General features: G+C 34.6%; 6 protein-coding genes and 1 long non-coding RNA gene across 8 annotated transcripts; 4 read left to right on the forward strand and 3 right to left on the reverse strand.

Moving 5' to 3' along the window:
* The first annotated feature begins 17274 nt into the window (after nt 1-17274).
* Nucleotides 17275-17954, forward strand: LOC142620423 (uncharacterized). The gene is made up of 2 exons (XM_075793791.1): nt 17275-17548; nt 17701-17954. The coding sequence occupies exons 1-2, from the start codon at nt 17275-17277 to the stop codon at nt 17952-17954; spliced, it is 528 nt and encodes a 175-aa protein (XP_075649906.1).
* Nucleotides 17955-30504: 12550 nt separating this feature from the next.
* Nucleotides 30505-33485, forward strand: LOC142618807 (expansin-B18-like). The gene is made up of 4 exons (XM_075791836.1): nt 30505-30824; nt 30904-31016; nt 31987-32180; nt 32911-33485. The coding sequence occupies exons 1-4, from the start codon at nt 30653-30655 to the stop codon at nt 33245-33247; spliced, it is 816 nt and encodes a 271-aa protein (XP_075647951.1). The 5' UTR covers nt 30505-30652; the 3' UTR covers nt 33248-33485.
* A 1940-nt stretch (nt 33486-35425) lies between these two features.
* Nucleotides 35426-36807, reverse strand: LOC142618374 (uncharacterized). The gene is made up of 3 exons (XR_012841275.1): nt 36346-36807; nt 36142-36183; nt 35426-35598 (listed from the first exon to the last, which is right to left on the reverse strand). It is a non-coding gene; the product is annotated as an uncharacterized LOC142618374 (long non-coding RNA).
* Nucleotides 36808-38582: 1775 nt separating this feature from the next.
* Nucleotides 38583-40022, reverse strand: LOC142620425 (uncharacterized). The gene has a single exon (XM_075793792.1). The coding sequence runs from the start codon at nt 40020-40022 to the stop codon at nt 38583-38585; it is 1440 nt and encodes a 479-aa protein (XP_075649907.1).
* Nucleotides 40023-46735: 6713 nt separating this feature from the next.
* On the forward strand, nt 46736-49434 carry LOC142618395 (psbP domain-containing protein 4, chloroplastic). 2 transcript variants are annotated; one of them, XM_075791317.1, is made up of 5 exons: nt 46736-47239; nt 48018-48121; nt 48527-48638; nt 48909-49136; nt 49211-49434. In XM_075791317.1, exons 1-5 carry the CDS (start codon nt 46918-46920, stop codon nt 49273-49275), a joined length of 831 nt encoding a protein of 276 aa, XP_075647432.1. In that variant the 5' UTR covers nt 46736-46917; the 3' UTR covers nt 49276-49434. The 2 variants fall into 2 exon arrangements, with proteins under 2 accessions (XP_075647432.1, XP_075647433.1); XM_075791318.1 differs by having other exon boundaries at nt 46782-47239; nt 48909-49123.
* Nucleotides 49435-49731: 297 nt separating this feature from the next.
* Nucleotides 49732-51701, reverse strand: LOC142618394 (pentatricopeptide repeat-containing protein At3g21470). The gene has a single exon (XM_075791316.1). It carries the CDS (start codon nt 51563-51565, stop codon nt 49856-49858), a length of 1710 nt encoding a protein of 569 aa, XP_075647431.1. The 5' UTR covers nt 51566-51701; the 3' UTR covers nt 49732-49855.
* A 1893-nt stretch (nt 51702-53594) lies between these two features.
* On the forward strand, nt 53595-56181 carry LOC142621166 (pentatricopeptide repeat-containing protein At3g29230-like). The gene has a single exon (XM_075794483.1). It carries the CDS (start codon nt 53595-53597, stop codon nt 55410-55412), a length of 1818 nt encoding a protein of 605 aa, XP_075650598.1. The 3' UTR covers nt 55413-56181.
* The last annotated feature ends 15908 nt before the right edge of the window (nt 56182-72089 follow it).

A 72089-nucleotide genomic window follows, 5' to 3' on the forward strand; every position in this document is an offset into this window, starting at 1 on the left:
AGGAGAGATTGCCTACATACCTCTTGGTGAGAGGATCAGGTCCAAACGTGGTTTATGCATGCAACTTTAATATTTTTTTTTTATTGGAAAAAAAATGAGTACAAGACATGCTTACCAATGGTCACGACAAAATGAGGATTTTGGTCGTGCTTTCCAAAGAACCAACGACCTTGAATTTTGGACATGCTTCCCAGAGGTCCGATGGATTTGAAGTTTGGATGTGCTTCCTAGAGGTCCGTTAAAATTGAATTTTGGACATGCTTCCCAGAAGTCCATTGATTTGAAGTTTGGACGTGCTTCCTAGAGGTCCCAAAGATTTGAATTTGGACGTGCTTCCCTTAAGTCCTTTGAATTTGAATTTTGGACGTGCTTCCCAGTGGTCCAAGGATTTGAATCTTGGACATGCTTACCAGAGGTCCATTGAAATTGAATTTTAGACGTGCTTCCCAGAGGTCCGATGGATTTGAAGTTTGGACGTGCTTCCCAGAGGTCCGTTGAAATTGCATTTTGGACGTGCTTCCCAGAGGTCCCTTGAATTTGAATTTTGGACATGCTTCCCAGAGGTCCGATGGATTGCAGTTTTGGACGTGCTTCCTAGAGGTCCAAGGATTTGGATTTTGGATGTGCTTCCCAGAGGTCTGATGGATTTGAAGTTTGAACGTGCTTCCCAGAGGTCCAAGGATTTCTTGTAGGGTGTTATTCATGCCAATGTGTATGGGTCTTGTACCTTAGTTCATGCAAAATAAATATTTCCAGTTAATAACAAAGTTATTCATTGAAAAGAATTTGGCATACCTGACCAATGCCCCTAGTTTGGGACATATTCCATGCCTTGATGAATGCTGAGTATGGATAGTTGACTTGATGTTGCACCACTGGAGAATATGGAAGAGGATCATAACCTTCTGTTCTTGGTTCCTGAAGAAGAATTTAACGAAGATTTTTCTTGGGACTTTTGAATTTTTTTTTTTTGAAAGATTTGTAAATCTTGAATTTTTTTTTTTTTTTTGAAAGAATTGAAAATCTTGATTGATGATTTTTTTTTAAAGCAACCTAAGAAGCATGAACCCAATGCCCCCCTAGTCCCAAGGCTTTTTGAATTTTTTTTTCTTTTTTCTTTTTTCTTTTTTTGTGAAAGCAACCTAGGAACCACGAGCCCTTAGTTCCAAGGCTTTTTAAAAATTCTCTTATCTTTTTTTTTTTTCTCGAGAACAACCTAGGAACCACGAGCCCCTAGTCCCAAGGCTTTTTGAAAATTCTCTCTTCTTCTTTTTTTTTTTTTTTTCTTTGGAAAGATTTGGAAAGAATTGAATTTTTTTTTTTTGAAATATGAAGATTTGTTCATTATCAAAAAGTGAAGAAGATGAAGATGAAGATGAAGATTCATTAATGATGTTTTCTTTTGTTGAAAAACCTATCCTTTGAATGAGAATAATTTTGGCGAGAAGTTGATGTGGATTGCTGGATAAGTCCTTGCTTAATTCCTGCAAAAAGACAATTTCAATTAGCAATGAAGTTATTCATTGAAATGAATTGAAAGTACTTAGCTAAAGCCCCTAGTTTGGGGCATATTCCATGCTTGGATGGAAGCTAAGTTAATTTGATGTTGAGACCATTGGGGCATGAAAGAAGATCATGGTCCACCATCCTTGGTTCTTGTAAAATGGCATGCTTTCTCTAGCTTGTTAGAACCCAATTATAATGAAAACATATTTGGCCAATGCTCTTAGTGTGGACATGCTTGAAAAAAATTGGGTTGATCCCTCAAATGAAAACATACTTTAATGCAAGAAGGACATATCTGCACACAATATGAATAGGTTAATGCCCCAAGTTTAAGCATGCTTGATGCAAAACAAATGAGCTTAGCCTAACATGCACCCAAGCAATTTCGTTACATCGTTTTGACTTTAAGCCCCAAAGTTGTATGGGTGATTGTGACCGAGCCTTTAAAAGACTGCCTACGTATCTTTCTCATAGAGGATCAAGTCAAGACGTAGTTCAAAAGAACTGGATTTTGGAAAAGAATGATTTAAAAAAATTATAAAAAAAAAATTTCTCTTCTTTTTTCTTTTTCTTTTTTTTTTTATTTTGAAAAAAACAAATTTTCATTTTTTTTTTTTTTGAACAAGATGTGATCGTCTGAACAATCATTTTTGAAAATCATAGTGTTTAAGAATCAAACAAATCTCTATGATTAGGAAGGATCAAGACCATTAAAGTCATGTAATCAAATTTGCTTCTTTCTTTTGAACATTGTCAGATTAAGTCTCCAAAGGCAATCAAGAAATGAAATGTGATCATATTTAGGAATCACATTGTTGGGTGTGAACAAGGAGAGTGCTCCAAGTTTGAAAATTCTTTTGAGTCATTTTGAGAATTAAAAAATTTGAAATTTTTTCGCCTCAAACAGATCATCCAATAGGGTTTCACAATTTTAAGCATTTTTCCTTTTTAATCCAAGAGAAAATAATATTAGAGTTTAAGATGTGCCTATAACTAGCAAGACTTCAAGGAGGTCTTACTCATGGGATGTAATATAGGCCAGGTTTGGGTTATGAGATGAAAAATATAAAAGGCACAAAATTCCCTATACTTGTATCAACATTTGTTTTTAAGCTCATTCCTTTTGAATCAAAACTCTAGGCTTTCATCTTGTAAAATTATTTTCTTTTTAGATTACATCTCAAGTTTTCAATTTGATATGATTTAACCCTTTTTTTTCTTCTTTTCTTTGGCCTTAACTTTTGCCTAGGCTGCCCTTTTGGGTTTTCAGCCTAACAGCCTTTCTTTTCTTTTCTTTCCTTTTTTTTTTTTTTTGGTCTTTCATCTCTTGATTGAATGAACTTCCTAGATGATCTTTTTCCTTCCTTGTTTTTCTTAGCTTAAGTCATTTTGATGCACTCTCTAGACTTCTTTCTTACCTCGATGCGCTTGCACATCTCTATGCTTGATGAGTCTTTTCCTTTTTTGATGAACTCTTTTTTAGATGAATCTTGTATTCCTCTTGGAATGATGAATTTTAGGCTCTTTAAACTTGATGCACATTTTTTTTTTTCTCACATTGATGGAATTTCATTTCTCTTTCCTTGATTGAGTGAAACCTCATTTTTCTTTGATATTCTCTTATCTTTAGCTTAAGGAATTCTCTACTTTTCTCTCATGTCTTCTAGGAGAGCTTTATGAATTATCTTCAAAACTACAAGGTTGAGTCCTCCTTAACATGATATTTAAGTATGCATAACTTGATTTTTCCCACCCTAAGTTTAGATTTTAGTGGGTTCATGCAAAAAAGGCTAAATGTTTGAAGGCTAGGTAATAGGAAATAATTTGGTTTAACCAAAGATGTCTCCTATCCCTTGTAATGCTGGCTTGTAGGCACAGTGACTCAAGCTCTGTTATTAAATTCATCTTAAAAGAAAAAGTATGAATGCTCTAATGTTGTGAAACTAAAGACTTTTGAAAATTGGATTGAATGCATGGATTCTTTTTTATTGCCTTTTAAGACCATTTTTTCTTATGTTCTAAGTCAAGTAGCAATAGTCTTTACATGGACCAAATGAAATTAATCATTCCTTGGTACAAGTTGATTGCTAAAGCCTTTAAACATCAAGATTTAGAAAAAGTTTGTCCAAGGGATTCTCATGTACCATTTTGAAAATGAGATTTTTTTTTTTTTTTAATCTTGAAATCCTTGAAATAAAAGAAAAAAAAAAAAAAAAAAAGGCCTTTTTGAAAATGTCACTAGGAAGTTCAATGCCCCTAGTCCAAACACTTTTTCATTTGAATTTTTTCTTATTTTTTGGAAAGACTTGGGAATCTTGATTTTATTTTTTTGGAATTTTTTAAAAATATATATGTGAACAAAGTACATCAAATGCTACATGAATTTTTAGAATTCAAAGAAATATAGAAACATGAAATAAACAAACAAACTTTAAGCTTAACCATGATATTGCAAACCATATGTGGAGTGAGGCAAAGTTGGGCCGCTTGCTTCTTCTTGGTTCATTGAGGATGTTTAAGACTTGGTGGGCTTGAATATTGATTATGATCTTTTGGTATTTGCTTGAAATGGCTTGACCTTACACTTGGAAGGCATGCATCTTATAAGCTTTTGGCCTTTGATGTTGATCATGCGTATACACCTTTGATGGGCTCAAATGTTAGGCCTCGACTCATACAAGAAATAAATTGGGCTATATTCAATGTAGAGTTCAATCATAGGCCTTTGGACTTGAGTTCATGCATAACATACAAGGTTCAAACAATCATGATGGGCTCAAGCATTGGACTTGAGTGATGAGTCATCATGGTTCAAACAATGGCTAAACACATGTAATGAAATGCAATTTACATGGACTGACCTAAAGGTAGGTTCTATGGGTCATTACAACCTGGGTAGAAGGTAGATTAAAGGTCCCCACAAGCTAGGACGTCGTATCTCCCAACTTATGATGCCAGGAGTGTCACGTTGGTCCGAACAGTACACTTTGTCCCTATGAACCACCATGGCATAACCATGATGATCCTTATCATGGTGGGTGGTATGTTCATCATTGGGTATGTGAGTCTTAGGAAGATCACAATCCACAGCTAAAACTAATGGGCTTCCAGGCTAGCACACAAATAAAATAAATTTCATTCAAGCAAATGATGCATGACATGCAATATAATGACATATTATATACAAAAAGCAATAAAAAAAAATAATGACATGGTTGGCCATCATAACCTAATTGAGGCTTAGCCTTTAATATCCCAGTGGAGTTGCCACTGTGAGAGACCGTGCCCTTGGGCCATTTTTTTATGGTGTTGGGTCAAACACACATGAATAGGTGGAGTCGTATTATTACCTCTCAAAATGGAGGTTCGACTAATTATATTTTTCCCTTTAGATTAAGGGTTTTACAATGGAGTCGCAACTTATTTAATTATAGAAAAAAAATAAGAAAACCATAACGGAAAAATTCATCATTTTATTAATTTGAAATTGAATTTACATTGATCATTGTAAATTACATAGCTTTGGTCCTAAATACAATCTAAGTTAAAGTACAGGAATTTGTTTCCTATTTACAATCAAAAAATAAAAAATTACATGGATAAACATTGATCTATCAACTCTTGATCTAAGCTCAGAGGCTATGTTACAAGATGGGAAGGTGCTAGATACTTACCTTGCCTGGTAAAACCGGTCTTTTAGACTATGGTGGCCAACATTCATATCATATCATCTAATATGTCAATCAATTTGCATGTTGAATTAAATGTATGTGCACGTGATAAACCCTAATTCAATTTATTAAGCATTGCATTTGGATTGAAAAATAAATTTTAGTGAATGTGTGTGGATGTTGATATCCTAGATTCAAGGATTTGAGAGAATTATGAAACAAACGTGTTCTTCATATTTTTGATATGGATTTAAGATCAAAGCTAGTGTTATGCATGAACAAGTAATGAACAACCAAGAACATATAAAGAATGCATATGAACATTTAAGAACATTCAAACATATTCAAGAAAATTAAATAAACATTAACATGTTCTAATCTTAATCTCATCATAATAATAATAAAAAAAAAGTTAGGGGAAGAGATTATACCTGCATGCGAGACCACACGATAGAGGAGGAGACTTTTGGTGGAAGTCCTAAAGGTGGAGTAGAAAAGAAAAACTTGGAAAGGGAGAGTAAGTTTCATTCAATACATTGAGTCTTAGGAAGACCAAGATATGACAAGAGTACTTAATTTCACCAAAACTTAAGAGAGGAGAGGAGAGGAGAGGGTATTTCTGTGTGTTTTGGAACAGAGGAGAGGGAGTGTTTATATAGTAATGGTGGAGAAAATATGAATGGAAGGTCATTTAGTGAAAATAACAAAGGATCAAAAAGAGTCATGAACCTAGACCTTATTTTAGACTTTGGGGAAATCTAGTGCATTAAATGTAGAGATTGGTGGGAGTGAGGAGCAAACAAAATTCGGTTTTCCCGTAGCTATTGTATTAGCCTGTAGAGCCAAATTAAAAAAATCATATCTTACTCAATTCTAATTGAAATTATCTCGTTCTTGTGCTCAAATTGAAGCTTCAGATGTCTATTTTCTGATAAAATTAACCTTATTCACAGATTTAAAATATTCTGAGAGATATCAACGAAATGGTGAGCATTACCATTAGTAGGTCCCAAATTAGTTTCTAATTAACATTAATAGGCTCCAATCACTCCCATTTCAAACTTAATTAGTTCCAAATTTACCCTAATTACAAAGATATTTACATAACTTATTGAATAATTAATGTTTGACTATCTAATTAATTAAGTGTGTACAATATTACCATAAAATGTAGTTCTAGCCATTCAAATTATTACACGTCATTAATCTCAAATTGATTATAATTATAACCAATTAAAATCAATTGTTCATAATCACATATAGTCAGACTCAATTTGTGATGGTGCATCTTGGCCATTAAAACTTAATTTGATGATAACTTTCAATCTAACAGTCTGATTAGGGCTTATGACCAGTCAATTTGATCGTTAAAACATCAAAATCATTTTGGTGAAATGAGATTAAAGATCTAATGGCCAGAATTAAAGTACATATTTCTAAGGTGAAATTACCCTTTTATACTCCATGTGAGGTTAAATGCAAGTTGCAAAATGGGGTGTCAACACCTTAAAGAGCTGAGAGAGTTTGTGAAGCCGGATTGGTTAGTTATAGCTTCAACAAGATCATCTTTATTCTTAAAAAATAAAAAAAATATGGTTAAAATTGTAATTCAACAATTTAAAAAAAAAAAAAAAAACTACCAGAGAATTTTTTTTCCCCCCAAAAAATTAGCACTTTCTATTCTCTCTCTTACTTTTCACTCTTTTTCTTTTTTCTTTCTTTCTCAAGTACTAGAGAAATTATACAGTCCTCACGGTAGACCATGTCACTTGTCCACCATTTTAGTAAAAGTCTCTCACCTGTTTAAAGTTGCCAAGTCAATAGTTAGTTTCTGTTTAAAACTCCACGATTTTAAATAGGTGGAAGTTTTTTATTGGAATTGTGGATCACATCACTTGTCCACTATGAGAACCTTATAATTTTTCCAAATATTGGTACGTCTCCTCTCTTTTTCTCTTTTCTTTTTTTCACATCTTTTTTTTTTTTCTTTTTTCTCTTGTGCTTCTCCTTTCCTTTTCCCTTTTCTTTTTTTCTTTCTTCACCTTTCCTCTCCTTTCTTTCTCTTTTTTCTTTTTTCTTTGTTCTTTATTCATTGGTTCTTTCTTATTTTTCTTTCTCACTTTCCTTTCCTCTTTTCTCTATCTCTCCATCTCTATGGGTTTAGTGGTAGTGGTTAATTTTGGGTATGGTTTTGTGGAATTTGGCTATGGTGGTTGTGGTGATTGATTTTGGTTGTGGTTAAGTTTTGTGAGTTTGGTGGTAGTGATTGATTTTGCCATTTTGGGTGTGGGTTTCTTGGATTTTGGCTGCAGCGGTGGCGGTAGTGTTTAATTTTGGCTTTGGCTGTAGGTTTGGGTTTGCTTGTGGTGGTGGGTTGTTGTTACTAATGGTGGTGGTTGCCGGTGGGTTTTTTTTTTTTTTTTTTTTTTGGTATTATCTATAGTGGGTTGCGGTTGCTCGTGGTGGAGGTCGTTGTGCTTATGGCTATTTTTGCGTTTGTTGCTTTTTTATTAGTTTAATGAATTGTTAATATTATTATAAATTAAATGAGTTGGTAAAATAGATAAAATAAATTTTTAAATGTTTTAAAAGCTAAATTTTTTAGCACCGTCACTGTGAATACTCTAAATTTTCATTTGTTATGGGTCAATCACTAACATCATTTTTATCAACTATATATTAACAATATGCCGTAGGTGTTAAAATTTTGGCGTGTCTAGACTTTCTCATTTGATATTGATGTGTTTCAAAACAAATTAACAAAAATTGGCAGTCATAAAGATGCTCATTGCCCATTGTTGTTACTAGCTATGGTTCCTCTCTCACTCGTAAAAAGGGATGGAGTAGATTTTTACATCATGCCATCGTTAAATGCAACCATCGTAGTCATAGGAAAGTAGGAATACAACATGAAGACAAAGCCTTATCATCAAGTCCACCACAAAAGAAAATTTTCTTTTGAAGGCTGAAACTTTAATTGGGCTAGTGTGAGGCCTGCACGCAATCATCAGGTTTAGGTCGGCTTTATCTTTATGCTTAACGGACCCAAATCAACAATTATACCAATGCAAACAGAAGTACCCAATCACCCCCAAGTATGGTACAGCCCAAACTCTTACCCAAACCAAACCCATATCCGGGAATTAAAAAGTTATTCAAAAGCAAGTTGCAATTAATTTGTTTTCCACAGGATTTTTTTTTTTTTTTTGGGGTCTAATGGCGGGCTTTAATAAGGTTTTAATATTTATCATATGTTTACATTTATTTGAGTCGTTGCCCCCAATTGGGAATATATGTATTTTACATACTTCTCAAAAAATAATCTCTAAATTATAGATTGAAAGTGTGTGTGTGTTTCTCAAAAAAAAAAAAAAAAATTATAGATTGAAAGTTTGCAATGTATAAATTGAGTAATGCGTAGGTACGTACTCTTGGAGCAGGGAAAATGATGCTCATTCCTCTTATTTATTGTGAAGTCCACTTATTAAGTTCATGGTAGGGTCCATCACTAACTTACCATCATTCTTAAAAATATGTAATGTCAATAATAATAGAAATATTTCTACAAGTGAAGCAAAAAGTAAAAAAGAAGCAAATAGTTTTAAAAGAAAAGGCAAATACTAGATGCAGTATTTTAAAAGAGAGAGAAAATTATATGCAATGTTGAAACTTAAACTAATTAATCAGAGCTCTTGACTCTTGAGTCTTTTTTGCTAGGTAAAATAAGGAACCTCTAGGGAGAGAAAAAATAAGGAAAATGTCACGTTGTGACGATGGGTTCTCCATTGGCAAAATGCACTAATAAGACTAATTAAATGGAGCTCTTGAGCTTATAAAAAACAAAGGATGTCAAATGTGCAATGGGAACGTTGGATTCTCCAATGGCAAAAATCACTCCTCCATACTTAATTTTTAGTACTTATTTCATTTTTATTCTAAAATGAATAGTATCGTTTTAGTTATTGGTATATTTGAACATGTTTGAATCTTATGACTTATCCTTACCATCATTGACTTACGGAAAATATTCAAAATATTGATATGGCTAATTTATCTATTCACTCAAGCACAATAAAAAGATATTTAGGCAACATAAAATGAACACATCATCAACTTACATAGTATGAAAGAGAAAGTGTAGACACAATTTTTGTGCCACAACTCCAATATGATTAATTGTGAGTAATAAGAAAAAGTTTTATCTGTAAATAATTGTTCACGACTCACAATTAACCACTCCAACAAATAGTAATAAAAATTATAGAAAATGATGTGGTCTTAAAAAAGGCAGTATGATATAGCCGCAGGGCCCACACCACACCATAAAGTTTGCTAGCATAAAATAGCCACATTTCTTTTTTCTAGTTTCATTATCGTCTTTTCTTCCCTTTTTTCTTTACATGCTCTTTCGCCATAGATTTTCTTTGTAGCTAGAAAAACGCCCTAAACAAAACAATGAACTCCATCTGTCATCATTATCAAACCCCCAAAATCATAATCCTTGATTTGCCAAATCATAAGTAGGGGTGTCAATTTAGGTTAGTATGTCAGGTTCGTGTCATGTCGAGGTAGGGGTATTCGACTAAATGGCTCAACCCTAACCCGACCCATTTAATAATCGTGTCACGATCCTTCAACCCTAACCCGACCTGTTAATATGGCGGGTTGACCTGACCCAACCCATTTGACACGCTTAATAAACGAGTCGTGTCGGGTTGACACGAATGTAACACAACCCATTTCAACCTGCATAATATTTAATGTAACATCCATCGAGAATTTTTTTTTTTTTTTTTTTTACATCCCAAAAGCAGTGCATACACTTTAAGTTTTCAACTCACATTCAAAATAATATAGTTCAACAAAAATATAACATATATCTAGAAGTAAGTTCTTTACACTCTAAAAGAAGTGCATACACTTCAACCCAAATTCAAAATAACATAGTTTAACAAAAATAATATAGTTCAACAAAAATATAATATCCTAGGAACTCGTCAAATGCTAAGTATCAATATTGAAAGAATTGGAGCAAATAGTAGACTAATCCTGACTATGACTACGATTATCATCTAGAGAGAGAGAGAGAGAGAGAGAGAGAGAGAGCAATAACCGGTTTGAGACTTTGAGTTTGGAAATTGTGCATGAGACTATAAGATAGTAGAGTGAGTAGTACAACTGAAATTAAAAAATAAAATAAAATAAGATATTTATAAGAAGGTTTAGAGATTTAGGGTTTGTAGGGTTTAGAGATCTAGGGTTTGTAAAGTTTCAATTTCCAATTATATCTCTTGCAAGTTTTTGTAATTACTCACTTTTCTTTTTAAATGTAAAATATATGTTGGATACAAAAGGTATTTGACAAATCTAAAATAAAATGAATATTATTTGTTATACGAGTTAAACAGGTTGTGTTAAATGGGTCATTTTGGGTTGACATAAATAAATTGATGTATCAAACGTGTCTATTGTGAATTATGCGGGTTGACCCACTTATGACACGTTTCTTAACGTGTCACTTTCTGGTCAACCCGTTTATAACCCAAACCCATTAAGGCACAACCCTAACCCGCAAAAACCCGTGTCGAGTTCATGTCGTGTTCGCTGGTTGGGTTGAACATTGACACCCCTAATCATAAGTGATCTTTACTCAAATAATAAGTCTAAAGACAAAACAAATTTTACAAACTTTTTTAAAATTGTTAAGGTGATAGTTTGTTAATGATGTTGTAGAGAGGGAAAATTCCCGACCTATCACAAGCTGACACATCATACTACCAAAGTCCACAAAATACAACCAATTACAAAGCGCCACGTACTGCTGCTAGGTTTTGCCATCGCTATTCAGAAACCAATAGAAATTTGCCAAGTGTCATTAAAATAAAGGCATGAAGTCATCGCAGGGTGTAAGCGATGACACGGAAGCCCGCACATGTAAGCGATGACAGGCGGCCTCGCACGTGTAAGCGGACGCAAGCACTCGCACGTGTAAGCGATGACACAGGCAGCCTCGCACGTGTAAGCAAGGTGACACAAGCACTCAGCACGTGTAAGCGATGACATAAGCGGACCAATCAAACTCCGCCACGTGTCGCTCACCTACCCCTAAACTCCTATAAATAGAAGCCTTCCTAAAACATTTAGGAGGACACACAGAACAGAGAGAAGGAAGAAGATAAGCTTGAGTTCGAAAACCCAGTTAAGCCTCGCCAGATCAAACCTCAAAGCCTCCAAGAAATTCAAGAACTTCAACCTCGAATACAAACAACATTCGAAGCAAAATCATCCAAACTACTCGTCAGATCTCAAAGTTCATGGAATCAAGCTCAAAAGCCTCAGAAATCTCAACAAACCATAAATCAACGAGCTCTACGAATCAAGCCTCTTATGCACCGAAGAACTTCCACCACAAACCTTCAAACACGAAGAACACACGAAGAACACGAAGAACACGAAGAACAAAGAATTTCTAACAAGCTCATAGCCGAGATTCATTGTAATTCCGTTTCAAAGATCTTCGATCCATTCCTCAAGCCAAATTGAAGAATATCTTATGTTCAAATCAAAATCACATTACCACAATTCCAATCAATAAATCTTTCAAGGAGATCGAATCGAGGATCACTCTTTTGTAATTACAGAGAATTGTACCACACATTTATAAATACAAATTCGTATTTGTGAAACTATTTTACTTGTTTGATTTATTTCGAACTAAGAAATTTAGTCGTCTACAAAATCTTGCACGCCCAGTGGGACATCTCTCGCCTCTCATCTCTTTCTCCTTCAAAAGAAAAGAAATTCGATCTCGCTACTAGCTTCGATGGCTTCTAACAAGAATGCTCAAAAAAATCGGTGATGGATGCTTCCATTGCGGATGATTATGTCGGCCCAATCACTCGTAGTCGATCCAAAGCTCTTGATCAACCGCAACCCCAATCAACCAAGTAAAGCAAGCTTCATAATATCATCTCTCTAGACTTTCTTGCAAAAAGGAAAGCCACCGCTAAGGATTCATCCGTCTCGAAGGATTTTGAGATCAATGATGAATCATCCTCAACAAAGACCTTTTCTATCAACTCTTCGCCCTGTGATGAGAAGCCTAAGGAACAAAATGCCTTTGACTCATCCTGTCTCATCGTTTTCTCCATCATATCTAGAGGTCATGCAGTAATGATGACCAACACCTCTACCGTGGAAGAAAAGATGGCTGAAATGGAACAAAGGGTCACCCTTCTCACAAAAGCACTTGAAGATAAGGACGTCCAAATTGCAACTCGATGAACAGCTCGGAAGTCCAAGATTCAGGTGAATCAAATCTTGACCTTGAGCACCCTCTTGGCTTTACCTTGAAGGGAGAAAACGCTAAGGGTGATAAGGGAAAAGGAGGTGAAGGCACTTCTCAACAAGGACATTCCACCTCAATGGCCTCGATATCTGTCCAACAACTGCAGGACATGATAACAAACACCATACGAGCACAATATGGAGGTTCTTCTACACATTCTCTCATATATTCAAAACCTTATACGAAGCGCATTGACAATATGAGAATGCCAAATGGGTATCAACCCCTCAAGTTCTTGCAATTCGATGGCAAGGGAAACCCTAAGCAACACGTTGCGCACTTTGTAGAAACCCGTGAGAACGCAGGGACTCAAAGGAGGCCTATTTGTAAAGCAGTTTGTTCGTTCTCTGAAAGGGAATGCCTTTGATTGGTATACAGATTTGGAACCTGAGTCAATTGATAGTTGGGATCAGTTGGAAAGGGAGTTCCTTAACCGGTTTTACAGCACGCGCCGTACGGTAAGCATGATGGAGCTTACCAATACTAAGCAGTGGAAAGACGAACCCGTTGTTGACTACATCAGTCGGTGGCGTTCTTTGAGTTTAGATTGTAAGGATAGACTGTCTGAAATATCTGCTATAGAAATGTGCATCCAAGGCATGCATTGGGGACTTCTGTACATCCTACAAGGGGTAAAGCCCCGAACATTCGAAGAATTGGCAACTCGTGCGCATGACATGGAATTAAGTATCTCTTGCCATGAAAATCTAAAACCTCCCATACCTGAAGAAAAGAAAGAAAGGCGAGAAATAAGGAGAAATGACAGGAATACAAAAAGTAATGTCAAACACTCCATGAATGTCAACCCTGCCCCAGTCAAAATTTCAACAGGAAATGTAAAGGCTAACGAGAAGAGGCCTGAGGGAAGCCAACGACGCGAGACGCGTCGCTCATCACTCAAGGAATGGGAGCAAAGGGTGTATCCTTTCCTTGACACTGATATACCCGAAATGCTAGAACAACTGCTCAACTTGGAATTAATTGAATTGCCAGAATGCAAACGACCGGAAGAAGCAGGAAAGGTTGATGACCCGAACTATTGTAAGTATCATCGCATCATAAGTCATCCGATCCAAAAATGCTTTGTTCTTAAAGAACTCATCATGAAGCTAGCCAAGGAAAGGAAAATCGACTTAGATGTTGGTGATGTTGCTCAGTCAAACCTTGTAACATTTGCTTGCGAGTCGCCTAGTTGCATGTCTCCAACTACTAAGCAGAGGGTGAATACCATGTTCATCCGATTTGGTTCTTTGGAACCTGTTCAAGTTCAACTCTCACAAAAAGCATCTGATTATAATTCAAATGATGATAAAAAGTCAACAATAGATGAGGAAGAGGGTTGGACGTTGGTTACTCGTAAGAGATGGAAGAAGAGACGAGTATTCCCTCTTCATTTGATCACCCAAGAGTCCAGAAAAGCACAAAACCAAATTCAGCCGCAGTCAAGAAGAAAGAATGATAAAAGGAAAGAAAGACTAAGAACGGAAATGTGCGATGATTCGGCACAAACCCAAAAATTTCGAAGTCTTGTCACATTGGAAGAATTCTTTCCCATAAAATTCTTTCAAAACAAGTCAGCAGAGGCTGTTCACACGGTCTCTCGTTGCGAAGTTGATGAAAAACAAAAGGGTGTTGACTATGGTAGTACAGGTGAGGCTTCATCATCTTTAGAACAACTCAAATCTCAGGTTGATAAAGTAGAACCCTCGCAATCCTCCACCTCGCTGAAAGAAGGGATCATCCAAGCTCTTGAAGAGCCAAAGATTTACACTCCTCGTGCCAATACACTTCAACAAACGCAGGAATGTTTCGCGTGCTCCCCAGACTTGACTTTCACTGACGAAGATCTATTGTTAGGCCCTAAGCCTCACAATCGTCCACTTTATGTCTCTGGTTATGTTCGTGAACAAAAAATTGATCGCATTCTCATTGATGGAGGCTCAGCTATTAATATACTGCCGAAAATGACAATGAGACGACTTGGTCTTGCTATGGAGGAATTATCACACAGTCGCTTGGTCATACAAGGTTTTAACCAAGGAGGACAACGCGCCATCGGCATGATACACTTGGAGTTAATTATTGGAGAATTGACAAGTAATATTTTGTTCCATGTCATTGATGCCAAGACAACCTACAACATGTTGTTAGGACGTCCATGGATCCATGGGAACGGAATAGTGCCGTCAACTTTGCATCAATGTTTCAAGTATCTTCAAGGTGGAATAAAGAAAGTAGATGCCGACTTGAAGCCTTTTTCTGAAACTGAAGCTCACTTTGCTGACGCGAAGTTTTATGTAGAAGATGATATCCCTAATGAAGTTCTACCAGTTGAAGTCCCGTCCATGAAAAGCAGGGTGTGAAAAGAAGCATGTTAAATTCATCACTAGAATGGATGTTCCTTCCTCAAAGGAAGATCCACGACATGGGAATAACCAGTCTAGTGAGTCTACTAGCAATTCAGAGAAAGCAGATGAAAGATCTACGCCTTCCAATAACCCTCCATTCCTCCGTTATGTACCATTGTCACGCCGCAAAAACGGACAATCACCATTCACGGAATGCCTTCAATCTACAATGGATATGCGAAGACCTCCTACAAAGCTCACGATGAAGGATGTAGCCATGTTGAAAGAAAATCATGTAATGCCTTTAACCTCATCCACAAATCCTTTGCCCCTCAAGGCCACTAAATGGATTCGTGAAATCTTCACAAAGTCGGAGAGCATGGTATTCTACCAAGTGAGCGGACGAAAGAATGGTTTGACCCAAAGGCATATAGGCTATTAGCCAAAGCAGGCTATGATTTCTCAAAACAAAGCGGCCTAGGGAAACTAATTCCGAAGCCATCGGAGAAAAGATGCACGGCCTTAGTAAAACGCAAGGAAAAATGCGACTTGAAGGGCATGAAATTCCTATCCCAAAGACCGAATAGGTTATACTTCCAAAACCACCAAGCTCAAATATGGATCAATAAAAGAAACAATGCTTCAAGTTCCCAATACATAACGAGGTTGATGAAAGTCCGAAATCGAGAAAAGATCACTCTTCATCACGCATCTCGTATTCGATCGCATTAAGGCTTCATCGTCACGAGTTCCAAGTGTTCGCAGTTGAATACGGCTTGTTTAACGCAAAGTCGGGACACTTTTGCGTGTGGATCAGTCTTTAATCGATTGGGGGCAACAAAAAGGCCCATTGATACTTGCTCTCCAAGCTCAATAAACTTTGAGGACCAAAAGGAGGAGAAAGCTAATGATGAGATGCGTAGTAGTATTCCTTCACGCATGAAGCGTAACTTTATCTTGGATATCAGCACTGAAGGAGCTCTCAAAGTCAAAAGGCGAACGATTGTACACACAAGTCAGTCACTCGTCCACAATGAGCAAAATGAAGAAGTATCATCCTCGTTTCACATTACAGTAGAAGAAGATATACTGTCAGATGATGAAGCCGCAAAGAATGAGGTCCATGAAGCTCCCCTAGCCTTGGAAGATGGAGTACAGGCTACAGTTGATGAACTTAAAGAGATCAATTTAGGAACTACTGAAGAACCTCGACCAACTTTCATCGTGCCCTTCTCACGCACTCGCGAAGAAGAAAGATACCTCCAGCTCTTGGTAGAATATAAAGATGTGTTTGCTTGGACTTACAAAGAAATGCTTGGGCTCAATCCAAGTATTGCTTTACACCATTTGGCAGTAAAGAAGGGCGTGCACCCAGTAAAACAAGCTCAAAGACGCTTTCGACCGGAGCTTATCCCTCAAATAGAAACTGAGGTCAATAAGCTAATTGAGGCAGGCTTCATCGTGAAGTCCAAGGTATCCGAGTGGATCGCTAATATCGTCCCCGTCAAAAAGAAGAATGGACAAATCCGGGTGTGCGTTGACTTCCGTGGTACTGAACAATGCATGTCCCAAGGATGATTTTCCGTTGCCTATCCTCTGAGATCATGGTTGACGCCACTACCTGGTCATGAAGCCTTATCTTTCATGGATGGCTCTTCGGTTACAACCAAATTCGAATGAATCCTAAGGATGAAGAGTTCACGCTTTTCGTACCCCTAAAGGTATTTACTCGTTACAAAGTGATGCCTTTTGGATTAAAGAATGCCGGTGCTACTTATCAACGAGCCATGCAAAAGATCTTTGATAATGTACTTCATAAGTACGTGGAGTGTTATGTCGATGATCTGGTGGTTAAATCAAAAAGGAGGGAAGACCATCCGGTAGATTTGCGATCCGTGTTCAACCGCTTAAGAAAGTATCGCTTAAAATGAACCCTCGCAAATGCGCTTTCGGTGTAACATCCGGGAAATTTCTTGGTTTCGTTGTTAGGCACCGCGGTATTGAAATTGACCAGTCCAAAATTGAAGCCATCCGAAAATACAGAGCCTAAGAACTCCGCGAGAACTTAGAGGCTTGCAAGGAAAACTAGCTTACATACGACGATTCATTTCAAACTTGAGGTCGATGTCAACCTTTCAATAGATTAATGAAAAAGGATGCACACTTTCAATGGGATGAGGCTTGCAGCAATGCTTTTGCGCGCATCAAAAGATACTTGCTTAATCCTCCAGTTTTTAGGTGCTCCTATCCAGGAAAGCCTTTGGTGTTGTACATCGCGGCACAAGAAAGGTCTCTAGGTGCTCTTATGGCACAAGAAAATAAAGAAGGGAAAGAAAGAGCCCTTTATTATTTGAGTCGGACTCTCAATGGAGCTGAATTAAATTATTCTCCTATTGAAAAGATGTGCCTCGCTCTTTTCTTTGCCGTAGACAAACTGGAACATTACATGCAAGCACATACGGTCCGTTTGATAGCAAAAGTGGATCCGGTTAAATATGTCCTCTCCAGGCCAGTGGTTTCGGGTCGCATAGCTCGATGGGCAGTCTTGCTGCAACAATACGACCTTACATATGTTCCGCAAAAAGCCATCAAAGGACAAGTATTGGCAGATTTCTTAGCTGATCACCCAGTTCCATCTGATTGGGAATTCTCTGATGATTTCCAGACGAGGATGTGTTTTACATTGAAGTAATGCCACCATGGATGATGTTTTTCGATGGGGCTGCACGTCAAGAAGGAGCGGGGGCAGGTGTAGTGTTTGTTTCTCCACAACGACAAATACTTCTATATTCGTTCTCATTAAGTGAACTTTGCTCCAACAATGTAGCCGAATATCAAGCATTGATCATTGGTCTACAAATGGCCATTGAAATTGGCATATCGCATCTCGAAGTCTTTGGGGATTCCAAATTAATTATCAACCAAACCTTGGAGCAGTATGATGTCAAGAAAGAGGACCTTGTCCCTTATTGCAAATATGCGAAGAAATTGCTCACAAATTTTGAGGCAATTACATTGGAGCATATACTGAGGAAGGAGAATGGACGGGCTGATGCTTTAGCTAACTGGCTACCACCTTAGCATTATCCCAAGAAGAGATTGCCAAAGTTGGTTTCCAAAGGTGGGTGGTGCCTTCCGTGATTGAAGAAGAAAAAGAAGAAAATCAGCCAACGTCATTTCTGTGTATGCCTTGTCGAAAAGGAAGATTGGCGACAAACGCTCATTGAGTACCTTCAACATGGAAGACTCCCGATGATGTACGCCATAAGACCGAAGTTCGGCGAAAGGTGCTCGATTTATTTACTATAAAGAAACTCTCTTCCGCCGTTCATTTGATGGTTTGTTTCTCCGTTGCTTAGGAGAGGAAGAGTCTAAACAAGCCTTAGAAGAAGCTCATTCTGGAATATGTGGTGCACACCAATCAGGTCCTAAGTTACACTACAGGATCAAGCGAATGGGTTACTATTGGCCTACGATGGTGCAAGATTCCAAGGAGTAAGATAAGAAGGGCGAAGCTGTCAATATCATGCAAACTTCATCCATCAACCAGAACCTCTACACCCAACTGTAGCTTCTTGGCCTTTTGATGCATGGGGGCTTGACGCAATAGGACCATTACCAAAATCATCTGGCGGCCATTTGTACATCTTGGCCGCCTCGATTACTTCGAAAATGGGCAAAGGCTTGCTGCTCTTAGGGAAGTAAAGAAAGAGACGGTGGTCAATTTTATCGAACTCACTTGATCTATCGGTATGGTGTCCCTCGATATATCATAACCGATAATGGCAAACCGTTTCAGAATAGGTTGATGGAGTTGTGCGAGAAATTTGCATTCAAACGTACAATTCTTCTATGTACAATGCCCCAGCAAATGGATTAGCCGAAGCCTTTAACAAAACTCTTGGCAGTTTGTTAAAGAAAGTGGTATCCAAAACTAAGCGAGACTGGCATGAAATAATTGGAGAAGCATTATGGGCATATCGAACAACATTTCGAACGCCTACTCAAGCAACCCGTATTCTCTCGTTTATGGAGTAGAAGCTATCCTTCCCTTAGAACGCAGATCCCATCACTACGGATCGCCATTCAAGAAGGATTAACCGAAGAGGAAAATGCCAAGCTTAGGTTGCAGAGTTAGAGGCATGGATGAGAAAAGGCTCGAGGCACGACAACGCCTTGAGTGCTATCAAGCTCGCTTGTCAAGCGCATTCAATAAAAAAGTTAAACCACGATCATTCCAAGTTGGTGACTTAGTCCTCGCTGTTCGAAGACCTATCATCATGACTCATCGTACAGGCGGTAAGTTCACCTCGAAATGGGATGGACCTTATGTTGTACAAGAAGTCTACACTAATGGAGCTTACAAGTTGATTGACCAAGAGGGTATAAGGATCGGCCCCATCAATGGGAAGTTCCTCAAACGCTTCTATGCTTGAAAATCAAGAATTGCTCCTCGGTAAGAGTTTAAACTACCCACTGCAGCACTACAAGGGTACATGATGTTTTCCCATTACCTTTGAAAGTGCACAAATAAGGAGAAATTAATCCCACTCTATGTCACCACTTGTGAGTGTGGCGTAGTGGTTGGATGTCCATGTCACCCTTGAGGCCAAGGTCTCGGGTTCGATTACAGATGATACCCACTATTGCACAATTGGTACCCATGAAATGCCGTGGGGTGTAGGGCAAGGATTACACACGTGAGCCCTCCCTTTTTGTAAAAAAGAAAAAAAAAAAAAAAAAAAAAAAAAAAAAAAAAAAAAAAAACAAAACAAAACAAAAGAAAAAAAAAATCATCAAAAACAAAACAAAAGAAAAAAAATCATCAAAAACAAAGCAAAAGAAAAATTTTAAAAAAAAAAAATTTGGTTGAACTACGTAAATGACTTGATCCCTCTCTAGGGTACGTAGGCAGCTTAGTACTTTTCACTAAGTTCAGTCACATAAAAAGAAGAAGGATTGTCAGTCTAGCTTGAAGAGTTTGTCCAAAGGTCGTCAACATGCTTTCAAGAACCCTTTGATCGGCAAGGCGTCGCTTAAGATCAATCAATTGCTCACTATATGATGTTCAAAGATCATTGTGGTAGAAAGTGATAGCTGCAAAGAATTGGTGTTACGTAGCTTTCCTTGAAATAATGATAACTTGATTCTCGGTTGTGGAGTAAAATAAAATCTTCAACCTCTGTTGCAAGGAATGGAGTCTGCATGGCATTGCTCATCTCTTGTGGACATATTCTCACGTCTCTGAAGTATACTTTGCATCATTTATCTCCCGGGGGGCATCTTTTTTGTACCTTTCAAGTCTAGGCTATATTGTCTCTCTTCTAGGATGCGTCACTTCACAACTCTGAAATTTGAACCACATCATCTCCCTTTCCGAGTGGTGTTGTTTCACATCATGTCTCTAAAATTGGACAATGTCACCTTCCTCCAACATCCTGAAGTTGATGTTGCATCATCGCTCCTCTAAGGGCATGTTCGTGCAATGTCAAAATCATGGCGGCATTCTTCTCACATCTTCAAGGTTTTATTGGCATCTCTTTGCATCCTCAAAGTCTTGATGGGAGCTTCTTGAAACTTCAAGCTTCATTATAAAGGCCAATATTAGTGCAGCTTCTGTGCAAATGGAGTGTTGACACGACTTCATGGCAAAGATGAATGTTGGCATAGCTTCTGTGCAAATGAAGTGTTGACGTAGCTTCATGGCAAAGATGAATGTTGGCATAGCTTCTGTGCAAATGAAGTGTTGACGTAGCTTCATGGCAAAGATGAATGTTGGCATAGCTTCTGTGCAAATGGAGTGTTGACGTAGCTTCATGGCAAAGATGAATGTTGGCATAGCTTCTGTGCAAATGAAGTGTTGACGTAGCTTCATGGCAAAAATGAATGTTGGCATAGCTTCTGCGCAAATGGAGTGTTGACGTAGTTTCATGGCAAAGATGAATGTTGGCATGATTTCTGTGCAAATGAAGTGTTGACGTAGCTTTATGGGCGATAGCATTATTGTCTAGCTGAATATCCTTATGGAAACGTTGTTGCAAAGACGAATATCACTAAAAGATTGTTGATGCAAGAAAAGAATATAACAACATGAAGGCATACGTTCTTGCAACGTTGCTATCAATGAAATACAAAGTCACCAAATGAAGGCGAACACTTCTATGAGAACGTCAACGCGAAGTTTGATATCAAAACCCAAAGATCAAGGAAACTGAGCTGCAAAACAAAAACAAGCAACAACAAAAAAAGCAAAGTCAGAAGAAAATCTCATTGCATGGCTAAACAAAGGATAAAAGAAAAAAAAAAAAAAAAATCTTAAAAGCTGGAGAAGAAGACTGAAGGCTGGTTCTTGCATCCTTGAAATAAAGCATCATGATTCCCTAAAAAAAAAAAAAAAAAAAAAAAAATCAGTGAAAATTTTAAAAATAATAACAAATAAATAATGAATAAAAAAAAAAAAAAAAAAGATCTCTACACTTTTATTCAGAAGATTACACTTTGAATAAATGTATGTATGCCCGTATGGCTTTATATAGAAAAAATTTCTGGGATAAACAGACAAAAAAAAAGAGGAGGAGTCCAACAATGCTGCTTCTCTTCCAAATTTTCAAAGTTCTCTGACAAGGATGACCTAAAGAATCAACATTCAGCGGCCACCATAATGTCTTCATCCTGTCAGGGCGGCCACCACAAAATTAGACCAGAGAAAAAGAAAGCTATAAGTCCAACAAAGACCCACGACTTTCTCGTCCAAATTTGTGAAAATTCAGACCTTATTTCACAAATCTGACACCACAGGAGTCTTCTACAATCTTCGATCCGCCAAACCTGAAAGTTTCAGGCCCAGATACGAAGCCACGCGCATCCACGCGCCTCCACAAGCTACAAAGGGGTCGCAGCCTACACCTCCATATTTATACAAACCCAGACTTAATTTCAGGAAAGCAGCATTACCATTCGATCCAGCGGCCCCAGATCGACAAAACCCAAAAATCTCAAGTCCAAAAAATGACGCACGCGCTGCCACGCGCCGCCAGAAAGTCCGGCAAGTCCAGCGTCAGTTGCACGCGCTTCCACGCGCCGCTGGATAAATTCACGCTCAGACACGCGCCGGCTTCATCTCACGCGCTCGCACGCGCCACGCGTGACACGCGCTCCTCATCGATGACGTCACGGATGACGTCATCCTCCTGGCCCGGTTCGACTCGCTTAGACCCGGTTCAACCCGGAAAATCCGACCCGGATCCGGACCGCCTGAAAAAAAAAAAACAAAAAACAAAAAAAAAAAAAAAAAAAAAAAAAAAAAAAAATTTGACAAATTAAGACTTTGACCAAAAAAAAAAAGTCAAAATTTTCAAAATGGACCTGTCCCACTCAATTTTTCACGTACTTTCCAATTTTGGGGCCTGTTTCTTCAACCGAAGCTCGAAAATTGCACAACAGTCCAATTTCTAAAAAATTGACTTTTGCACAAATTTTGACCAAAAGTCAAAATTTTTAAGATTGACCTATTTGGCTCAATTTTTCGTGTACTTTCCAATTTTGGAGTCTGTTTCTTCAACCGAGATTCGAAAATTGCACAACAGTCCAATTTCTAAAAAATTTGACTTTTGCACAAATTTTGACCAAAAGTCAAAATTTTTAAGATTGACCTGTCTTGCTCAATTTTTTCGTGTTTCCAATTTTTGGTTCTATTTATTCATTTGAGAATCCAAAAATTGCTCAAATAGTGTGATTCTACAGCTATTGGCTTTGATGTAAACTCTGACCGAAAATCAAGATGTTCAAGCAAAACTTGTCCTATCAAGTTTTCGCAAAGATTTTAATTTTGAAATCTAGGTATTTGTTTTGGACTTAGAGACTACATCCGCTTCTCCAAAGTACTAGCGGTATCCAAAATTTAAGCTCTCAAGATCATAATTTGAGATCCATCCATTTGGTTAGGATTCCCTCAAAATTATCCTCAGACTTGATCAAGGCTCCCCTTTCAAAAACGAAACTTCTCGCAGTATGCTCGAATTGAAATTACATTGGGTCAGCTTCAACCTATTATTTTCGTCGGTGCCTGCTACTTCCAACCTAACGTTCCCATTCGGCGCCCACCATTCTCATCCACCGTTCCCATTCGGCGTCTACCATTCTCATCCACCGTTCCGACCGAGAAGTCTCATCCGCCATTCTTAACTACCCGCTACCATTCTTCATCTCTTCGCTATAAATAAAGGGCCGATTCGCTAAGTCCATCAAGAAAAAAAAAAAACACATACATCGTTATGAAATGAAAATTTGCTTCTTTCAAATTTTCAAATCCTCCTTCTCGCAAGGCCAGTTCTCACTATGGTCTTGTCATTCTCAATACCGAGCAACCAAGATCACTTCATGATCAAGATTTGAAATCAACCCTTTCATGGTTCAAGTAGCACAACCCTTCTCACAACATCATCATTGTTTTAGGATTCAAACAAATTTTGTATCCTCACATAATGACCACGTTTGTTCATAGACTTATTAATAACAAGGTAGTCATCGTTGTTCCATGCTTTCTTGGATTTGGTTCACCAGGAAATCCAAGTCCAGCAGAGACACCTGTTCCTAAAAACAGGGCTTCCGTAGTCTCTCTTCAACTGTTTGGTCTCCCAATAGAAACGGTGGTTCGGAACAAACAGCAGCTGGGCTGGTTTCTAAAACCAGGATCACAAGTTAGTTCCATCTTTCATTTGTTATGCTTTCCCAATAAAGTTGCATCAAGTGAAGATGGTAAGAAGTGTTGGGGTATCCTACAAATTGTCTCCCATCCAACGCTTGTGATGACCTCCAGAGTACCAGCTCATCAGAAATTAGCCTTTGGTGTAGGTGAAGGGTTACCAAAGCCTCATCCCATGTTTCCGCCATCATGGGGTCCAAAGGTCATCATTGCTGGTACCACAAAACACACTTTCTGGAATTACTCCAACTTAAGATCAGCTTGAAGAATTTCAGAAAATATACTTCTGAAATTACTTCAACTTAATGTCCGTCAGTATGGTCCAGTCACACAGGCACATTCAACGACTTGCAGTCGGACATCATTCAGCATGCAGCCAGTCCCACATCCGAAGGTGTACGTCCCAGAGACATCTACTCCAGAGAGTCCTCAACATGCAGGGTCAGAGCCATGATGTCATATATCCCACCCATCCACTTGGCTTCATCACTATCTTTTTCACCATCAACAACAACAATCCCAAAATACTCTTCTGAAATTACCTCAACTTAACCAGAATGATGCAATAACGCAAGCACATTCAACCATACTCCCACATGTTCTCTCTGTGATCCGAGGTATACCCTTCAGCTATAACTTCACCAGAAGTCCTTAAAAATAAGAGGCTAGCTCCAGAGCTCTGCATGTTGTATGCCAACATTCTCACCTCTTCTCCATCTTCAACACCCTGTGATCGCCACCAACAATCCAAAATACTCTTCTGAAATTACCTCAGCTTAACATCTACCGAAATGTTTCAATCTTGCAAGTACATCCAATTTCTTGCAAATAACTTTCAGAGCCCCCACCAACCCACTCCAAGTACCATTGAATACTCTTCGAAATTACTTTGACTTAACCTTTGCTTCAAAGCTCGATCACACGAGCACATTCAAATACGGGAGGACCCCTTCTAAGAATCTCATCAAAACCTTTCATATGGGTGGGTCTACTCTTCTGCAATTACTTCATCCTGCTAAAAGCTCCACCACCTTCAAGCTATTTCACTAGAAGAGTCGCATAAAAAGGAATCCACTTTTCTTTCAAGACTCATTCATTCACCACACTCTAAAAACTCGTGTGCAGTGAACGGTATCGAGGGGGCATTTGTAGAGAGGGAAAATTCCCGACCTATCACAAGCTGACACATCATACTACCAAAGTCCACAAAATACAACCAATTACAAAGCGCCACGTACTGCTGCTAGGTTTTGCCATCGCTATTCAGAAACCAATAGAAATTTGCCAAGTGTCATTGAAATAAAGGCATGAAACTGCATCAGCAGGTGTAAGCAATGACACAAGCAGCTCCGCACATGTAAGCGATGACACAGGCAGCCTCGCACGTGTAAGCAGTGACACAAGCACTCAGCACGTGTAAGCGATGACACAGGCAGCCTCGCACGTGTAAGCAGTGACACAAGCACTCAGCACGTGTAAGCGATGACATAAGCGGACCAATCAAACTCCGCCACGTGTCGCTCACCTACCCCTAAACTCCTATAAATAGAAGCCTTCCTAAAACATTTAGGAGGACACACAGAACAGAGAGAAGGAAGAAGATAAGCTTGAGTTCAGAAACCCAGAAGCTCTGCCAGGATCAAACCTCAAAGCCTCCAAGAAATTCAAGAACTTCAACCTCGAATACAAACAACATTCGAAGCAAAATCATCCAAACTACTCGTCCAGATCTCAAAGTTCACTGGAATCAAGCTCAAAAGCCTCCAGAAATCTCAACAAACCATAAATCAACGGAGCTCTACGGAATCAAGCCTCTTATGCACCGAAGAACTTCCACCACAAACCTTCAAACACGAAGAACACACGAAGAACACGAAGAACACGAAGAACAAAGAATTTCTAACAAGCTCATAGCCAGAGATTCATTGTAATTCCGCTTCAAAGATCTTCGATCCATTCCTCAGCCAAATTGAAGAATATCTTATGTTCAAATCAAAATCACATTACCACAATTCCAATCAATAAATCTTTCAAGGAGATCGAATCAGAGGATCACTCTTTTGTAATTACAGAGAATTGTACCACACATTTATCAATACAAATTCGTATTTGTGAAACTATTTTACTTGTTTGATTTATTTCGAACTAAGAAATTTAGTCGTCTACAGATGTACAGCAAAAGTGATGAAAGTGATGGTCTTATATAAAAGTGATGTTGTACTAATTACATGAAATTTGTAAAACACCACTCCTTATTCTGAACAAAAAAAAAAAAAAAAAAAAAATTTTTTATGGGAAAAAAAAACACACACTCAATTTGGTAGCTCCACTTCATCCAAACACCAACTGGTAGCTACTGGTTGAGATCTACAACTAAACCCCCACCAAACCAAGTCACTAGCATGAAACACCATCCCATTTCCAAAACTTATAATCTGACCCACTTAAATCCCCCAAATAATAAACTTCATGCCCATCACACCACCTAAACCTGCCTAAATCCCCCAAAATCACAATCATTGCATCCGTATTCACATTAGGTTGGGCATTAAGCATAGTTAGACATTGATTCGATCACGGGCGTTTTGCCTTCATCTTAGGGTAAGGAAAACTTGCACAAGGTAGGGTAGGTTTAGGTGGGGCACGGCGAAGGCATTTTGCCATCCCCATGAAATGACCTCAATGTAAGAAAGATGAGATAGAAGGGGGATGGGCAACTCTACGAATAGTACAAGCAAGAAATGAGTGCTTTGGATATCAGTAGTGCATGTACGTACATACACACACATCTGAGATGGGGTGGGGTGAGGCAGGATGAGGTAGGCAAATTTTGTCCTCTCCTTATTCCCTCTTTGAGGTAGGCAAAATCCCAAGGCATTGATGGTTGAATTGTGGTGGGAAAATTTTGTCATCCCTAGCTTCATTAATACCTCAAGTCCTATGCATGTAACTTGTCCTAAGTTTTTCTAATTTTGTATTGGCTCGCTTCTTTGACGTCCATACAAAGAATCTATAAATGAGAGAGAGAGAGAGCACTGGAATATGCTACACAAAATTTTCATTTGATAATGTAAAATATTGATTATTTTTTTTCTTTCTTTTTTTCAGAATTTTTTTTAAGAGGTTAGTCTAGTGATTCCTATAGCTCATATGCATGGTTCCTGAGATTCTAAGTTTAAATTTTCTAGTTAACACTTTAAAGTCGCTAGGAAAATTCTTCTTGATAATTTTAGATAACTTAGAATTATTGAATATATATAACTAAACTAAAAATATTTGACACATCATTTTTTTAATTATATAATATATAGTTTCATATACAAACATAATTATAAGAAATGACTATTAATAACTAAACAATAAATAATAATAATAATAATAATATCGAGAAATTATGTCAACTTTCGTGTAAATTGCATAGATTACAAACTATTATTATATAATTAATTTGTTTGGAGGGCGCAAGAAATAAAGGTAAGCTTAAGAAAATGATAGATATGGTGGGTAAGATTTCATTCTCAATGAGATCCTTCAAATGCTTCTGACACTAGGGTCTCTGTGAATAATTCCAAAAACCATATATAGTATCAATATGCATATTTCAGTTGAATTATGCCTACCCAACTGAAACCACAACCGTAGAAACATGATCTTCAAAATTAGCAAATATAATATCAATCACATCAATCTCATGGGCAATAAATTAATTTCGTGATTGAGGGGACCTTGATATTCAAATTCTTTTATCGCCTTTCCATGTGCGAGTAATTTGCGAAAATCTCAAGCGATGTAACGACCAATAACCGCCATCAACGGCAGCATCCATGGAAATTGTTATAATATAGTCAAAAAACCGAATGTTCTAACTTCTAATCAAGGATAAGCCTCTGGACCCTTAGTCTACCGACAAAAGTACTTTTTTGGGGTGAAGAGCTTGATACTCAATATCTAATAAATTTTTAAAAAAAAAAAAAAATCTCGCGTTAAACTAGTTTGGAGTCATTTTACGTTCACGTAATATGTGGTGATTGAAAAAGCTATTTATATGTAGTTTTAATCATATGACTATTTTAATAAGTTATGTGATTTGTTTAAATAATATATATATATATATATAAATAATTTTATAAATTGTCATATAATAGGTTAAAAAAAACTCTAAATTAGTTTGGAACCAAATTTTTGTCCCGTATGATTGAATTGAGGGAACATGAATTATTTAAGCCATGCAAAATAGTCAAGAAAATTTGGCTCTATATTGCATCAGGGGGGTCAGCTTAGGTGTCTTTTGGGCCTGGGTCCGGCTTTTGGAGGGAGTTTTTATTTTATTTTATTTTTATTATCTATTATTTTAAAGGTTTATTAAGCAACAGTGTCCAAGCTCATCACATACACACACCAAAGAGAGAGAGAGAGAGAGAGAGAGAGATATTAAAGCAGCCAAAAAATGCCGTCTCGGAAGTTTGGCATCTTGGACAAGTTTGCATTTTGAAGATTTGAGAGAAATTATTGTTTGAAAGTTTGGACGTGTATATAACTCCACATTTCAAGCCATAATCATGAGTCATGTGACTCTCAAATACGTCAAAGTTCCAAATACAATAACCAATGGTGTTTCACGTTTGGAGCAAATTCCGCTCTCGTTAAAATATTAAAGATACAATGTCAAAAAGTGGGGGCGATCGATACTTCTATTCTGAATTTCATTTGTTTAACGGGAATAAATATATTAACACTTTAAGATCATTTACATTGATACTTCTTTTTCTTTTTTTAAGGAAAATTTTACATTGATGCTTAATACAACGTATGTACCTTGTTTTTTAAAATATAATGGAGATAAAGCATCTAATCGCTTAGAGCATTGTTACAATCTTATGTAATTTAACTATCTCAGACAGATGAATACTAATGGTAAGAACTTATAGGATATTATTATCAATATATACCTAGATATAAAATGTAATTTTAGAATACTATGGGTTAATTTTGTTTTTTTTTTTTTTTGAGAATCAATTTTGTAATACTAGTTACTGACTTACTGTGGTTTACCATTATGCACTTAGGTAAATATTTATTCATTCATGCCACCTAATATAACAACTTTCTATTTTCTCAAAAAAATATAACAACTTTCTTTTATTTCTAACTTTTTCCATAAAAGCTAGACGCATAAGCATATAATACTTGTACTTGTTTTCTTCTTAACTCGTCTTAGCTTTTCTTTTCTCATGTCTCTTTTGTTATATATAAATGTATTTTTACATTTAAAAAAAAATATAATAACAAATCCATTTTCTTTGAAACTGTATCTTTAGAGTTATCAGATTAAATTTTATATATCACTGATGTAATATTATGAGTTTTCGTGCTTTTAGAATTACTATATATTAAGTATAATTTATTAATCTAATTAATACACAATTTAATATACCAAAGACTTCAACGTTTGATTGAGTTATCATGCTTTTAGAATTACCATATATTAAGTATAATTTATTAATCTAACACACAATTTAATATAACAAAGATGTAGAAGTTTGATCATTTTTTATGTGTACATAGGACGTCAAGTTAAATTACATTAATCCTTTTACCTTCTCTTTTTTTTTCATGCCTTTTTTTTTTTTTGATATTTTAACTAGTGGCGGAGCTAGAAATTTTTTTAGATTAGGCCAAAATAAGATATATATATATATATATATATTTATATATATATATATATATATAAATATATGTATGTATATATGTATGTATGTATAAACTAAGATTTTTAACTCCTAACCATGAAATTAACATTTCTTCTTTCTTTCATAAAATAAAATTTAAAAAAAAAAAAAACATTTCTTGTTTCTTCTAAAAAGGGAAAAAAAATAATGTCCATATATCTGATTTTCTGAATGAAATTTTAAAAAAAATAAAGAATTTTTTTATTAAAAAGATTTGCTTATATATTTCTAGGAGGACAAAGTTTAGCTACAAAATTGATTGTGACCTTAGGCTACAAACTCACTTAATATCTTTTTATTAGAGGTGAATTTTGACAAATGCACGATTGGATTACATCTTCTTCTTGTATCCTTCATGTTTACAAAATTTTAAGAAAATTAAAGATCAATAGCTGTGTCATCAATACATTTTTAAATTGCAAATTTTTGTAATTTAAAATTATGCATAAAATATAAGTTTATAGATTATATAGTAAACAATATCCGATTGACATAAAATTTGACATATACATTAAGAGCGTAAAGAACATACAATTCAACGGTTAGATTTTCAAAATATGCAGTAATATTTATTTTATTGAGTGAATTTGTAACCTAAGGCTACAACCAATTTTGTAGCTAAACTTCGTCCTTTCCAAGATATGCTATTATGGTATAAGAGTTATTAGAGAAAAATAGTCCATTGATGATATATAAAGGTTTCTATTTTTATAAAATGGATTAAATACACTTTGAATTAATGAATTATTTATGATATAAGAGCAATTAGAGGAAATAACTAATAATGATGCATTAGTCATTTAAATAAATGTGTTACTTGTTTTTAATAAAAATCTAGGAGATTTAAATTTATATTTAAATTTAATAAATTATTTTATTTTTACCAAAGATATAAGAGGGAGGAGGGATTTTGGAAAAGTCAAGGCCCATGCCCCCTAAGCCCCATCACTCTGCCCCTCATTCTAGGAAAATTATTGTGTATTTTCAAAGTATAATAAATGTGTATTTTCTCCTCTCACATGAATGGTGGGTCCCACTAATTAAATTCATGATAGGACCTATCATTTATGTAAAATGAGAAAGTACACATTTATAGTACTCCGAAAGTACCTAATAATTTCCCTCATTCTAACACTAACGTGAGTTAAGGTCTTATAAAACTATGGTTAAAATAGGGGGAAAAATGAATGTTGAACGTGGGTTGGGAGCAAAAGTGCAAGCACTTGTCCTCTATAAATACTGGCAGACTCTTATCAAAAATCATAATTCAAAGTAACCAATAGTTGTGCATTAGGGATTGGTAAAACACATAGTAGATACTAGCTAGTGAGAGTGAGAGTGTAGCAATGGCCACAGTACTTCATGGTTTATCCCTTTCCAATATACTAGTTTTCTTTTTCTTCTTTGAGCTGTGTTTTTGCTTCAATCCAAAATACCACAGGTTGTCAACGACTGGAACCTCTTGGTCATCTGCCGGAGCTACCTGGTATGGTAGCCGCGATGGTGCAGGAAGTGATGGTAATGTAGAGAGAGAGAGAGAGAGAGAGAGTTGTATTTTTTGTATTCTTGTACTAATAAAATATATTTATGCATGCAGGAGGGTCTTGTGGGTATGGTAATGCAGTTTCACAACCGCCATTCTCTTCCATGGTTACTGGAATAGGCCCTTCTCTTTACAATTCAGGCAAAGAATGTGGAGCCTGTTATCAGGTATAAACCTAGTGTACATTTGGCAAGGGAGCTTCACATTAAAAAAGACACTAAAACTTATTTTTAACAGTGCCTTTAGTTAACTAACATTCAGCAAAATGCATTTAAATGCACTCTTAATTGTAAACTAGAACCTTTTTTGGTTGTTAATACTTTGATAATTACAACGGAAGATAGAGATTTAAACTCTGAATATCATCTCTAAAAACACAGAAGCTTCGATTTCTTGGCAATTGTAAACTTCATCTTTTGATTCTACACGTTGTGTCACTCAGAACACTGAAGTCCTGGCAAAAAAATTTGGTCCCATGGAATACTCAAATTAACTGAAGTTAAATGATGACATTTGGAACAAAAATGATTGACTAAATTTCCCTATAAGTTGCTCTTTTCTTTGTCGCCCTCTCTTTTCTTTTTGGATGAGTCTTGTCTTGACTTTATTTGTTCATAATACATATTCCTTCTATTATACTTATTTTTTCCTCCCCCTATGTGGCTTCCTTTCCACTCCGCTAATATTTTATTCTCAATAAGGCTAGAAAGTAGAAATAAAATAAGCAATATTGTCACAAAACCATTTCAAATTTTCAATCAATATAATAGGAGCCCATGGTCGGTCGTTAGTTGCTTAGTCTTGTTCAACTTCTTTGAATCCTTTTTCCATTACTAGTATAATTCACAAACCGTTGGCCAATGTCTTTCTTTCTTTTTCTAATATTCTCACCCTTTTTTTCTTCTATATTTAGCAGTAAAAGCAATCATGCTTTTTCTATTTATATTTCAAAGAGTTACATACTTCAAAAAGAGAAAAAAAAAAAATCAAAGTAATTGCTATTTCTATTAATGCATAGTTCTATTCATGTACACAATAAATTTTAACATGATAAAATTCTTAAATAGTTCTCTTTTTCTTTTTGTTATTTATGGTATGTTTGGATATATAATACAAATATTGTTTATAAATTACTAGGTTAAATGTAGCAAACACTCATCTTGTTCGGGGAAACCAGTAAGAGTGGTCATAACAGATTTTTGCCCCGGAGGACCATGCGCATCCGATGCTGCACATTTTGATCTAAGTGGGACTGCATTTGGTGCCATGGCACTTCCTGGTCAAGAAGACAAGCTTCGTGACGCAGGAGTGTTGGAAATTAGTTACGCACGGTAAAACTTCACTCCTCAACCATATACTTTTTTCTTATGCTTGCAAATGTTATGTTATTTTATTTTGCTTCTTGTTTTTTGACCCAAGAGAACAAAACCTTTTAGCTTCTTTAACGTTATTTAATGGGCACTTTGTAATGAATAGGTTAAAAAAGTGTACAAGTTCAGAACTTTTTGAACATTAATATATTTGTAAATTAATTAGGATGACATGTCTTTATATTAATTCATTAAATCAACACCACCATACACTTTTTGGTCACACTCTTTTTTTTTTTTTTTTTGATGGAAATATATTTTATATTCAAACAAACAAACAAACAAGAGCACCTGTACAAGTTATAACATGCAGAAAACTGCAAACAAATACAATCCGGAACATGAACAAAAGGACTAAACAAAAGACAAAAGGAATCATCAACTATATAACCATGGATTGAGTATTACAAGAAGACTAAACACTAAAATTACGTGAGTCGCCATGCTCAAAAACATTACTCGGAATATTTGACTTAATGGGCAGCCTTTTTTGTTTTTAATAGGTAACTTGGTAATAAAAGAACACCTTAATAAAGATTTTAGGAAACCAAGTTACTTTAATTAGGCAAAACTCCACTAATAACAATTCCATGTAGCTGAACAATTATACACTTGTTATGAATATGAAGTGGCAACTACTACATATATAGTCAGACAGACCTAACAAAATTAATTTCTTTATGTTTGGCAGTGTGGCATGTGATTATTCAGGAAAAACCATAACATTCCATGTGGATCAAGGGTCAAACCCATACTACTTGGCTGTAGTGATTGAATATGAAGAAGGAGATGGAGATCTTGGTAGTGTTGATCTGAAGGAATCCTCAACAGAGTCAAATGATGAATGGCGTACCATGCAACAATCATGGGGTGCAGTTTGGAAGCTAGATGCTGGGTCACAACTCCAAGCTCCACTGTCCATTCGCTTGACCTCACAGTACTCAGGCCAGACTCTTGTGGCAAAAGATGTCATTCCAAATGGGTGGAAGCCTGGCTCGTCCTATAGATCCGTGGTTAATTACCTATGATTAGCAACAACTTACAAGTCATCCAAGCCCAACTCCTATATTTCTGAGTTGGTTGAAACTTGAGATGTATTTTGCGTAGACTGGGATTAATGGGGCTAGAATTCAAATTGAAATCTTGCTTATTAGCATAAAAGACGAATGTTAGTCTCAAGTATTTTGAGAAAGTTGTGTTGCATCTAAGCATGTATTACAAATTAGCGGATGTTTTAAGAGTAATGAGCTTTTCTTAATTAGTATATATGTTGTTATAGTAGTATAAGTTCTACCACAAATTAGCAACAAATTAAGTGACCCAATGAGATCTTGCTACCCATATGTGACAAGCCTATGCATTTGGCATGCAGAATTAAGCAACACAAAACATATAACCTCGTTAACTCAATACAAAATTAGTTTTATTTCGTAAAATCTCTCTATAAATTCTTTTATCCGAACAAAACAACAAGTACTTATATTATGAGAGAGAGAGATGCTTACATGGCAAACTCTCAAATAAAATACAAACAATTTAGCACACCTACACTACAAGAAATTTGGTCTTTAGCGACGGTATATAGTCGTCGCTAATGCTTTAAATATCGTCGCTAATTATATTGGCGACAAAAAATGTCGTCACTAATTTTCGTTAAACAAAAGTGGTAACAAAAAGTTTTTTTGTGACGATATTAATCTTGTCGCAAATACAATACTATTAATGACGACAAAGTCGTCGCTAATAATAACAATTGTCGTCATAAATAATTCGAGATCTCAAGACGAAATGTTGTCGCTACTAGTTTAATTAGTAGTGATGAATTTTTTTGTCGTCGCCATTAGATTATTATTAACGACGACATTCTTGTTGTTGCTAATATATCATTAATAGTAAGGACACTTGCTGTCGTCACAGATAATGATATATAAGTGACCACAAACATGTCATCACTAAAAATTGCATATTAGCGATGATATTGTTTGTCGTCACTAATGATATGATAAATTATTAGCGATGACACTGTCGTCGCTAATAATATTTTACATTTTTTTCTTCTTTAAAATTTACATTCTAAATTTTACATGGGTACCTGTTGGGAAATAACAAAGTACAATCTTATGCACATAAAAAAATTTCAATCACAAACACTCATATAAGCATAACAACTGCTCAATCAATAACTACTAATAAAGGAAAATAATACCCAAGTTCAATATCATATACATAATAAAAGCTCCAATCTATTCACTCAAATACTAATCAAATGATAACGAATTCCTCATGAAGATATGCAACCAAGCTAAAGCTTGTTGCAAAGAACAAATCACAAAACAAGAGCCAACAAGGAACAAGACAAAATTCCATATCCAATTTTCTCAGTATTTCCAAACTAGTCTCCTTTTAAAAAGTACTCCATAACTCAAATTAAATTAAGACCCCTTTTACAATTCACCAATCAGTTACACCCAAAACACACAAAAACTCCAAAATCATTCAAAACCCATGAAACTCTAAGACACAGAGACCCACAATTGAACCATGTAACAGTTGCTGATTTTCAAAGATACCCACAACTTGTTTACCAAAATTAAGGAATAGTCAGAAGGAATAATAAAGAGAGATTACCAAAAGTACCTCAATTTAACACAACCAGGAAAGATGTGAACTTTGACACTCCCCAAAGTTTCAGTGTCAGACTTTGAGTTTAGTTTCTTCTTCGATAAAAAATAAAAATAAAAACTTTGTTTCTTTCGCAGTGTTTGGTAAACGCCTTGGACTTACAAGTTGAACAAAAGAGTGAGATCGTGCTCTTTTCTGATCACGTTTGTGCCTTCAAGATGAACCACCACTGGTACTTTCAACATAACCTTCAAAACAAGACCCAACAGAGATTAACTCTTCAGCAAATGGCTTGGAGGAAAATAAAAAATGAGAAATAGAAATTTGGATGCGATGTTTAATTTGTAAGTGTAAGAAAATTAGGGGCAACATAGAACTAAATGGTAAGCATCCTAATAAACAAGAATATGTCAGGCTTCTTCATAGTTTTACAAGGAAATGGCATCCGATGACACCTTTAAAATTTTAGATTTATACAGAATAATTTACAATAACATTGAATTATAGAAGTAAACACAAAAGGAGGGAAAAGAAAGGGAGACTACTCACAACCTTTGAAGACCAGGAGACCCGAGACCGAAATGTTGGAGGGCTTTGACACTTCACCAGCCAAATTGTTCAACTCCACAACAGCAGCAGAAGCTAGTTGTTTTGCTTAGAAAACCTCTTCAGCCAATTTTTGATTCTACACACATAACCCACTATTCTCCTCTGAAAGCTAAACATGTTCCAACTTAAGTTTCTCATTCTTAATCCCCTATCCAAACGAACAAACACAACAATGAGTTCCAAAAGTGCAGGCACTTGTCAAAATGTACAATGACACATAAACAATGTGCTTTAATACTAGAAAACTGTGTAGTATATTTTGCAGATGAATTAGGAAGTTTCACAGCATGAGTGGGTCAAGCAGCTGGATCTTCTACAAGGATCACATGCTAGCCATTTGTGAATGCTAGATGGATTGCCATGACGTAGAAGACAAGGTGTTATTTGCACGTTATAAATAGGAGTTTTAAATTGGGGCAAAAAAGAGAAACTCATGATAAGAACAATCAAGTCACTACCATAATAATCCGACTTTAATAAACCACAATTCCACACATCACAAATTTTCAATGACAAATACTCGTATAAGCATAACAACTACTCAATCAATAGCTACTAATAAGGAAAAACAATACTCAAGTTATATATCATATACATAATTTAAATTCAAATCTACCCTCTCAAATAATAATAAAATAATGACAAATGCCTCAAGAAGATATTCAACCAAGTTTGCAATGAAAAGTATCACCTCTCAACATCATCAATAGCCCAAGGCATGTGACATTTTAACCTAAAATAAAAAGAATAAACCAATGTAAAGGTGAACTAAAGTAAATGACAAAAATGTGAACAAAATAGTTTTAACATCCAAGTAAAACTTTAACATTTTTATTTTTCAAAAAAACCATAGCTAAGAAGATATGAAAGCTTTATGTACTTAACAAAACTTAACCTGCTTCAAAACTCAACTTAATCTTCATCCCCAAGATCTCCACTAGATTCATCATCGCTAGATAAATCTTTTTCTTGATCTGAGCTTGAAACATCGTCATCACTATATGTTTCTTCTTCATTGTTAGAATCTGTATCCCATTACTCATTAGACAAGTCATTATTGATGAACATACTTTCATCAAGTTGCACATATACATCATCAACAGGAATTAAGTCCCCCAAATCTATTGCTGGCACATCATCTCTATGTAACAAAGTTGAGTCTTCATCATTTTCTTGTTGAACTGTTGCATTAACCCCAATACATTCACTTTCTTGGTATACCACATCACCATTATCTTCTTCATTTTCTTCATGCACATTCTCTGTACCTATGGGAATATCATACATGTTTCTATGCGTCATATGTTGCACCACGTGCCAACTACTGCCCAATTTGGTATCATTCAAGTAAAAAACTTGTAAATCTTGGTATGCTAGGATAAATGGGTCAGAATAATACCATGTACGAGATGTATTCACACTTGTAGCATGCTCATCCCTTTGCATTCCTGTTCCATCCCTAGTATCCCACCAATCACACTCAAATAAATATACATGATTATTGCCCAAGTAGGTTAGCTCCAAAAGATTCCCCAACTCACCATAGTAGTTAGTTTTTGTTCCACCATCTTCACCCGAAACAAAGACTCCGCTATTTTGAGTACGACGAGTATGTTCACGGTCTTTTGTGTGGAACCTAACACCATTCACAATGCAACCTTGGTAAATGACAACTAGAGCATCAGATCCGCATGCAAGACTATATAATTCTTTTGACACATTTATCGCATTACTCCCACATACACAATTGTGGCACCAATTTTCGAATTCAACTTCATGCTTATGATCAATGTCAATGATGCCTTCTCCCTGGATCTCCAAATAATGCTCACTACATTATAAATACATAAAAACACTTCATTTTATTTTCGAGTAACATGAAAATTTTCTTTAAAAAAAATCACTAGATCTTCAGATAACGCTTACTACATAATAAAAACATATAAGCACTTCATTTTATTACTAAGTAACATGTAAATTGAAAAAAAAAATCAATGAAACACTTACGTTTTGTACGAATCAATTTCTGAGCAATTGCTAAGCACATACCATCGAACCCGTGTGAGACGCGTATCATCAAGTCTTACATATTTTGGTGCTCCTAAAGGACGTACTAGTTGTGAAAAAATAGACAAGCCTACATCCCTTTCCCCCTGGCACCTGTCGTTGTTCCGCTCCTCACAACTCCATACTGTCTCAATCTCACGAAGATACATGGAGCAGAATGTCAAACATTCAATAGATTAATATCCCTCAGCAATTGATCCTTCTGGACGTGCTCTATTTCACACAAACCGCTTTAATTTACCAAGAAACCTTTCAATTGGATACATCCAACGAAATTGAACAGGGCCTGCAAGCTCTACCTCTCGAGGTAAATGAAGAGCTAGATGTACCATTATATCGAAAAAAGCAGGTGGAAATATCATTTCCATTTTGCATAAAATCACAACATTGTCTTCATTCATTTGATTTAAGACATTTAACTTCATTGTTCGTGAACACAAGTCCTTAAAAAATAAACACAATTCAATCAATGTTGTACGTATATTATCATTGAAATATCCACGAACTGCAACAGGAAGTAATCGTTGTAAGAGTACATGAAGATCATGGCTTTTCATTCCTGAAATCGTACCCTCATTGGTGTTCACGCATCTACTAATGTTAGATGCATACCCATCAGGAAACTTAACATTTTTCAACCAATCACAAAATCTTGTATTCTCAGCTTTTGTCAATGTATACTTTGCTTGTGGCATTTTCGTAGATATACCAGTTTTCTGTAAGTGAAAATCTTTACGTATGCCCATATCTTCTAAATCCTTTCGTGCATTAGAAGTGTCTTTATTTTTCCCTTTTCCACGATCATACATCAGTGTACCTAAGACACTGTCACATATATTCTTCTCAATATGCATGACATCTAAGTTATGTCTCAGTTTCAATGTTGACCAGTAAGGTAACTCAAAAAAAATACTTTTCTTTGTCCAATTCAACTCGATCTTCGTGCGCTTTCTTTTTCTTGTAGCTTCATCATTTCCAAATTGCACTTCTGGAACATTCATTAGTTTTTGTAACAGTTAATCTCCTGATAATTCATTAAGAGCTATCCTATGCTCTTCAGTTCCATCAAAAAATTCTTTTTTTTTTGCGCCAATTATGCTCCTGAGGTAAGAATCGACGATGACCCATGTAACACAATTTGTGGCTAGACTTCAAATAACTCGACTCTGTATTCTTGTTACATATGGGACATGCTAACTTTCCCTTAGTAGACCACCCAAATAAGTTTGCATATGCAGGAAAATCATTAATAGTCCATAATAATGCTACATGCAACTTAAATGAATGTTGCATTGATGCGTCATACGTCTTGATGCCTTCATTCCATAATTCTTTTAAATCATCCACCAACGGCCGCAAATACACATCAATTTTGTTTCCAAGTGCCTTACGTCCAGGAATAAGTAAGGACAAAATCATATACGGATCCTTCATACACCTCCATGGAGGTAAATTATACAGCATAAGTACTATTGGCCACATGCTATATGATGTACTCATGTTACCAAATGGATTGAACCCATCGTTTGCTAAACCAAGTCGCACATTACGGGAATCTACAGCAAACCAAGCATGTTTTTTATCAAACTCTTTCCACACTATTGAATCGGCAGGATGTCTAAGGTAATCTCCATCTTCAAGTCGCTCATCTTTGTGCCACCTCATGTCTTTAGCTATATCTTTCGACATAAACAATCGTTGCAACCTTGGTTTAATTGGGAAATACCTTAAAACCTTCCAAGGAATTTTTTTACCTTTACCGTTGTCATTTTTCCATCTTGAAGTATGACATTTTAGGCGTTCTTCTTTATCAGCATGTTCCTTCCAAAAAAGTGTACAGCCTTTTTTGCATGCATGTATCAACTCATAGCTAAAACCCAAGTCTCGCCTAAACTGCTTTGTTTCATAATACGATTTTGGTAATGACTCCCCATCTGGGAGCGCCTGCTTTATCAAGTCAATCATCAAATCAAACGACTTGTCACTCCAATTGCAAAGTGTCTTTTTATGAAGCAACTTCATACAAAAAGAGAGTTTAGAAAACTTCTTGCAACCTGGATAAAGCTCACGTTGGGCATCTTCCCACAACTGATCAAAGGGTCTTGCTTTGTAATCATTGTTTGATGAACCTGGAGAAGTGGAGGATTCACCTATATTTGCATCTGGAAATGTCCCCCTATAAATGTCATCTAACATTTCCCCAACGTCATCAATGTCCTCTGCTTGTGAATTATCATCATTATGCTCAGCTTGCACATGTAATAAAAATGGATCTTCTTCCCCATGAAATATCCATTCGGTGTAATTCAAATCAAATCTATTCACAATCAAATGAGTCTCCATCGCGTCTATATGGTGATAATACCAATTTGTGCATTTACAACATGGACACTTAATCCTACCAACTCGATCCGCATGACCACGTGCCATGTTAATGAACTGCTTCACACCTTCACTATATCGTGTACTAGTTCTATTAGTTTCATGCATCCAACCTTTATCCATCTTGATGTCCCTATCATAATCTCAACAAACACATTCTTACTTGAGATGTGGGTTGATGAGTTAAACAAGTTCTCTATTATGATGTCTCTATCATAATTTGTAAATATAAAAGAAGTGAACTACTTACCAAGTATAACCCAATTTTCTTCAGAAATAAAATCAATTAAAAAATAAGCCCTCTTCGCTTTTACCTTTCATTCTTAAGGTGTAAAAGTCCCACACTGGGAATTTACATAATAATGACTAAAAAGTCTTTATAAATCCCCCTCCTCAGATCAAAATGGAAAAGAATCTCTAAAAATATTTGGGCTCACAAGATAATAAATTGAGAAACATATATCTAATTAGATTTTTTTTATTTATGAGATGATACAACCATTGATCAAACTCTAATCCGACCACAAAACCAGAAATCACTGTATCTGGTTCTCTGTTCAGAATGGTTTCAAAACAATGTGACAGCCAAAACTCATACCCAATTCTTAGTAACTGCCTCAGTTATGCATCAAAACTTTAAGCTGAGACTATCAACTAAACAATTCAGAAACAAACAGAGAGCATGAGATTTTCCTCAACAAAGCCTTTTTCCCATGTATTTGATCAATTTAATGAAATGCATTTAGTCATTCCATCTAGAAAGCACCAACGCAAAACATGGAACACAAGTATGATAAAGATATGGACACAGTACAGGCAGTTCTTCAAAAACTATGAACACAATTAACTCTTTTAGGTCTACTTTATGTTAATTTTAGGATTAGAAACAAACAAATATAAAAAAATTTGACAATATTTCAGGAACAAAATCAAAAGCAATAATAAATATAAGACAGTCCAACTAGTGTAATTGAACTCCCTTCAACCACAAAATAACTATAGAGATAAAAACAATACGAATATCTAACCTTTACACGCGTTGTAGCGGCAACCCAATTATGTTTCCTAAATCGCTAACCTGCAAAGTACAACAGAAAAAAACACTCTCAATGCTCAATTATGTTTCCCAATTACGAATTCAACGGTTGAGGCAAAGAAGCCGAGGGAAATAACTCATAATTAAGTAAAAAAGAGAACATACCCAAAATAAAGAGAGAGGTGGAGAAGCAGCGGCGTCCGCGTCACAGAGAGAGAGAGAGAGGAGTCTGTCTTGAGAGAACAACAATGGCTGAAGTGAATGAAAGAGAGAAGAGAGGACGACAACGACGTAGTTTCGATAAATAACAACAGAAACCCATAACGACGTAGGTTTAATTTGAACGACGTAGTTTTGATATATAACAAGAGAAACCCAAAACGACGTAGGTTTAATTTGATATAAGAAGAGAAACCCAAAACGACAAGAAGAGGTTTCTCAAAAAAAAAAACAAAAAAAAAAAAAACAAAACGACAAGAAGAGGGAAAGAAAAAAAAAACATACGCTTTTAGCAGATCAAAACCAATCACAACCAAAAATAAAAAGCAAATAATATATATATATATATACAACGAAAATAGTTATACTAAAAAGAACATAGATCAATCACAGGCTTTAGATAATAGAACTAACACTACATTTCTTACTCAGAAACTTCATCATCTACGAATTCAAAGCCAAATTTGATTCACAAAGCAAGAACTAATACGATTTTTACGAAAGCTAACAGTAACTGAAAATTTCGAAGAGCTACAGAGACCGATCCATACCTAAAAATCAGAGAAACGATAGTACAAAAGAACAAAAAACATGAAAAGCTCACTGTTGCTTGAATCAATGTTGCCATTTGGAGCGAGCTTCGAGATCTGAGCTCCGAAGCTGTACAAGTTGTGCGCACGCTAAGCAGAGACAGAGTGCGCAGGTTAAAAGCGCTTCTAGACTTTGAAGTCTAGAAAATTGAATTCAACTCTAGAAACAAAAAATTGTGTGAGGTTAATTATTAGGGCTCATTGTGTTGTCAGCACTAACCGTTGGATTCGAAAAGTGTAATAAAAGGATAATTCTAGTAAATTATGGTCACAATCAAACGGCTGCATTTAGAGAAAGGAGCGGTCAAAGTTGAGTTAAAGTTGGTCAAACCCAGTCAAACTTAATAGATGGTCTCGAGACCACTAGATTTTGTGAAATTCATATTCGAATCTTGATCATTGGGATTAAAGAGTATTGTGACATATGGGTGTTGGTGAAATTTGAGAACAAGTGGATGATCAAATCGAGAGAACATAGCCATAAAGGGACATAACATATGACTATTACGCGTCATCCTTAGATTTGAAATCTAACCGTTGGATTCGAAGAGTATAATGAAAGGACAATACTAGTAAATTATGGTCATAATTAAATGGCTAAAATTTAGAGAAAGACGCGGTCAAAGTATAGTTAAAATTGGTCAAATCTGGTAAAACTTAATAAATGGTCCCGAGACCACTAGATTTTGTGAAATTCATATTTAAATCTTGATCATTGGAATTGAAGAGTATGGTCACATATTGGTGCTGGTGAAATTTGAGAACAATTGGATGGTCAGATTGAGAGAACATAGCCATAAAAGTACATAACATATGACCATTATGCAACATCCTTAGATTTGAAATATAACCGTTGGATTCGAAGAGTGTAATGAAAAGATAATTCTAGTAAATTATGGTCACAATCAAACAGCTGGATTTAGAGAAAGGCGCAGTCAAAGTTGAGTTAAAGTTGGTCAAACTGGTCAAACTTAATAGATGGTCCCAAGACCACTAGACTTTGTGAAATTCATATTTGAATATTGATCATTGGGATTAAAGAGTAGGGTGACACATTGGTGTTGGTGAAATTTAAGAACAATTGGATGATTAGATTGAGAGAACATAGCCATAAAGGTACATAACATATGACCATCATGCGCCGTCCTTAGATTTGAAATCTAACTGTTGGATTTGACGAGTGTAATAAAAGGATAATACTAGTAAATTATGGTCACAATCAAATGGGTGGATTTAGAGACAGGCGCGGTCAAAGTTTAGCTAAAGTTGATCAAACCTGGTCAAACTTAATAAATGGTCCCAAGACCACTAGACTTTGTGAAATTCATATTCGAATCTTGATCATTGGGATTGAAGAGTTTGGTGACATATTAGTGTTGGTGAAATTTGAAAATAATTGGATGATTAGATTGAGAGAACATAGTCATAAAGGTATATAATGTATGTCCATCACGCGTCATCCTTATATTTGAAATCTAATCGTTGGATTTGAAGAGTGTAATGAAACAATAATTCTAGCAAATTATTGTCACAATCAAACAGCTGGATTTAGAGAAAGGCAAAGTCAAAGTCAAAGTTTAGTTAAAGTTGGTCAAACCCGGTCAAACTTAGTAGATGGTCTCAAGACCACTAGACTTTGTGAAATTAGGTTCAGTGGGAAGGTTTTCATTGGATTATTGGGTATTGGAGTAGTTGTTAGAAAATGTTAATGAAGAAATAATTTTGAAAGATGATGAACATCATGTTAATATTAACTTAGATAAAGTTGATTAGGCAAAATGATGAAAATTTTAATAATTTTTGCTCATATATCATGTATTACAACTTTTGATTTTAATTAATTTGAATAAGTATGTTATAAATATATTTTAATTTGATTTATTTACTTACTTTTGGTAAATATTATTACATAATTGATTATTGAATTGGTTATTGGTTGAATATATTATGAATTTATAATGAATATACCTTTCATATATTTATAATGAACTTATTAGTTTGGTAAATATTGACTAATACCTTTCTTATGACACATGATACAGAAAAATCAAAAATTGATTCACGATACGATTCACATTTTGATAACTATGAGAATTAGTTAGTATTTTGAGTGGAATCAAAACTTTCTCATTTTTTATTATTTTATCGATTTCAAGTTTCAAATGGATAACATTATGATTTGAGAGTATTTTGAAGCAGCAAGCCCTCCGTTGTCTCATTTTTTTCTTCTTCTTTTTTTTTCAAACGGATTTGAAAGTTTTAAGTTACTTTAGAGGTTTTAAGTGTATTTTGGTCATTATATAAGTTTGGGGATATTTTGGTCATTTTGACGAGGTTAATGGTATTTTTATCATTTCAAATATTTTAAAGAAATTTATGTCATTTTAAATATTTTAAGAGGCATTTGGAGGATTTGATATAAAAAAAAAATCATATTATATCAAAATTGTTTTAGACACATATTAGTGACGACAATATTTGTCTGCATTAAAAGATCCCTTATAGCGACAACCTAATTTGTTACTAATATATAATCTGCTTCCCTCCAATAATTCCCACCACTTTTTGAGAGTGAAAATTTTACCCTCCATAATATTTAGGTAGATATATTTGCGATGACATGTTGTGTCCTCGCAAATAGCCTTCTAATAGCGACCACTAATGTGTCATCGCCGATAAATAAAGCATATATATAATTTACTTATTATATATTTTTGGCCACATATCTGTGATGAAACATAAAGTCGTCACTAAAGATGATTATTAGCAACGATAGAAATCGTCGTTAAAATAAACCTTATTTTAGCGACGTAAATGTCGTTGCAACAAAATTTATTATCGTTGCTAAAAGTTTCCCTCCATTTTCCAAAAGTAAATAAAATTCCCTTCATGGCGTTAGCGACGACTTATTAGCAACTACCTTAGTGTTGTCGCTAAAATACACTTATTTGCGATGAACATTTATTATCGTCGCTAATGTATGCCTAATAGTGACGAGTTTTTGGTCGTTGCTAAAACATTGGTCACAAAAAACTAAAATTCTTGTAGTGCTAGTTTCAACACTACAAAAAATAGCGGAATCATTTCCGTTATCCAGTCTCATCATTCATTTCCATAATTTCTGCTCCACAAAATGCACCAATTTGCAATTATTTGTCCAAGAATTTCTTGCTCAGCATCAATGCAGACCAAGGTTAATCTTTTTTACTAAAAAATTGATGTAAAGAGTATCGTTAACTATATATATTATAAATTTTATTATATGTAAATCATATTAATTGATGAGTTAATTTATAAACATATCATAAAAAGAAAATTAAAAATTTTATTTATTGTATTGTTGATTTAGCACCAATCAATCACATTAATTAATTATTATCTGTGTTTATAAATATTTTGTGTGTTTATAAAAATTTATAATAAAATTATAAAATTAGTAATGTTTAACATTTTCCTAATCTAAATTACAAATCCTCAGTGCATGAATAGTTAATATAGGTGAAGATTATTTACAGTAGATTTATGGTGCGTAAAGCACCATGGTATCGGTGCCACGTGTAGGTAAATGTGACACAAGATAAAAGAACTCATATTAATATCATATAGCTCAAGCAATCTACAACCACTTTTGTTTTGCCTTTGCTTATATACAGTTAATCATGTTACTATGGTATTGAAGAAGCTTTGCCTAATTCCAAGGGTTAGTTTAATGGTTTCAAAAATCTCATTAGATCTTAAGTTCGGAAACACTCATAACCAGCATTTAAGAAACCTTTCCCAAGGAGTTCTTCCATGTACTTAATTAATCACGGGCAAAGGAGAGCGGCATGGCCCCTGGCATATACATACATACATACATACATACATACATACATATATATATATATATATATATATATGACTCTCTTGAAAATGGATTCTATCTCCCACCACGCACCTATAAAAATTAGTTAGGTGTTCAAAGAGTTATGGACACCGATGTTAAGGGAAAAAAAATGAAAAATGCTTGACCTAAATATTAATTAATTCTATCTATAGAATGGATCTTGTATGCATTGGATTTCTATTTTGCTCAATCCTCGATTCAAGAATATGATATTGAGGAGCCCAACATCCACACCATTGGACAAGTATGTATATATGTAACATGTTTATAACTTTAAAGTATGTATATTCTTTTTCTTCTTTTTTTTGGCTGAATATTGTATAGATGTTCAAAAGCCATTTATTTTGCATGGGGATCATTTCCATTTGAAATTGATCTATTTTTTATGGTAGAGATGTTCAAAAGCCATTCATTTCGTATGAAGATTATTTCCATTTGAAATTGATCTATTTTTATGATTCATATTAACTTTTACAAATCCTAAAACAAACCTAGTACTGTATCATATAAGATTTTAATAATAGAACACTCTATTATGTCAAAGTTAAAAATTAAATTTTACCCATGAAAAAACCTTGATGCAATTCTTATTAGAGAACGTTTTGTCCCTAAGAGCATTAGGCATCACAATAGAAAGGCACCATTTTTTTCCTAATAACTTGTAATGAGGCCATAACATAGAATAATATTGACACACTTCTTCCTACACCCAAATTCACACATTACTTTTATGTCAATCTGTGATTGATGTATAAGTTAACACAACATACTCAATTACCTATGGTGAACTCACATGAAAATACTGAAATTCAATAGTTGGCATATAAGTAAGGTGTGGATTTAAGCATGAGAACTGTGTCCTAGGCAAAAGCTGCCACTTTATTTAATGTAATTTTCTAAAACGCAGAGCAAAAAAAAAAAAAAAACGTTCAATGATGGGTATCCTAGAGGCCCAAAGAGAAAAGGAGATCTTGCAGAAAGGTGATGAAATAACTTTGCCACGCGTCAGGCTAAGACTGATAATCTTTTAGCATAGAGAATCCAGATTGTGCACAGTTTTGATGCCACGTCCACACATAGCCATTACCCAAACTTCAACACCTGAGGACCTCAACTTCCACAATTATAACATTTTCCAACCAAGTTTCGGTTTTGCCACAAGCAGTTGCTGGTCTTAAATTTTCCGGAGACAACAAAAAGCATACCAAGTTTCTATTTTTAGCTGAAAAAATTTGGGCTCTTTGAATCAGAATACACTTGTCTTTTTACCTTTGAGTTTTGAAGAACATGGGAACAAGCTTATTTACTAGCTGCAGCTTTTCTTGGAGATACCACCAGCAGATAATTCCTTCTAGTCATATGCTTACTCAGTGTTCACTGGAAAATGGGATTTCTACAACAAAAGTTATTCCTGATTCAGGAGAGAGTAAAGTGGTTGATGGAGGAATTGAGAAATGGACTGGGTTGATGAAGAGAAGATCAGTTTTGGTTTCTGGGGTATCTTTAATCTCTTCAACAGGTTTGGGTTCTCCAAGAGAAGGTTTGGCCGTGGTTAAACAAGGCCTTCTAGCTGGGAGGATACCTGGTCTGTCTGAACCAGATGAACAAGGTTGGTTTTTCATATTGTTCTGTTCACTTCCATTCTAATTGCCCTGCTTTTTTTTTTTTTTAATTGCCTAATTTCTAATTTCTAAATGATAATAATGATAAATGATATCAACATGCAATTGAGGAAAACTTCTATGGAGAGGACATAATTGCTCCTTAGTTATGTCTTATAGTCATGAAGCAAAAAAAACTATTTCTTTTTTCCTTTCTCAGCTTGGAAGAGAACTGCAATATTATAAAAAATCATATCCCCTTTTGCTTGGGAGTACCTAGACATTTTCAGTGATTAAGTTCATATATAGTAGCCTTTTTTTTTTTTCTTTTTTAGAAAGATTATCTGAAACTATTTCTTTCCAATTTAGTTTTATGATGTAAACCAAATTACAAAAACAGCAGGAAATGATCCCTTTAACATTCTCCATCAATATCTGTAAGCCGGAGTTACTATCTGCTACATATACTTATCATGCAACAAAAAGAGGGGGGGGGGGGGGAAGGGACAGAGCTGATAGAACTAAAAGATCAATCAACATTAATAAATGGCATCTCAAAGTTCTATCTGGTCTTGGACCATGCAAAAAATTTTACTTACCTCATAGATTTTGAACTACTTTCTGTGGTTTCCATATGGAGCCCAAAATTGTGCATAGAATGCCTCTATAATTTCATATGCTTGAACTTCTGGAACCTTTCAAACTACTTGCCATTGTCTTTATATATTTATTTTTGTTCTTTTATAAGTATGGCCAAGTTAACTAGGAAAACATATGCTCAGACAGGTTGGAGGACATACCGCAGGCCAGATGAGAAGTCTGGAGGACATGGTGTTGGATGGAGTCCTATCATCCCCTACGCATTTTCTGTCCCTCAGGATTGGGAAGAGGTGATAATGTACAACTGAAACCTGAGTTTAACTCTTTGGACTTACATTTGAACTGCATATTCAAGTCGTTACATTTCAAAGAAATTTCCTTTTTTTTTCATAGAAATATAATGAAATATCTAATTCCATGTCTCTTTTGGAGTCCTATCATCCCCTAAGTATTTACTGTCTCTCAGGATTGGGAACAGGTGATAATGTACAACTGAAACCTGAGTTTTAACTTTGGACTTACATTTGAACTGCATATTCAAGCCATTACATTTCAAATAAATTTCCTTCTGTTTCATAGAAGCAAAATGAAATATCTAATTCCATGTCTCTTTTAACTTGGATATTCTCCGTTTCATTTTTTTTCTGTTTATCTTATCTTAGTTCTCTATATTTTTCATTATGTCTGTATAACAGGTTCCAGTATCGATAGCAGATCTAGGTGGGACAGAAATTGATTTGAGATTTGGTAGCTCTAAGGAAGGAAAACTATTTGTAATTGTTGCTCCTGTTCTCAGATTTAGTGATGGTGAGGTTCCCTAAATTTAAGCATTCTTCATTTAAAAGAATTCCCTCGGATGCATTTTTGCTATAAGAAATCTGATTAGTTGTGCATCAAATCTTCATATGAACTAATTTTTTTTATAAGAATGGTGGTGGAATGTGCTTGAGGAAAGAAAATCTTCATATGAACTTAGCTCTCTAGCAACAATTTTCTTGTGTGTGCGTGTGCGTGTGCGTGTGAGTTAATGAAGTTTGATATTCACATATTTGTTGTGGTTGTGTATTATATGTATAGGTCTTGGTGACAATGCTAAAATTGAACTAATTGGACCTCCGGATAAAGTGATTAATGCATTTGGACCTGAAGTGATTGGTGAAAATGTAGAAGGGAAGGTTATAAGTATGAATGTAGCAGAACACTCAGGAAGAACATACTACCAGTATGAATTAGAGCCACCTCATGCTCTTATCACTGCAACTGCCGCTGGAAATCGCCTCTACTTGTTTAATGTAACAGCAAGTGGTATGGATATTTATTTTGATATGCTTCAATATAACCAAAGGAAAAGTATTCAATAATTCTTTTTCTTTTTGTAGGTCTTCAGTGGAAGAGGCACTACAGCGATTTGAAAAGGATATCTGACTCTTTTCGCGTTGTCTAATTTAAGTCTCTCATTAAATGAGACAGCATAAATATATTGTTTCTGTAGTGTAATTTACAACAATTAGAGGAAAAAAGAAAATACTTCAAAAATAGTTAAAAGCAAAGTGTATTGGTAGTGGAAATTTGGGTTCAACTTGATATCATACATCTTGGCGCATATCAAATAGCATAAATATATTGTTTGTATAGTGTAATTTACAACAATTACAAGAGGGGGGGGGAGAACTTCAATAATAGTTAAAAGCAAAGTGTGTTGGTGGTGGAAATTTTGGGTTCAACTTGATATCATACATCTTTGGTGCATATTAAATTCGTAAAAAGCTTTCTTGCAGTTACCTGACATGGGTTTGAAGCATCAAAGTAGGTATAGAAGGCCATCCCTCCAGCTCTGCATTTGATTAAACCTTCAAAGTTCAGCACCTTTGCAATTAAACTTTCTGATAATCATTAAACTGAAGCAGAATGTCAACCACAATAGTTCCTTCTTCCAGCGATGACAGGATCCTTTTGGAAAGTAGCATATAGTCAAGAAGTTAGAAACAAACATGGTTATGCAAAATCCAGTACAGATCTATGCTTTATCTAGCATCAACACAAAATGTGTTCTTAGTGCTGCCTGGCATAATCAAGCTGCACCCTGGTGTCTTTTGTAGCCCTTTGTTATCCATGACCGTTCTCATCCTTTCAGCTTTCTCCCAGCTGTCCGAAGCAGCATAAATATGTGACAGAAGAACGTAATGTGAATCAGTAGCAGTCACCATGTTCACATTCTGTGCGCTTTCTTTCACTATCTTTTCTGTCATATCCTTGTCCTGATGAATCCAACAAGCTCCCAGCATAGCTGTCCAAACCGTGTCATTAGGTTTCATTGGCATTCTCTTCACCAGATCATAAGCCTCTCTTAGTCTCCCTGCTCGCCCCAAAAGGTCAACTAAGCACCCGTAGTGCCTGACACTTGCTTCCAAGCCATACTTCTCCATCTTGGAGAATATTACTATACCTTCATTCACAAGCCCCCCATGTGCGCATGCTGAGAGAACAGAAAGAAAAGTTATATCATCAGGCCTTTTGTTTGAACTTTCCATTCTGTCAAAAAACTCTAGAGCCTCTTTGCATTGTCCATGAGTGGCAAAACCCGAGATTATAGCATTCCAACAGGTAGTGTTCCTCTCAGTCATTCTTTCAAAGACCAACCTTGCATTAATCAAATCCCCACATTTCGCATACATGTCAACCAATCCACTCAAAACAAACACATTAACCCAAATCTTCTTACGATGTATCAGACAATGGATTTCTTTACCAGCATCCAACAGCCCCAACTGAGAACAAGCAGATAAAACACTCACAATAGTGACTTCATCAGGTGTAAATCCTTCAGCTTGCATTTGGCCAAACATTTCCATAGCTTCTATACAAAAACCATTCTGAGCATACCCAGAAATCAACGAATTCCAATTCACTAAATTCCGGACAGGAATTCGATCAAAAATAGCCTTGGCCTCATTCACATCACCCTTCTTGCAGTACCCAGAAATCATTGAAGACCATGCATAGAAATTCCGGTGTGGCATTTCCTCAAAAACTTCCCTTGCAGCCTCCATTTTCCCATTGCTGGTATACCCATCAACCATCACAGTCCAGGTAACCACATTCCTCAACTCATGAGGAACCCTGTTGAACAATTGCCTTGCAATACCAATATCTCCACCCTTTGCGAACCCATCAATCATTTCATTCCAAGTCACTGCATTTCTTATTGACATCTTTTCAAACAAAATTGATGCAGAATTCGTATCTTTATTCCTCAAGTATTCACCAATCATGGCATTCCATGTTACAACATTTCTCTCAGGCAAATAATCAAACACTTTACGTGAATCAATGATATCACCACATTTAGCATACATACCAAGCAATGAGGTCCCAACAATCACATTGCAATCCACCCGGGTCTTTATCGTCTCAGCGTGCAAAGCTTTCCCAAAACCAAGGAAAGAAAGAGAAGCACAAGCCTTGAGAATTAAAGGGACTACACCCACATAGTCAAGTCCTTTTCGCCTAATATTATTGTACACAACAAGAGCTTCTCTAAGTGATCCTTCAGAGATGTGATTCCTTATGAGGTAACACCAATTAGTGAGAATTGGTAGAGTCTCTGGGGTACAATAATCAGAGCTTTGGTTAATTGTTTTTGGATTTTGATTTATGTATTGGGTTTGTGTTTGATGATAGTAGACTGGGCAGTTTGTAGTTTCTTTAGGATTTTGGGACAAAGTTACTCTCATTTTTTAAAGTTTCATTTATTTCCACTTCAAATCCAACTGTTTATTTAGTTTTTGGAGAGAGCTTCTTATAACATGCAGCTCTCACCTCACCATTTTTACAAACTATCGCCTCGTTATAAAGTGTGTTTTGGTGGGTTTTTTTTGTCACTGAACATAAGATTTGGGGTTGGATCTTACCCTGTACCAATAAAATTAATTGGTGACTTTATCCGATACTAAAGAGCAATTATTAGGAGTAGACGCCACCACTTTTTTTTTTATTTTTTATTTTATGAACTCTCACCTCATTATAAAGTGTGTTTTTGGTGAGTTTTTTGTCATTGAATAAAATATCTGAGTTCGATCTTACCCTACACCAATAAAACCAGTTTTTAGAGGGTCTCACCACTAAAAACTGGTTTTAGTAATTGAATTTAAATTTCACTTTCAATATCCTAAAAGTTGGATTTGAATTTTTTTTTTTTTTTTAAAGAAAACTTTTCATTGTTTTCGTTTTCTATGAATACGAATACAGTGGCATTTTCATAAATATTGTGAAAGCACAAAATTACTTTTTTTTTTTTTTTTAGTGATATGATATGTGAGTGAGAAAATTTATTTATTTTTTAATAGAAAATAATGACCAAACACAGGCATGATGTATTATATACCCAAATTATGTATTTAAAACAATTTACCAAATACTACCAAATATAAAAATAAGTGCTTTTCTCTATATTCAAATCCTAAATAATCAAATTTAGGATTTGAATATAGAATAAAGAAAATCAAAAGTAGATACACCTATTCTTGAAACTAAACCGGTCCTAAGAATATCTCCAACAGCTTCTTTAAATTTTTGTACTGCTTGGAGTGTGAACAGTTGTTTTTACCTTTTACCTGCCTACTATTTAAAATACATTTTCCAACAAATTCTCTATCATTTATCTATCTTATTTAAATATAATTTCTTCATTCTTTATTTAATCTTTCTTTATTCTTTTTTAATATTTCTTTATTATTTTTCTATTAATTTCCAGCGACTATATTTTTAAATCTTCCAACGATAATATTTTCAAATTTTCTAATAGTCATATTTTCCAACAGGCTAGTTTTTTTTTTATAGTCACACACACATGCATACGAATGCACGCGTGCGCGCGCATGCACACACACACACATATTATGAAACCATCTTCCTTCATTTGATTCTTCTTAATTTCTTTATTTTATTGTCCTCCTTCAGCTTTTCCATTCTCAATTTTTCCATTTCATATTCCTCTTTTGATTTTTTTTTTTTATATATATCCAATTCCATTTTCATTCTTGCCATTTCAAGTTTTTTATCCTTGAGTTGAATTCGCACCATCTCATGCTCATGGTTTGCAAGACGTCCTTTCTTAATACAAGTCATTTTCATCTCACTCATTTTTCTTCTTTCTTCCATCACGACATTCAATATGTCTTCCATATGTAAAGTCATACATTCTTTGCACTTCTGTTTCTTCAATCTTTCTTTTTCGGCCTTCACCCTTGGTGGTCTCTCCAAGTTTACAATTAGAACCTGTAGAATATTATCATCCTCTAAACTTATTGACTCTAGATTAGAAGATGAAGATGCCTCAAATCTCCCTCTTTTTTTGGTTGCTGATTGTTAACAATAACCAACCATTTTGGTGAGTGTTTCAACAAATTCCAACAACGTTCATATTGAAATTTTGTACCTTGCAATACTTTTTTTTGAGAATGAAGACTATAACTTTTATTAAAAAATCAGCGAAGAGTACATCATAACATAAATGATGTTTTGCCACTTTAAGCTAAAAAAATTAACAAATAGTTTATAGTTACTATCTTGAAAGTTGAAACAGTAGAACAAATGAGCAAATTAACACAAATTTCTTTATAAGATGTAAATTGTATTCAACAGCCATAAACTTCGATATAATAACATAAATGCCCTTCCCATAGTTTTTGAACTTTTCCCTCCATGAAGCAGCTAGAGCAACTGTCTTTTGAATGACCCATAAGCCTAAAAGGTCGGCTAAGAATGCTGAAACTCTTGCAGAACTGTAAAACTATCAGGGAATTGAAGCAAACCCATCTTCAAATTCTCATGCATGGCCTCCATGAAAGCGATTTTGTGTTGCCTAAGCTTATCACTCTTGCCTCCGAACTTGTTTCCCTTGATTACGCGGTTCGCATTTTTCGAAATTCTCAGTATCCCAATGTAATTTCCTACAATACTATGATTAAATGCTTTGTTGGAAAGACCCATCATGGTGCATTGCGTGTTTATGATCAAATGAAGGCCTTGGCGATTTTGCCGAATAGTTTTACCTTCACTTTTCTTCTGAGGTGTTTTGAAACGTTTGAAGCTCTAGGAAATGGTAGAGTGATTCATGGTGATATTGTGAAGCTAGGATTTGGTTCAAGTGTTTTTGTTCAGAATACCCTTTTGGATTTCTATGCTAAATGCAGTGGGAATTTGGATTCTGCGTGTCAGGTGTTTGAGGAAATGCCTGAAAGAGACGTGGTGTCGTGGAATTCAATGATTTCTGGGTACTTGGCGCATGGAGAGGTTGAATTTGCAATTGGGTTGTTTGGTTTGATGCCTGAGAGGAGTATGGTTTCATGGAATTCTGTTGTTTCGGGGCTTTCTAAAGCCGGAAATATGGAATTGGCTCGCTCTGTCTTTGAGAGGATGCCAGAGAGAAATGAGGTTTCTTGGAATTCTATGATTTCTGGCTATGTAAGGTTGGGTGATATCAAGTCTGCACAGTGTATTTTTGATCAGATGCCAAAGAGAACTGTAGTTTCTTGGACAGCTATGATTTCTGGGTACACTATGATCGGTGATCTTGAATCTGCAAGGAACGTTTTTGATCAGATGCCATTTAAGAATGTTATCTCTTGGAATGCTATGATTGCTAGTTATGTTCACAACCATGAGTTTGATCGAGCTCTTTATGCATTTCATCAGATGTTAATAGATGGCAAGTGCAGGCCTGATCAGACAACTTTGCTCAGTGTACTTTCTGCGTGTTCTCACATGGGGTCTCTTAAACATGGGAAATGGATTGATTCTTATACTAAGAGAAACAATTTCAACTTGTCTATTCCTTTAGCCAATGCTTTGATAGACATGTTTGCAAAATGTGGAGATATAGAAAATGCAAAAGCAGTTTTTGATAAGATGGCTAAAACATGTGTAATTACATGGACTACAATGATTTTGGGTCTAGCTGTTAATGGTCAGTGCAAAGAAGCACTAGCTCTCTTCGATAGGATGCATGTAGAAGGTATTAAGCCAGATGATGTCATTTTTATTGCTGTTCTGTCTGCTTGCACTCATGGAGGGTTGGTGGAAGAAGGTGAAAGGGTATTTGACCTGATGGTGCACAAGTTTGGTATTGTACCCCGAATTGAGCATTATGGCTGCATGGTTGATCTTCTGGGTCGAGCAGGGAAGTTGGAAGAAGCAGTACAATTTATCAAAGGCATGCATTTAGAGCCAAATGCTGTCATTTGGGCCACTCTACTGGGTTCATGTAAGATTCATGGAAACGGGGATATGTTAGAGTCTGTAACCAGGAAAATTATGGAGCTGGAGCCTTCAAATCCTAACTATTTGACACTGATTTCAAATTTGAGTGCATCAATTGGACAGTGGAGAGATGCTTTAATCTCTCGGGTAGCAATGAGACAGCAAGGCATGGAAAAAGTTCCTGGTTGTAGCTTAATCCAAGTAGGGGATAAGGTCCATGAATTTCTTGCTAGAGATACAAATCATGAGGAAAGAAAGGAAATCTATTGGGCTTTATCATGTTTAAATGGACACTTGAAAGCAGTATGTGATGGATCATGAAAAACTCCCATGGTTCATTGCCCTAATAACATGCGCCTCCTGAGATGCTTTGAGGAAGTTGAGTATTTAAATTACACAACATGTCTTGGGAAAAATTCATTATTTCTTTATTCTGTTCCTGGAGGAAAGTTTATTCAAAAAGCAGGGTCCTAATTACTTCCAAGAAAAACCTCTCTTTTATGACACAAAATGAGAAGGTATAAGAGGTAGGTACATGAAATTTTGGAGGTTGAATTGAAAAACCCAGATTAAATGTCACCCAACTTGTAGAATCAGGCAAGAGAGAACTGTGGGCAGGCATGAACTTGCAAAAATCAAGGTTATGGTGGCATGGTGAAGAACTATGGCCAGGGGAAGAATAAGTGTTAAGCCTAACCCTTTTATCATCTAAGAGATGGGATGATTTGTTACAGTGGTGGCTTCCTTCTGGCCCCTCATTGAAAATGGATAACAAACCAGAGTTGGAGTTCATTGTCTAGCATGAGATACATCAAAGCATTGGGCCATCCTAGTAAAATTCAAACATTATTATGGTTTTGAAGGTGAGAAATTCAACCCGTAGAGTTGATAATACAGAAGGAAACAATCATTAACAATTTGGATGTCACTGTAATTGGTGATGAAGGTATAAAGGAGAGTTAATGGCTGGCTGTCCTAACGCTTGCAGCTTGCAAGGGGCTTCTTTCTTGCCTGAAGATAACTGCAGTGAGTTAATGTGTAATTTTTGCAACTAAACATGTTAGTTTCAATAAATCGACACAAACTTGTTATCACTGATCCACACTATACACTAAATAATGTTTTAATTTAATTTATTTAAATAGCCTTCTTATCTTCCCCTCCTTCTCTTCCAAAGAAGAAAACAAGAAGGAAGCTTTCTCAAATAGTAATAGTTTATAGATTACTTGTGCAGACTCTCACTAAATTTGTGGTTTGGGGGGGGGGGGTCTGGCTTGTTTCAACCATAAATTTGCCAGTCAACACCCAAAGTCTAGTTTAATTTGTATTGTCCACCTCATCATCCAAATCTACTGATAAAATCAATAAATTGGTCAATTGATTGGAGTGGGTATTGCAAACTAATGACAACTAGGATGTTAATTTTAGAGATATAACTAGTCAACTATGACATTAATTTTGAAACTAATTTTAGATGGTAGGATGGGCATTGATAAAACGCGATTTCACCTCGTCAGTACAATAGACGACCTTCAGATCCTATATGAGAGAAAACACTAATTAGATAATAACACCAATTTGGGGCCTGCCAAAGACCCTCTGATGCTTAAGTTAGCTCAAACTCTTTAGAAATTTGTAATATGTAGAGTAATTTGTGTGTGTATTCAATATCAATCACTTACTTGTCTATCCTGACTTTATATAGCATTTGTGTGAGTAAATATCTAATTTGTTGGCCTTTCCTTACGTTGTACCTGAGCTAGAGGATTTATGGCTCAATAATGACCACTTAACCTCATCCCTTTAACATTCATAACGTCCATTAAATGCACATAATTGGACGGCGGTAACAGCGGTAAACAAGAGAAACATCTATTGGAAGATGTCTAGAAAATTGATAAATGTATTTGCATAGTAAAAATTATGCATTTCCTCCATAGTCAATTAATATAAAAGTGGACCCCTTATAACAAGTACACAAGAGGAAAAATTGTCTAGTAGTGAATATGACAGAACTCCAGCGGTAAAGTTTGATTAGTCAATAAATGTGTTTACAAGATAAAAAATCATATAGTTTCTTCATTATTATCAAGTCAACAAGAGGGAACACTTCCATCGTATCTAAGACATTATGGTTTTCATCATAATAACAATAAATAAGGATTAAAGGCTTCATAATTACAAGTAAAAGAGGAAAAAATAGGATGGAACTAAGAAAGAGAAAGAGATTTCAGCTCAGTGCAGCAAATGTTGAACTAAAATTCTTATGAAATATATATGTGGAGTATGAATGGGGTAGTAAGGACTATTTAGAGTGAGTTGGTACTTGTGGTGGTATGATGGAGTTAATGCTAAAGCTAAGTCTTTAATGGGTAAAGGGTTGTTTATGACTGATTAGGAAGCATTTATGAACTTAGAATATGTAGAAAATGAACAGGAACGTCTGAGGCTAAGTGAGTGGGGGTTAAGGGGAATGATTTATAAGCTTGGGGAGAGCTAAACCACAAGCAAAGTGACAAGAAAATTAGAAATTTCAGAGGCGTTGGTGTGTGTTTTGTGAGCTGGTGTGCTTACCCTTTTATAGTGGTGTTTTAGGAGGTATTAACTATCAAAAATCCAAAAACGTAGGACTGGTCAGGGGCAAAATAGCAGACTTAATTATTCTAGGATTTGGCCATAAATGGGAGACTTGCTTTTGAGGTTGCTTGCTTCTTTGGGTAATATGACACATGGTGAGTATTTGGGATAATCTTGCATTAAATGTCAAGATTTCTAAAGTTGAGTTTAACCAATAGGATTAAGGTAGGTATCAAGGAGGAATTTTAGTGCTGCAACTGAGATTTGGACCCTAGGAAGTAGGATTCAACACCCCAAGCCAAGTATCAAAGTTTAAGTCCACTTCAGAGGGTTTTGCTGGAGATTCTTTTATGCCTTCCAAACCACATGTTTCCAAATTTTCCCTTTAAGATTCATGAGCTTGGTTCATGAATCAATTACATACATTTTTAGTAATAAAATAAGCTATTTAGTTGAGGATTTCATGAGTTTTGAGGTCTTGGTTATGGTTTCCTTAAGTTGTTACCAAAACTTAGAGAGGAATGGTATTTATTACCCATTAGCTTTTAGGTGTCAACTTAGGCTTTAGTGTTGTTCAGATCATGATTGGCAGTGGTAGAGTGGCTGCTAGGACAGGTGGTCAGCTCCTAATTTGGTTTGGGAGCTTAGTTGCTTCTTGAGGTGACCTCCAGCGGAAGGCAGAACTGAATGAAGTTCTCCAGCTGGGTCAATTTGCACACATGGGCTGTTTTGGCTGAAACTTCATGTTAGGCTTGGCCATGAGGGCTGAGTACTTTGATGGGCCTTTGACTTGGTGGTTCTCTCCACTTGGTCCTATTTTTTTACTTTCTCATTGTGAGCCCTACAAAATGGACAAAGCTACCATATATTGCTATGTAATTTTATTCCACATGGGCTTTAGTTGTTAGTAAAAATGAAATGTATTTATGAGCTTTCATAAATATTTATGATAGACTTTGAGTATTAATTTCCATGTGCTTTAAATAACAATTTGTACAGTTTCTCATAATTTTTGTCATGGATTATTTTATAAATGATATTTTCTTTGGGGCTTTTATAAAATGACCTCCAATATTTCTTAAGAATAATATTTATCATGGGTTTTAAATAGAGGCAATATCCATGTGTTTCAAATATGGTAATAACCACTATAATGAAATAATATGATATTCTCATGAGTTTTTCTATAGATAATCATAATGGGTTTGTAGTATGAATAATTATCATAAGTTTTGGAAATAAATATTATGAATGTTGTGATATAAGATAAATAATGACCATGAGTTTATAATATGATATGAAATAAATGTCATGGGTCTAAGATAAATAATCATAACTTTCCATGAGCTTTTATAAGATGATTGCCATGGGTTTTGAAAATAGATAATTGTCATAGATTTCACGGGCTTGTAATATTATAGTAATAGGTTTAAGAACTTAAAAGATTGTTCATTATTGGACTTTTAAGTAAAATACTTATGATATGGTATTTTGCCAAGTATTAATAATCTTGGGCTTTTGATAACATAGTATCAAGTAGTTAGCTTGGACTTTTAATATTACCAATATGAATTGGACTTTTGATATTGCCAATGAGAATTAGGCTTTTGATAATGTTGCCAATGAGAATTGGGTTTTTGATGTTGCCAATGAGAATTGGGTTTTTGATGTTGCCAATATGTTTTGGGCTTTTGATATTACCAATGTGAAGTGGGTTTTTTATAAATAAATTGTCATTAGTTTAAACCATGGCCTTTAATTATGGATTTGAATTCCATTGATAAAATTGTCGTGGCTTTAAACCATGAGCTTTGATTATGGATTTGAATTCCATTGATAAAATTGTTTTGCCATGGACTTGAATCATGGGTTTTTCAAATATTGGCAAGCATAAGTATTTTTGGGCTTTAAATAGAATAGGATGTGCGTATTAGGCTCATAGGGCCGGTTTTGGGCTTAACTAAATAATAAAAATAAAATTTGAAAAGATATGAGTTTTTTGGACTTTTTGTGATAGTTTATATCATGTCTCAATTTAGATAATGAGATATGAAATATTTGTGGTTAACATAATAATAGGGTAAAAAATATTTGGGCCCTAACAGATGATTTGCAATATGGACGAGCACTTTATCGCTATCTATCAAATGCTTTGTGCATTTATCTTCTCAGGCGTTATGATTGAGCTGGAGGGTTAAATGACTCATTTAATAGCCATTTAACCTCCCCATTCAATGTCTTGTAATGGCTACGTAACGGTCAGCTTGAGGTGGTTGTAACAGCTGTGAGTTGGTGGCTAAAATTGTTGTACATCTATTACAAGTGTTATTTAAGTGAGGAATACACATCTGGGTATTAATGTGCACTTACGATCGTCCTTAGTAATGACAGTCGTCTTCAGTAACGACGGTACCTTTATGGATGGCCATTTTACACTACTCGTCAGACATTACAAAGTAATCTTGTTCAGTAAAATTGAAACCTAATTTTAACACTCACAAGAGCTGTGACTTTACAAATGGCAATAAAAACTATTATGGCCTGGACGACTCATTAAAACCTAAAAGAATCCTATGCAACAGGTGAAACTCAACCTACTAGTTGGTGCTAATTCTGGCTGAAGAACCATAAGCCCACTTTGAATGTACTTACACATTCTAAAGGCTAAAAGCCACCTGAAGTCACATCCTGTTTCTAGAAATCATTACCTCTGTTCTCTTAAGGATATTACAACCTTCCCAGTCGTGAATTCTGCATCTTGTCCCCCCCCTCTCCCCCCCCCCCCCCCCCCCTTTTTTTTTTTTCAGTTTTAACATAAAAAAAACAGTACTCATCCATTTAAAAACGGTTTATTGATTACCGATCACAATTACAAAGCTGCCATGACTGTGCTTCAGATTCCAACTAAAAAACAGGAATAGTGAGATGCTTTTCTAACTTTTAGTATGGGGTGCCCGTTTCCATTTTGATGCTTTTGAATTATAATTTCTAATTCATTCTAACCTTATTCATAGTGAGTGTTGAAACCAAAATAGTAGTCATATGACACCACTGTTCAACCAGAATTTCTTTTTTTCTTAGAAATAATAATCTAGATTCTTGACAGACCAACAATGCTTGTCCATATATTATGTTCTGAATCAGGTTTTTGCTGTAAAGGGTGAAAAGACAAAAAAATTCAATAGGTGTTATTAGAAGGGCACATGGAAAAAATTAACAGTTTTTGGAATCTTATGGTGGGATATAATGAAAAGTTTGTCATGTTCTGGCCTAGATGTGAATTGTCAGTAGCTCCTCTGCATACTGTAACCGATGCTAAAAGATACTAAATATTACCCTTGAACAGAACATAATGATGCACTTGTAGAGGAAGTTTTACTTTTAAGGCAACAGTACATAATGTTTTTGAGTGCAGAAATATGATATTAGATGTACAGCCACACATGCCGAAATTGTGGACAAAAGGAAGAACATGCGCAAACAGATTGAGTTTGTTCAATGTCTTTCTGATGTCATTTTCTTTAGTAACTAGAGGGTAACATACCAGCTCAGACCAAAGGGGTATATAAAAACTGTGGGTAATATGTATTTCTTTGCATGGAAACCAATTTTTGCTGAAAATTAGGATTTGTTGCACCTACTAAAAATACTCCGTTCCTGGAATAAAGCAAAATTGTAATCACCTTGTCTAATTTTTCTTTGCAAGTTATTAATAATTATCCAAGGCACTTGTCGTTTCAATCCTCCTTTTTCTTTGCAAGTTCAAAGCAATCAAAGTATCAAACCAAGGGCATAATTGTGAAAATGCTGCATATTGTGACAACAAATTGACCAGCATGAATCATAGAGTATGAAGATTAACATTGACAAAATGCTTTAGAAGTCTGCTTACTTTGGCTATGATAAAGACTATAGAGAGAGAGAGAGAGAGAGAGAAAGAGATGGTTACTTGTATATGATGTGATACTCTTCTGATTACTTGTATTTGATGCTCATAGTTTTGATGCCCATAAAGCAATATGTTTAACCAAACTATGTTACGGAATTTATTGAAAACATGACTTGGGAAAGGATTCCATATATGATGTAACACCTTTTTTCACCTTCCATTCTTTTTTATTATTATGGTCATTTTCATATGCAAGACAAAAGGTGCCAGATATTAGGAGGGTCTAACAATGTGAACCTCCAAAACTATGAACATGGCAAAAGAAAAGCTAGTTTTGGTAAGGGATGGTGAACATTCCTAAAGAGATTGGTTTTATGGATAAAATCACTTATGATGATAATGCAAGTGCCAAAAAGGTTGCAAAAGTTTTTGCTGGCAAAGGTTGGCAATCTTGTCTCAAAGTTCTTAAACTTGTAAATTATATTTTATTGTTAATACTTAATAAAAGTAATACAAACATTCTCTTGGAATTGAGATCTTTCAGGGCTCAATAATTTAAATACAGCAAATCTAGTCTTCTCTTCCTTTTTTTCCCCTGATTATTCTGTATTCACGTGGGCATAATGTGAGTCTGCAAATTTTTGGTGTCGTGATCGTATTGATAAAAAGCTTGGACCGGAAAATGTTGACAAAATCCACACAAAAAAAGGTTAAGGTCAAACTTGAGTACAAGTAAAGAAATGCTTGCGGTACTTCATAAATTTTGGTTGTCTAAGTTGTATAATAATTAACAGTATGCATCATATTTAAAGTAAAGAAACATCACAAATATCAATGAAACAATAAAATTATTAATACAAATAAATAAATAAAAATAACCTTAAGTTATATGTCACAAGCCTAGCATGTAAGAACAAATTTTGTTTTCATCAAAGCACCAGCCTTGAGTCTGCTTAATTTTGCCCAATTCAGCGAACCAATGCAAAGACCATCAAGAATCTTGAAACAATTCATTGCATATGTAGGGATATCAAGGGCAATCGCTTTGATCAACACTTATCATCCGGCATGGAAAGCCAACCCAAGGCGTCATGTTGGATTGGGTTTGGTTGGCATTGGTGGGTTAAATGCACAACCCTAGAGTGACATTTTTCAATGAAAATTTGTATTTGAGATAGTTAATTTTCAATGATTTATTTATTTTAAAAAATAATTTAAAAAATAAATATAAATGTACCTATATAACATGAAATTTTAAAAATAAAACATTTTAACATTTTGCATTATTTATCCAAATGATTAAAATCTTTAATTTTATTTGAAATTGGTATGTATAACATTGCATATACAGGGGGGAAAGTAGAAGGTCGGTCTTTTTGTTCTATTTTTTGTTTTTTTATGTGAATATTGTGAATTTTATTCAAAATGAAAAGCAACAAGTACGTCATGGAGAAAAACTTGCTCTAAGAGACAATAACTCTCTTCAATCCATAGAAAAAAAAAATCATTAATGTCTAACACATATTTTGCTCACAAATAAGTAAGTCTATTGCCTTGTCTACGAACATAGGATATCTCAACTTGATGAAACTCATGAATAGTAGCCAGCATACCATAGACAACTGGGGAATGCTCACCCAAAGCCGAGAAATAATGAGGGAGTCACACCCTTCAGTAATAAACTCTTGAATACCGACAACTTTAGCAAACGGAAACCCAGCTTCAATAAAATTTAAAAAAAAAGAAAAAGAAAAAAGAAAATCAAACTCTATATCATTAGTGTAATGTATTTTCATATAAATTTTCCACAAGGTACTAAATAAGTCAAAATACACGAAAATCTACCAGAATATGTTGAATGATACCCTATTAATCTTGATGGAACGTCGTTATATCATAATTTATATTAAGATAGAAACATGCAAATCATGAAATTCAAATTGAAGTTTGCCTTGTCCATTTTGTCGACCTCGCCTCTGATTCAAAGCGAAGTGACAACTACAAATCTTATCAGTTGTCATTTAAGAACATCATTTTCCCTCAAATGTTCTATACATCCACACACACAAAAAAAAAAAAAAAAAACAATAATAAATAAATAGAGAACAAGAAAAAATAAACAATTCTAATTAGCTACCTTGTTTCAATCTTTAACGCAGAGTTACCTGGGTCAGAGGACACTCAAAAAATGGACCAGATTCTCATTCTAGTCACCACTGATAAAAGAATTGAGGGCAAAGAGAAGCAAATCATTTATGATATGTGAAGTTGCGTCCACAAATTTGATTAATCCAACTAAATTTACGTACAATTTGGTTTTGGCAGTGAATATGGAATTATAAATGCAAAGATATCCACAACGCAATGTGGTGCAGTTTCAGCCAATGATCATCTAGACAAGAAGAGTCCTCCCAAAAAGGCAATGTGGTATTGGGTGGAAACCTTCAGTACCTGCGCGCCTTCAATTATTCTTTGATATTGATGGCTCCTAACATGAGTCGATATTGATGATAAAATGGTCCACATGAAATAACTTGCTCTACGTTAAAATTATCTGACATTATTCAAAATAGATAAATATAATCGTCATACAAAATGTAATATAAATGCATACTGTAATTTACTTTTCATATCTAGGTTTATTTACTCAATTGCTTGCACTCGACGAATTTTCATATTTTGAAGCTGGTTCATGATTTATTTATTTCCAATAGTTTTAAAAATTTATCTTTATTTATGTATGTAACTAAACAATCATTCATTCATTGATCTTTTATTTGATTGTGTCGTTGATTTTTGACACTATCATCACTGAAAAAACCCAGATTTTATAGCCAAAGCCCAATGTTTAAAATTATGAAAGATTCAAGAGATTTAAGTAAAAAGATTAATGGAATAAATGATGGAGAATTAAGGATTTAGTCTCATGAGAAAATAAGATATAATTTTTAAATATTGACCAGCTACTGGGAGTAGGATTGCCGCGAAAATTTTTAAACTAAGTTTGGTAAATGATTTTGATTTGATCCAAAAAAGCTATAGCAATATGAGAAAATTGAATTTCAATTGTTATAAAAGATCAAGTGTTGTGTGTCTCAATTAAAAGAAAACAAATGTGTCGTGGGTCAAATTTTATACTATCTCTTTATTTCTAATAATATTCTATCTACTTATCTCAATGTTGGGCGCTAAAGTTATATCATTTGTGTTGTTAATGAAATTGTGGGTCTTAAGAGAACAAAATTTCTCTCCAAACTAATTTAGAGAGAACCTTTTAAACTTCTTCTATATCTTTTTATTCGATGTAAATTTTAAAAATTCAACCATTAGATTGTATGTTCTTAACAAATATGTCAAATTTCGTTCAAATCGGATCTTATTTACTATTTTATTTATTTTTTTTATGCATAATTTTTTACTACAAAAACTTGAAATTTAAAGTTGTCATTTATGATATAGCTATTGATTTTTGATATTGTTAAAATTTTGCAAGTATGAAAAATATAATAAGATTATGCAATCTAACAGTTAGGTTCTTAAAATTCACATCCAATAAAAAGATACAGGAAGAGTTTGTAGAGATGTCATGGAAAATTTGTCCAGAAACACCAGGGGTGGGGGAAAAGTTACAATATAAGATTCCTAAATGGTTGAATCAGGCTTTCAAGTTTTTTTTTTCTTTTTTTTATACAAGATAGAATTCTACTCTAGCCTAATCTAAGTGTATATGTGTGTGAAGTTCCCTTTTGGAGATTTGAACCCCGGCCCTTGCCCCCCGCACCCCACAAGTACTTATACTTGTGGAGTGACCATCGCACCAAGGGTGTGCACTTATACTTGTGTAGCACATTGGCAGTTTCAAGTTTTGAACAGGTTGAGTAAGGATCAAAAACTTCTCGGATTAAATTTGGTAATTAATTCTAATAGTATACTTGTTCAATAATTCCAGTATTCCACAAAAGAAGAAAAAAAAAAAAAAAAAAAAAAAAGAAACGCATAAACATGAAATAAAGTTAAATCACTTATATAATTAAGTACGCATTTGGATTAGTATTTACTAAGAGCTTATTTGCTTGCTTGTTGAAATTTGACAAAAATATAGTTGTACTTAAAAAAGAATGAGACTTTATTTTTTGAGAATGAAAAAAGAAAAAGAAAAAGCAATAATAAGCAAATAAGCTAAAAACTAAAAGGGGGAAAAAGGCTAATCCAAGCTAACACTAGTATATAGAATTTTCAAAAATAAAATATAACCTATTGTGTGTGTGTGTATATATATATATATATATAAGAGTAAATAATTGGGAAGAAAAATGTATAATGAACTCATAATTAAATTCACATTGTTAGAAGTAGATCCAATCCTAAAAATATTTAAATTTAAGAATATCATGCAGGGACGGAGCCAGGTGAGGGCCCCAGGGGGCCTAGGGCTCCCTAGGTCCAAATTTTTATTTTTTGTTATAATATTTTTTATTTTTGTAGTTAGCTCTTTCCAAAACCTTAGACCCCCTTTTTTCACAACAAGCCTAACTAGGCTTACCCAAATAGCAGTTATCCAATAAAAAAATTTAACAAAAATAATAAAAATATTCACAATGGTAATTGTACTTTAGCAAAAAAAAAAACTATTTTTCCACTAAAGAAGCAAAAAATCATGTGTTATTGGAGAAGTTAAAGCTAAATTTTTTGCAACTACAGTAAACTAGTATAAATACCAGTTAATTGTAGCTAGTTGTTAAAAATAAAATACAATATGTTATTAAAATTATATCTCTTCCTTCAATTAAAAAACTCAAATTCTCTTTATTTCTTTATTACTTTAATGAATTATTTATATTATTTTAGATGAAGTTATAAAAAATAAAATAAAAAATAGAACATTTGTTATTGAGTGTATTGTAAAGTGGGATGGTAAAAATAGATAAAGTAACTTTTCGAGATGCTAAAAGCTAAAATTTTTAGTATCACCAATGTGAATGCTATAACTTCAACAAAAAAAAAAAATCCTAGCCAATCTAATATTAAAACAAGACATTATTATTATTTTTTTTTGTTGGCAAATGATTGTGTCTTAATGTATTTAGAAACAATGATTTTGAGTAATTATAATCTTTTTAATACTATATGGATGCCTATTTGGAGTTTTCTTTTTCTTTATACTCCGGCTTACGCTAGCTTAAAATCCTGAATCCATCCTTGATTGCATGTCAAGTTGGTGAGTAATGTCATTAGTGTGTGTGTGTGTGTGTGTGTGTGTGTATTTAACAATATAAAAGATGTAATATAACTTCTGGGTTTGATGAACGAATTAAGTTTGGGTTGGATTTGTCTGAGTCGAATCAAAATCGAGTTCAAGAAAAGAAAAAACAATCTAAACGAGTTATTATTTTTATGCCACACCTTTTTTTTCATAGAAAAAATTCATCTTTAAATTAGTTTGGAATTATCTTCCTTCAACCCTAACCAAAAATGTTAATTCAAATTAGTATAGAGATATCCTCCCTCAACACTAATGAAAATTTTTTTTTCAAATGCACATGCATGCTTTCTTCGACATTGATCGATTCTTTTCTTTTTCTTATTACTGTTTGGCAAAAGGTTTAAAAAAATCATTTTTTGTTTTCTCTTTCTTACTTAAAAAATAATAATAAACTATCAAAAACTACATAATGCCAAATTAAATGAGGGTTTTCTTTTCCTCTAAGTTTCTTATGTGATCATCTTGATTGACATTTATATGATTTAAAATAAATTATACCAACAATATGATGGGTTGAAAATCTAAATATTGTTTAATCATTTAAATCAAAATACGAGAAACGTACTAGAATGTATAGTGTTTGACCTAATGGAAATCCACCAGATCAGTGAGGGATTTTCGAGGTTTTTCTTTATACCTAACATGCCATTTATATACATATAATCTGCATATTCTACCATTTAAAAATGAACAGGGCCCAAGATGCAAAATCATCTTAGTCACGCATATGCGTGATTTATGCCTTATTATTCATGCATGCATGTGCGTGGTGTGTGTAGGGGATGGCCCCCCAAAATTTTGAAAAAATAAAAATCCTTATTATATATAAAATTATTTTAATATTTTGAAATTTTAACTTACAAAAATAAGAGGTGACCCTTCCAAATATTTGAGTTAGTCCAATGATGCTCTTAAAAATTAAAGTAATTAGTCTAATTGTTATAAAGATATATAGTACTTTATTTTTCTCAATTTTATTTTTTATTGTAAAATGTGTTTTATATATGTTAAATTTTTTATCAAGTTTGGCATCAAACATGTTTGAATCTATCTTTTTCAACTCGTTATGTGGCTAGTGGCGGCTCCAGGAATTTTTTATATGGTGGTCATTAAGAAACTTAAATTATACAAAATCTAATAAAAAGAGAACTTCATATATTAATAAATAAATAAACAAATACATAAAGTCTTACAATTTCCTTCTAATAATTTTTTTATATTTTGAAATCATTGTATGATAGTCTCATTATCAATGCTGCAATCTACACATCTTTCAAAATTTTAGTTAAATAAAATTTTTTCTTGGGTCTTTTCTTTTTGTTTGTAAAGACTTAATATATTGTTAAGGGGGCGAAAGTTTAAGGACAAAATTTGATTACAAACTTAGTTGTACCCTAAGGCTACAACTCTCACTAAATAAATTAACATGGCTACAAATTTATGCAAATAGGTGCCCCTTTGGCTGCTCAACTGCTCCTCTTATTCCATTACTGATTGCTTCTGGCGGTGGATTGAAAATCTAATCATTAAATTGAATTTTCTTATGTTATTAAAACACATGTCACATGTTATGCCAATCAGATATTATTTACTATTCGATCCATAAACATTTTTTTAAAATATAATTTGAGACTACAAAAACTTGAAATTTAAATATTTAATTGATAACATAATTATTGATCTTTGATTTTCTTGAAATTTTGTAAATAGTATGATATAAGAAAAAATAGTGGATTTTTCAAAATTCACATCTAATAAAAAAAAATATTGAGCGGAGTTATAACTTTGGTCTACAAGACTACAATTAAGTTGTCAAACTTTGTCCAAAGTTTAATTATGTTGGACCTAAAAAATATTTAGGGTGGTCACAAATCTTTTTCAAAGGATAAAAAATTTGTAAAAGTTTTAAATTTATATATAATAATTATTTTTTTCCCCAAGTCATGGACCACACTGGACACAATGTGGAGCCCCCTTTGTATGTGGTGATTAAACAAGTCATTGACTCATCAAAACAATATTGTGACTAAAACTATATATTAAATGTTTCTTTAGTTGCCACATAATGTGTTAGAGCAAAATAGTTCCAAACATGTTTGGAGTCAAACTTGTGCCTCCTATTTTTTTTTTAAATTTCATTAGTTCAATTGAAATATTTTTTACACACTTTGGTATAAAATTTGATACAAACATATTTTTGATAAAAAATACTAAACTCTTTTTTTTTTTTAGTGTGTGTGTGTGTATAACTTATCAAATAAAAAAGTGTATAAATATGTGGGGGTTTCTCTTGACCAATATATTAGTGTCATATCTTGGCCCCTCAAATAAAAATTTCTAGCTTCACCCCTGAGTGTATGCAAAATCATCTTATTCAAGGTCATGGCATGTCGATGGACACATTGTCAAGGCTATGACATGCCAATGAACATACTGTCAATGTGTGTGTGTGTGTGTGTGTGTGTATATACACATGTATGTAGTGGCAACTTTAGAAATTTTTTCTAGGGTGGTTATTCAAAAAGTTATTTTATATCAAATCTAATAAAAAAAGAACTTCATATATTGACGATAAAAAAAAAAAAAAAAAAACAAACAAACAAACACATGCAAATATATAAAGTCTTACAATTTTCTTCTACAAATTTTCTTATTTTGATATCATTGCATAATAGTCTCATTATCAATGTTGCAGACTTCATCTCTTTCAAAATTTTAGTTCAATAGAATAATTCTTGAGTTTTTTCTTTTTGTTTGTAAGGACCTAATATATTGTTAAGTGGACCAAAATTTAATAACAAAATTTGGTTACGAATTTAGTTATAGCATAAGGCTATACAACTGTCACTAAGCAAATTAACATGGTTATATACTTTTAAAATATAACTGTTGAATTACATGTTCTTTATGTTCTTAAAATATATGTCAAATTTCATGCTAATCAAATGTTATTTACCATTTAATTCATAAACTTATTTTCTATGTATAATTTTAGACTACAGAAATTCGAAATTAAAATATTTAATTGATAACACAGCTATTAATCTTTGATCTCCTTGAAATTTTGCAAGAATAAAGGAGAATATAAGAAGAAAGTGTAGTCCAATGGTGGATCTGTCAAAATTCACATCCGATAATATATATATATATATATATATATATATATATATATATATATATATATATAACTCAAAATTAAAATTTTTGATTGACAACACAGCTATTGATCTTTGATCTTCTTAAAATTTTGCAAGTATGGAGAAGGATATAAGAAAAAAAATATAGTTCATTGGTGGATTTGTCAAAATTCACATCCAATAAAAATAAAAATGTGTGTGTGTGTGTGTGTGTGTGTGTGTGTGTAGGGAGAGAGAGAGAGAGAAAGGAATTGTAGCCTTAGACTACAATCAAATTTATTACCAAATTTTGTACAAAATTCAATTATGTTGGGCCTAAAAATATTTATGATAGTCACAAATTTTATTTTAAAAATAAAAAAGCATAAAATTTTTATTTATATAATAATAATTTTTTTTCCAGGTTGTACCGTTGTAGTGATCCTGTAATCACCAAGGATTCAACGTGGAGCCGCCAAGGTCTCACCATCACAGGCCTAGAAGCACCCTTTCATTTAGTCCAAAGGAAGAGTAGGTTCCACGAAATCCATTGTCATTTATACTTTATAATCCGATAATCATTCCCACCTAAAATACATAATCTAATGGTAGAGTTTTAAGAACTCTATAGAAAAAATTATTTTAAGAATTCCAGAAGATTGTACGTAATCTTCTTTAACTGACTTTCTCCTTGTTCTGAAATCCACCCGTATCCTTTTTCCATATCGGAAACATGAGCACTTAGTTCTTGCCGGCCATATGTTATGTTTGCATGAAAAAAATTGGGTGATTTCAATTGCTAAGCTCTTGTACTTTTCTATTTGACTTATCAGTCATGTGCTCGTAAGAATGAGCTAGCCTTATATAGTTAAAAACTCATTCCATACTAACTACGAATACAAATTTTTTGTACCACTTTTCGTGTTTTATTTTATGTTTTATGTTTCGCCAATCTTGATAGGTCAAATGTTTGATTTTGTTTTTTTTCATTTTAAATTTTGGTTATTTTATAAGAATAGTCAAGTAAATACGTTATAATTGGTGACTAATGGAACACAAAAAGTGATTCTGAGTATTTTTATTCACTACCAACTAAGGGTGTCAATTCGGGTTAGCATGTCGGGTTCATATCGTGTCGAGGTAGAGGTATTCAACTAAATGACTCAACTCTAATCCGACCTATTTAATAATCGTGTCATGATTTTTCGACCCAAATCCAACCTGTTAATAAGGCAGGTTGACATGACCCAACCCATTTGATCATTTAGAAGCAATCTGCATAATATGACACAACCCATTTCAACTTACATAATATTAAATATAACATCCATCTAGAAATAATTTTTTTTACATCCCAAAAACAGTGCATACATTTCAAGTCTTCAACCCACATTCAAAATGATATAATTCAACGAAAATATAACATTCATTTAGAAATAAGTTTTTTACACTCCAAAAGAAGTGCACACACTACAACAAATTCAAAATAACATAGTTTAATAAAAATAAAATAACATAGTTCAACAAAAATATAATATCCTTGGAACTTGTCAAATACTAAGTATCAATATTGAAAGAATTGGAGTAAACAGTAGACTAACGTTTATAAAACAAAAACTTTATGTAAAAAAAATTATTGCAGAATTTCGAAACACCAAGAAAACAGTTTTCTTTAATTCTAAAACTCACTAAACACATGAGAGAGAGAGAGAGAGAGAGAGAGAGAGAGAGAGAGCAGTAACCGGTTTGAGACATTGAGTTTGAGAATTGGGCATGAGACTATAAGATAGTAGAGTGAGTAGTACGGCTAAAATAAAATAAAAAAATAAAGTTAGATATTTATAAGAAGGTTTAGAGATTCACGGTTTGTAGGGTTTAGAGATACATGAATATTTATTTGTTATACGAATTTAACGGGTTGTGTTAAATGAGTCATTTCAGGTTGACACGAGTAAATTAGCGTGTCAAATATGTCTATTGTGGGTTACGCGGGTTGACTCGCTTATGACATGTTTCTTATTGTGTCACTTTCGGGTCGACCTGTTTATAATCCAAACCCATTAAGGTCCGACCCAAACCCATTAAGGTCCAATCCTAACCCACAAAAACATGTGTCGGGTTCGTGTTGTGTTCGCGGGTTGGGTTGAACATTG

This window comes from Castanea sativa, chromosome 12, assembly GCF_040712315.1.
Source record: "Castanea sativa cultivar Marrone di Chiusa Pesio chromosome 12, ASM4071231v1".
Lineage (NCBI taxonomy): Eukaryota > Viridiplantae > Streptophyta > Magnoliopsida > Fagales > Fagaceae > Castanea > Castanea sativa.

Coding starts and splice junctions, on each gene's coding strand:
- LOC142620423 (XM_075793791.1), top strand. CDS start 17,275: ATGTGCCTCGCTCTTTTCTTTGCCGTAGACAAACTGGAACATTACATG. Junction 17,549..17,700: donor TGATTTCCAGACGAGGATGT/GTTTTACATTGA, acceptor CCAACAATGTAG/CCGAATATCAAGCATTGATC.
- LOC142618807 (XM_075791836.1), top strand. CDS start 30,653: ATGGCCACAGTACTTCATGGTTTATCCCTTTCCAATATACTAGTTTTC. Junction 30,825..30,903: donor CGATGGTGCAGGAAGTGATG/GTAATGTAGAGA, acceptor TTATGCATGCAG/GAGGGTCTTGTGGGTATGGT. Junction 31,017..31,986: donor AATGTGGAGCCTGTTATCAG/GTATAAACCTAG, acceptor ATAAATTACTAG/GTTAAATGTAGCAAACACTC.
- LOC142620425 (XM_075793792.1), bottom strand. CDS start 40,022: ATGGATAAAGGTTGGATGCATGAAACTAATAGAACTAGTACACGATAT.
- LOC142618395 (XM_075791317.1), top strand. CDS start 46,918: ATGGGAACAAGCTTATTTACTAGCTGCAGCTTTTCTTGGAGATACCAC. Junction 47,240..48,017: donor GTCTGAACCAGATGAACAAG/GTTGGTTTTTCA, acceptor ATGCTCAGACAG/GTTGGAGGACATACCGCAGG. Junction 48,122..48,526: donor TCCCTCAGGATTGGGAAGAG/GTGATAATGTAC, acceptor TCTGTATAACAG/GTTCCAGTATCGATAGCAGA.
- LOC142618394 (XM_075791316.1), bottom strand. CDS start 51,565: ATGAGAGTAACTTTGTCCCAAAATCCTAAAGAAACTACAAACTGCCCA.
- LOC142621166 (XM_075794483.1), top strand. CDS start 53,595: ATGCTGAAACTCTTGCAGAACTGTAAAACTATCAGGGAATTGAAGCAA.